Here is a 64,149-nt window from a genome sequence, read left to right as displayed (position 1 = left end):
CTGTATATGGGGACAAAGATCATACTTTTTGAGAAATGTCCTCTGGTCTGATGAAACAAAATAGAACTGTTTGGCCATAATGACCATCGTTATGTTTGGAGGAAAAGGGGGAGGCTTGCAAGCCGAAGAACACCATCCCAACCGTGAAGCACGGGGGTGTTAGAATCATGTTATGGGGGTGCTTTTCTGCAGGAGGGACTGGTGCACTTCACAAAATAGATGGCATCATGAGGATGGAAAATGATGTGGATATATTGAAGCAACATCTCAAAACATCAATCAGGAAGTTGAAGCTTGGTTGCAAATGGGTCTTCCAAATGGACAATGACCCCAAACATACTTCCAAAGTTGTGGCAAAATGACTTAAGGACAACAAAGTCAAGGTATTGGATTGGCCATCAGAAAGCTCTGACCTCAAGCCTATAGACAATTTGTGGGCAGAACTGAAAAAGCGTGTGCGAGCAAGGAGGCCTTCAAACCTGACTCAGTTACACCAGCTCTGTCAGGAGTGAATGGGCCAAAATTCACCCAACTTATTGTGGGAAGCTTGTGGAAGGCTACTCAAAACGTTTGACCCAAGTTAAACAATTTAAAGGCAATCCTACCAAATACTAACTGAGTGTATGTAAACTTCTGACCCACTGGGAATGTGATGAAAGCAATAAAAGCTGAAATATATCATTCTCTCTACTATTATTCTGACATTTCACATTCTTAAAATAAAGTGGTGATCCTAACTGACCTAAGACAGGGATTTTTTACTAGGATTAAATGTCAGGAATTGTGAAAACTGAGTTTAAATGTATTTGGCTAAGGTGTATGTAAACTTCTGACTTCAACTGTATGTGTTATTTCATAGTTTTGATATCTTCACTGTGATTCTACAATGTAGAAAATAGTCAAAATAAAGAAAAACCCTTGAATGAGTAGATGTCCAAACTTTTGAATGGTACTGTATGTAGTCACCTGACCTGAGCCATAAGGGAGACTAGGCATCTACCACCCCACTACCACTATCAGCGGGGCAATGAGGCATATGTTGTTTGTCCCTCCACTTTGGTTCTGAAATATGTGTGTGTGTGTGTGTGTGTGTGTGTGTGTGTGTGTGTGTGTGTGTGTGTGTGTGTGTGTGTGTGTGTGTGTGTTGTTATTACAGCAGCACCTGGGAGGCTGATGTTGCTGGTAAATATTTGATGAGAGAATGGATCCTCTACTCTGTGAGCAGGTCGAGTACAGTAGCACACACACACACACAAACATACACACACACAGAAAACACATACAGGAGATTGTATTTTCTAAGAGCAGCGTGAGTACAGTAGCTATGCCGTTTCACATATAGAATAGATGATATTAGACTATACCACACACAGCCTACACACACCTACACACCAGGCAGGTGCCGATGAAGGTGATATAAGTCTATGACACACTCACACACACCTACTCAGTGGGTAGGTGCCAGTGAAAGTGATGTCAGAGTATAACTGCCAGATGAAAGGCACACCAGAAAGTGATAGTGTTTTTTGGCATGGTCTATGCATGTGGCTCAACTCATATGTACACAATCAACACTCACATAGCAGAGAGTGTTGAATATACATTTAAGAAATGGAAATCCTTAGGAGACCAGAAAGGGTAAAATGCAGGAAGAAATGTCAAGTAAAAATAGAATGTTCTCTCGTATGTATGGTAGTTTCAGTTAGATTGTGTCCCATCATTATCCTCATCAACCATATTCGGTTTGATTACTCTAATGGACTGTAAACTGATCAAGCTTATGAATCACCTCATTCTTAGATATTCATCATATAACTATAATAACTATGGAGTACCTGAGGAACTTATTCCCATCAACATTTTGCTGTAGTAAACAGCAGTGTTGGCAGCAACCTGGCAGTTAGAGGCAGACCAGAGAGAGGTAGCAGTCCATCCTGAGGTAGCCTAAAACCTTATGCAGCTTCTTTTACACCTCTTCAATGACTGTGTCTACAGCCTGTCTAGAGTCTAGACCTAACCACTGAGCAACAGGTGACTCCTGTCCATCTCCTCAGCATCCAGCTACAACACTCAACACACTACAACTGAGCCTGTTCTTTCAAACATTACACTCCAAACAGACTAAATCCAGAAGTATTCATGTTAGTGTATATACTGTAACTGTAGCCTAAGGTCTTGAATGAATGTACAGCTGAGTACTCTGTTAATTCTACTGCTGTGGTACTGTACCGGTGGCAGTAGAAGTAGAATTAGTAGTAGAAATACTAAATCCTGCTCCTCCTTCTAAACAGCTGGAGCAGAAGCAGCAGTACACTGTACCAGCATCCTCAGGCATCTTATGCCCCATGCATTTGCTCTATCCCTCTCCTCTCCTGCCAGAGATCACTGCTGATTTCATGCCGGCTCCTGATTCGTTTGTGTGGGCGGGAGGAGATTAGGGGGCGGAGGGAGAGATGGTTGAGAGGAGGCGAAGGGAGGAGGACTAGGAGGATGCTGGCCCTTTAAGAGTATTTTTAGTATGGCAGTAGGAATTGGTCACTGGTCAGGAAAACAGCCATTAGGGATGGCATGAGACTGGCATAGAAAACAGACATATATGGATGATATGAGACTGGTATAGAAAACAGACATATATGGATGATATGAGAGTGGCATAGAAAACAGACATACATGGATGATATGAGACTGGTATAGAAAACAGACACATATGGATGATATGAGACTGGCATAGAAAACAGACATATATGGATGATATGAGACTGGTATAGAAAACAGACATATATGGATGATATGAGAGTTGCATAGAAAACAGACATACATGGATGATATGAGACTGGTATAGAAAACAGACACATATGGATGATATGAGACTGGTATAGAAAACAGACATACATGGATGATATGAGAGTGGCATAGAAAACAGACATACATGGATGATATGAGACTGGTATAGAAAACAGACACATATGGATGATATGAGACTGGTATAGAAAACAGACATATATGGATGATATGAGACTGGTATAGAAAACAGACATATATGGATGATATGAGACTGGCATAGAAAACAGACATATAGGGGTAGCAGCAGACTAGCAGCCTCCTAACAGCAAAGTAGATGGATAGCAGGAAGAGAGAGGCCACTGGTACAGTGGCAAAGCCTGGTACCTTTAGTCAAAGCCTAAGATGGCTAAATGGAGCCATCCATCACATTTGATTGGTATGGTGGTCCTCTTAAACAAGAACAAGCAGAGAAACTCTATACCACAACCGTTTAGTTTTACAATCATTTATTAAAGACATGGTATCAGTCAAGAATTAAAAAGGAAAATATTATACCACAATAGAAGCATGCATAACTCACCTTTACTTGAGCAAATAAATGTATAGTTTTACATTTGAGTCATTTAGCAGACGCTCTTATCCAGAACGACTTACAGGAGCAATTAGGGTTAAGTGCCTTGCGCAAGGGCACATCTACAGATTTTGTACCTAGTCGGCTCGTGGATTCGAACCAGCGACATTTCTGTAACTGGTCCAATACTCTTAACCGACAATATATTTATTTCTGAAACAATGCTGGAGGAAGAGTTACAGAGGTGAGCGGTCCAATACTGTCCAATACAGTGAGCAACCTGTTCGAAAAGAGAATCCTGGAAGTTCTAGGAATGCATTTTATTAATATTCCCAGCATATTCATTACATATTCATGCCGTCAATAGAAACCGGTCAGTGGCCCACCTGGTCTCAGTATTGTGGTCTCTTCAGGGCAGATATGTAAATTTAATGACGCTGGCAAAGTGTGCGAGATCAGGTTACTGTATTGATTACACAGTGACCCTGCTCTGCTCTATCAGAGACTCAGCAACACAGAGACCCAGAGAGACAGGCCAGGATCAGCACTAGTAGCAGGTAGCAGCTCCCTGTAGGTTACAGCACCTCGCCACTCTTCTCCAGGGAAAGACATGCCGGGCAAAAACTGCTTTTCCTTTCTGAAAAGCAAGCATCGGAGGTAAGATACGATAACATAAGTTTGGTCTTTTGACAGAATTGTGGTTAGCACCAACAACAAGTGCATTACACGACACAGAATCAGTACAGAACAGGTGGCTACTCAACTATTATTAGTGAATGGGTCATTCATAATTGAATCACCAAGAAGAAAGTGCATGTTTTAAACTACTTGATCTCACTAGGTTACATGGCTACACTGCTGTCAAATAGTGTTTTGCTAGGTGGAGGTTGCAGTCTGACTGACAGGGATGGGGAGAGAGATAAAGGGAGAGACACAGAGAGGGTGGGAGGGAGAGAGAGAGAGAGAGAGGGTGGGAGGGAGAGAGAGAGAGAGAGAGGGGGAAGAGAGAGAGAGAGAGAGAGAGAGAGACATCTCTGCCCTGCAAAAACATCTCTATGCATCATGCTTGAGTGAGCAGTGAGACATTGTTAGTGTAGGCCGGGCTTTGGATCACAGAGGCTGTTTGTCAGAGGCGTGCCCCCATGTCCACAACAGACTGTGGTGGCTCTAAAATGGCAGCCAGGTTTAGTTTTATGATATTCATTTTATTTATTCACACAAAAAAGACAAATGAATACAAACATTGCAGATTAAAACATGGTAAAAAGGTGTGCAGGTGAGGTTGGAAATCCTAGAGGGCTTATATGAAAACCACACAACAACAACAAAAAATATATACAAACAGATTGTTGAATCAAATAAACAAAGCACAGTAATTACAATTGGACATGATAAACTCAGTGTTCAAAAAACACAGTGTGCATGTGTGTGTGTGTGTGTGCGTGTGTGCGTGAGTGTGTGAGTGTGTGTGTGTGTGTGTGTGTGTGTGCGTGCGTGCAAGTGTGTGTGTGAGTGTTGTGCTGCATGTAGGAGTAGTTTGGTTCATCAGGCTGAACCCAGTCTACACTTGAAATTGTTTAGGGATGATGATATTTTGACATTGTGAAGATAGGAATTCCAGAGCATGGAACCTCTGTGTCTGCTAGAGAACTGACTATGTGAGGTGCGGCAGCGGGAAGAGTGAAGGTTATTGGAGTGTCTTGTGTTGTATGCATGGATTTGGGAATTAGCTGGGAAGAATACATTTAAGAGTTTGGTGAGGATGTCTGGGAGGTATTCATAGACGAAGGTGCATGTTTGGAGAATATTCATGTTGTAGATGGGCAATATGTTGAGTTTCTAAAACAAAGGCTCAGATGTAACCAAGCAATTAGAGAAGATGGGAAGTATTGCAAATTACTTTTGGATTATGTGTAAATTGTGTTGGAAGAAAGCATACAGTATATACTGGCCCAGACAATGTTGCAGTAGATTAAATATGGGTAGGTATAGGGTAAGGGTTAGGGTTAGGGTTAGGGTTAGGGTTAGGTTTAGGTTTAGGGAAAACAGAATTGGGAATTGTCAATTGTTGGTCCCCAAAACGTCCTCACAAGTAAGTATAGTAGGACATAGTGTGTGTGTGTGTGTGTGTGTGTGTGTGTGTGTGTGTGTGTGTGTGTGTGTGTGTGTGTGTGTGTGTGTGTGTGTGTGTGTGTGTGTGTGTGTGTGTGTGTGTGTGTGTGTGTGTTTGGCGTGCGCGTGCGTGCGTGCATGTGTACACGCGTGCGTGTGAGAGAGAGAACCCAGCTTCCTGCTGATCTCACATCACACATGACGCAACATTTCTTCACGCCCACTCACCACTTGCTCTTCCGTCCACACACATACACAGTCCATCATGCTGAGGGGAGTGTGTGTGTGTGTGTGTGTGTGTGTGTGTGTGTGTGTGTGTGTGTGTGTGTGTGTGTGTGTGTGTGTGTGTGTGTGTGTGTGTGTGTGTGTGTTTTTGTGTGAAATCCTTGCTAAATCTCGTCCCCTGCTGATAGAGTCAGTGGTGCTGTATTATCTCTCTCATAGCAGATGAGTGGTCTATAAAGGCTGGGATCTGGTTTGCCCTTTGGTGCCACTGCTCTTTCCCACTGTTCAGGGTGCCATAAACTGCTCTAAACTTCAGTACAGCCAAGGTAGTCAGGGTGCCAGATACTGCTCCTAGCTTGTTTAGGTCTTCCTATCACTACCATGGGAAACATTTCACAAAAAGTCAACATTTAAAGTGCATCCTTTTTTATTTCAGAGGCTGCTTGTCTAGTGTAATACACTAATAAAAAAAGACTGCTGTCCTAGTCTGAGCTTTACCTTCCTCTTAGTAGCTCCAACTAGGCAGAAAGAGAGAGAGAGAGAGAGCTAGAGAGACAGAGGTTGAGAGAGAGAGTGAGAGAGAGAGAGAGAGAGAGAGAGAGAGAGAGAGAGAGAAAGAGAGGAGAAGGCAGTCTGTCATCCACAGCCCATCACAGTGACACTGGGCCAGCGAGGATAGCCCAGCCTGTCTCATCTCATCACATCTGCACTGGAAGAAAAACTCATCTGGGAAAGTGCCAGCGTGCCTGGGTATGTGCTGTGGAGGAGGAGAGGAGAAAGAGTCTATACTGGAGGAGCTGTATTGTCTGTAGTGCTGTGGCCCTGTGGGGGTTCTCTCTTCTTAATGTATCTTCTCCTCCTATTACAGGATGTCTCTGTCTGCTGAAGAGCCATGTCTCTCACCTAAGACCCAGGAGGAATGGCCTATTTTTACCATTGAAAAAGACAAAAGCAATTGGTCACAGAAATAGAGGTAGAGTCTAAATAAGCTGTATTGTGGGCCTTTGGGTGTTCTACTTCACTAGTACTTGATGCTTGTGTGAATGTGATGATGGGCCCAGAGATGGCCATATCACGCCAGCGCGATGAGTACATAGCACGGTCTACATACAAACGTTGTCACGACGTTGCTAAAGAGGGTCAGACAGTCACCGTTAAAATGTGTACTTTAAGCCCCACACTGAAAACATGTTGTTGGGTGTTTTGCAGCGTTTGTTGCCGCTAATGTCTAGTTGCTAAGGCCTACATGTCGTGATTTTGCAAAAGTCGTTTGCGAGTACTCGAACAGGGGGTTGTGTCCAAACAGGCCATGATTTGGCAACTCTTACCAGCCATTATGTACAGTTGAAGTTGGAAGTTTACATACACTTAGGTTGGAGTCATTAAAACTCGTTTTTCAACCACTCCACAAATTTCTTGTTAACAAATTATAGTTTTGGCAAGTCGGTTGTGCATGACACAAGTAATTTTTCTAACAATTGCTTACAGACAGATTATTTCACTTATAATTCACTGTATCACAATTCCAGTGGGTCAGAAGTTTACATACACTAAGTTGACTGTGCCTTTAAACAGCTTGGAAAATTCCAGAAAATGATGTCATGGCTTTAGAAGCTTCTGATAGGCTAATTGACATCATTTGAGGCAATTGGAGGTGTACCGGTGGATGTATTTCAAGGCCTACCTTCAAAATACCAATTGAGTGTATGTAAACTTCTGACCCACTGGGAATGTGATGAAAGCAATAAAAGCTGAAATAAATCATTCTCTCTACTATTATTCTGACATTTCACATTCTTAAAATAAAGTGGTGATCCTAACTGACCTAAAACAGGGAATTTTTACTAGGATTAAATGTCAGGAATTGTGAAAAACTGAGTTTAAATGTATTTGGCTAAGGTGGATGTAAACTTCCGACTTCAACTGTAGCTCATTACAGTAACGTTGTTGTCTATATTTCACATACACACGCACACACATACACACACACACTCACAGTGCCTACATGCAGACAGTGGTGAGGGATAGCCGATGTTATGGATCCGTCATTAGGGCCTCTGTAGTGCTGATAATATGTATAAGACATAAGAGAGCCTTCAGAAAGCCAATGGGACGGATGGCCATCTCACTTTGAGCGATTACCTGAATTCCATTGTGTGTGTGTGTGTGTGTGTGTGTGTGTGTGTGTGTGTGTGTGTGTGTGTGTGTGTGTGTGTGTGTGTGTGAGAGAGAGAGAGAGAGAGAGAGAGAGAGAGAGAGAGAGAGATACATTGAGAGAGGGTGAGAGCAACAGAGTGAGAGAGATAATGATGAAGTGATTTGTTCATCAGCATTTAGTGTCAACCTGAAGGTGAAGTGGTGAAGGCCATCTCTTAGGACTGTCCACTGGGTGCTGTTGACCTTGGGGATTAGAATCAACATAAACACAACCTACTCAGTCTAGGTTTCAAAGGTCTTTTATAAGAGCCCAAGCCTTATATAATGTCATTATCTCCCTGACCAAAAGGCCAACGGTGAGAGATAATAGGCAAAATATGATGCATTTCTATTTTTATCACATTCATGAACGAAACCAAATCATTTTTGATGAGAAATGCAAACATATTGCGCATGCATGTGATACACGTGGGGATCTTTATCATTTATATGTTACTGCCGGATAAATCTCCTTGTCCCTTTAATTGAAATTTTCCTTCGTGGTGAATCGTGATCACCTGGCTGTCGGACGGTGGCGCATGCGCAGTGTTCAGGAAGGCAGAATCAGTGGATGCTGTAGACTCGCGCCGCTCTTTGCCCTCCATCCCTCCGCAGCCAGTCTGTCTGACCACAGAAACCGACAAAGAGGAGTCTACTGGAGGAGGGCTGAGTCAAGATGGGGAGAGACTTCTGGCACGTGAGAACCAAAGCAACGACAGGTAGCATTTGCGTCGTCTTTTTCAGAGAACCGTGTGCTGTACACATCTGTTTGACATTGTGACCGCGGAGGGTGAAGGATGCTGGGCTGGGAGAGGGAGGGGCGATACTGTAGTGGATTATCCGCGGGGGATGTCTCTGATGGCAGGTGGTTTCTCTCTGGTGTCCGCAGGATGATGGCGTTTCCGACCCATTTTATAGGGTATAGCTTTTACGAGATCGGGGCGAATGTCAAGGGCGCACCGAGCGAAAAACGGATGAGCAAAGGGGTTACTTCATCTCACTACCGCGATGATCCGTGGTTTCAGAGCTGTCATATTTGAGGTATGGTGGTGAACCAGTATCTGTGGGTTAGAGACGTCTCTCAACACCCACAAAGCTCCAATTCAAACTCCCATTCACCAGCTCTTCAAGCATTATCATTTCAAAATACGTTCGTTGATCACCAAATATAGAGTTTTGCTGAGCAACTATCTTCTTTTACTCCCGTTACAGCCATTATGTACTTCTAAAAAAGGTCTAAATTAAAACTGACAAGCAACCGAAAAAATGCCGGCACCTCCAATGTATTGAGCTGTTCCAGACTTCCGACCTGTGCATTACAGAGGTGCGAAGATAATTTTTTTCGGTTGCTTATACATTTTTATTTATATATTTTTTGGAAGTACATACCAACCGTAACGTGAGTAAATTAAGATAGTTGCTAAGCGAAACTTCATATTTGGTGTTTAACGAACGTATTTTGATATCATAACGCTTGCAGAGCTGGTGAATTTGAGTTTGAATCAGCTTTCTGTGCGTTAGAGAGGTCTCTAACACACATATAGTGGGTTCAGTCTGGAGGTAGCCTCCTCGTAGCCTACTCTACTATGCGGATTGCGTTGTGTAGCCCAAAGTAGAGTAGCCTGTAATAGAGCCTGTCTGTTTGTCTGACTGACTGATGCTAAATCAAGACCAGACGCAGGGGAGATGGGCTCCTACACATACCCCATACTGACATTGCAATTCGTAACATCATACAAATTCTAATTCGTAACAAAATGGATATGGGACATTCACATATTAATACATACCATATCAAACTTAACTTATCACGCTAATTTGAGTGACCAGAATTTTTGTTTATTATGTTACGTCTAGTTTATGAAACCAGGCTGAAATTAATAATAGCTTATAGCACCAGTTTGGCTAGTTAAGCTTGCATTGGCGGCTGCCATGTCTTTACTATAATATTTTCCTCTGATGTCTAGCTATGGAAATAATATTTCCATATCAGCATCAGCATGCACCATTTGCTGTCCCCTGCCCGGAAGTGTTTCTCCAGAGAGCGCCAGATTGACTGTGTGTGTGTGTGTGTGTGTGTGTGTGTGTGTGTGTGTGTGTGTGTGTGTGTGTGTGTTTTTTAGGGTTGGGTAGGTTACTTTCTAAATGTAATCCGTTATAGTTAGCCTTCTAGTTACCTGTCCAAAATTGTAATCAGAAATGTAATTTGGGGATTTCACAAACGCAGTAATGTAATCAGATTACTTTCAGTTACTTTTAGATTTTTATTTTCTTTATTTTTATTTTACCCTTATTTTACCAGGTAAGTTGAACACATTCTCATTTACAGCAACGTCCTGGGGAATAGTTACAGGGGAGAGGAGGGGGGATGAATGAGCTATCAAGACAAAAAGGATCCATCAAACGCATTTGGTGTGTAATCATACACACTAAAAACAAATTGTTATTTTTTTTGAAAGTTCTATAAAGAACCATGCTCATAAGGTTCTAAATGGAACCTGTATGGTGCTATAAAGATCCCTTCTCCAAGGTTCTATAATGAACCATTACAAAATCTTCCATATAGCACCAAAAAAGGGTTCCACTATTGTTACAACTCTTTTTGGGGCTATATAGAACCCTTTTTATGGTTCTTTATAGAACCTTTATGGAGAGTGGTTCTATAAAGAACTTTTCTCAATCTCAAAGTTTATTTTTACAACCATACAGGGTTTTTATTCTGGTTTAATAGCCATATTATATTGTTAAAATTCCATAGGTTTTATTATTTTGTTTATTAACAAGTTGAATCAGGTGTGCTAGCTTTGGAACGGCTGGGGGTCCCTGATGAGAGAATTGAGAACTACTGACTTGCCATACGTGAGTCTTTCACAAGACACCATCACTGGCTATAGTCATATATGTATATATAACATGTAATAGCATACCACAACGGATTAGATCAACTGGAATGACACTCACTCATAGTTGCACAATAAGGGCTGTGAACAAACCATTCCCAGAAATATTTGAATGAGCCGCTGCCCCTACATTTTAATTATCACTAAAATATATATATATATTTTATTTTACTAGGAAAGTCAGTTAAGAACAAATTCTTATTTACAATGATGGTTTAGGAACAGTGGGTTAACTGCCTTGTTCAGGGGCAGAACAACAGATTTTTTCAGCTCAAGTATTCGATCCAGCAAACTTTTGTTTACTGGCCCAACGCTCTAACCACTAGGCTACCTGTCGCGCCAAGGAAAGAACTGCAAAAAACCTTTGAAGGGCTCAAAGAGTTCTTTGGGTCTGTATGGTTCTGCACAGAACCATCACACTTCCCAACGAACCCCTGAGGAAGCACAATGTTTTTGTTTGTAGTGGTCTCTGACTTGTGGTCGGACTCGCTCAAGTGAAACAAACTTAAACTTGCGCCTTTTTTCAATGCTGCATAGAATGTCATTGAGTAAACAGAAAGGTGTCATAATGTATTTTTTCTCAAACATGCTTTGTGAATTTAAAAGTAATCCAATAAGTAATCATCTAGTTTTTCAAAAGTATATGTAATCTAATTGCAATATTTTAGCTGGTAATGTAACGGAATAGTTTGTTGTTTTGTAATCAGATTACATGTAATCCGTTACTCCCAAACCCTGAATGTGAGTGCGTGTGTGTGTGTGTGTGTGTGTGTGTGTGTGTGTGTGTGTGTGTGTGTGTGTGTGTGTTTACTCGGATCTCCTCTTCAATAATACTGTATTTTGGGTGAAAGTATTTATTCCCCATTTGATGGGGCTACAAAGGGCACACATTTTTAAGCCTATGGGGAATGTGCTATATTTCTGTCTATATGAATGTGGTTATAACCTTTGAACTTGGATTTGGCTATGCAGTGTCTGTGTAGGGTGTCTTGAGGATGTATGAAGCTGTGATCAATAGCTGTGGCTCTGTGCTGCTGTCCATGGTGCTGAAAGCCTAAAAACAACCCATGTAGAGTAAATCAAATGGAGACGCAATCAATAATGCCTTAGCTGAATGCACACAATAATTTTAAGTGTAAATGATCATTGTTTTGAGCCTAGATATCCGTAGAGAGTTACTTGGTTTTAATTTACATCCGTGTGCCACAACAAGTATGTCAATGATATATATAAACCCTGGATTGTGTATGCTATGTATTGGCCAATAAAAGGCTTTGAAGCCCCGGTCAGCCATATTGGAACTCCCCTGAAAGAGCAGTCCTCCATAGGATGTATTTAAATTAAATGTTTCAAGGAAAAGATTACATATATTTAAGTATTTTTTGATTTAGTGGGGACAGTAACATTCTAAAAATTATACTTTAAGAAAAATGTTTTCAAATATTTTTTCATTTTATATTTTTATGTTTAGCTGACATAATATAATTTTAAAGTATGTATTAACGTGTCTGCAATAGAATAAACATGGCAAAAAGAAATGTAGACATGAATAAATACATTTCTATAGCTTCCAAAATATTATTGGCACTGGTGGGGGAGTGCCAAGATGGAGGCGTTGTGGCTTCTTAATAGTGCCACCCTGTTAGAAATCTAGTAGTGTATATATAAATAATTGATTCATATCCATTATGTAATTATTTAAAATAATAGTTCATAAGACAAGACATGTTGTGGATAACATGTTTGCAAAATAACTCATAGGCATGCTGTCGTCGTGATGTGACTTTCATTAATCTGATGACTGTTATTTATCGAATCAACTATGTTTAATTGTTACCTGATTAAATTAATCAGGTAACAATTAACTCATTAGGAATTTGGGGCACCACGAAATAAGTTGTTTAACAAATTACCATCTCCCGAATTAAACTCTAAAGATATATAAGATGTTATATATCGATAACAGTCACTTATTAATCATTACCTCATATCAGTCTCATTCTGCACGTCACAGACTTCTGCAATCCGCAAGCAAGAACACCAGCCTTTTCTGATTATTCAGTTCTACACAAATGTATTTAATTATTTATTTACTGATAAGATATGATGGCTTGTTACACATATGGAGAGGGAGGGGTAGATAAAGAGAGGGAGAGACAAAGAGAGTCAAACTTATCGTACATTTGTAAACTACCCTCAAAGTAATAATAATACTTTGCTCATGAACCACCGCCCATTTGGGTAAGTAATATAATGTATTTATGTATAGATGTCTTTGTCCTTTGTCTCTCTGAAACCAATCGATCCTTCTATGGGAAGTGGCTCGATGGGTGTAAGGCTCTTGTTGTCCACCAAAGGTCACAATGTCCTTCTTAGTTGCTCCGGCTTGTAGTGGATGTTTCTTCAGATACACCAAAGATTGTCTGAGATGGGATCTTCTCCTTCCTTTCTCGGGTAGACAGTCAAAGTTATAGGACCACTTTTACATGCTCAGCTGCAGACTGGAAATCTTAAGGTCTTTATCTTCTTCACCTAGTGTTGAGTCTTAGAGTTTCAACCATTTGTAATGTTCAGCTCATGTTGTCCATCTGCTGGTCTGAAAATGTTAAATTCTTAGCGACTCCTTTTAAGCACTCTGGACGGAAAGGCAGTTCCATCACAGTGACACGCTCTTCTGACCGCATTAGGGGCGTGGCTTGATTAATATGCAACGGACATGAAAAAACATTACCTCACTAGAAAACCAAAATCACATTCCTATCTTAACAAAAATAGTTTCATCGTTCCTAATATTGTATTAACATCATATTGGATAGAAACTTGGAAGCTAGAATGTGTTTCCTTCCTATGTAACAGTATTTGGTTCATACAGTTTTTAATAATGTCACAAAATAATTAACAATATGACATGATTATTCTTTAGGTCCCCACTGACCATTCCTAATATTCCTATCGTAGAAATATTGTTCCAATATTCACTTTGTTTGACGTTAGAAAACATTCTCTCTCTCTCTCTCTCTCTCTCTCTCTCTCTCTCTCTCTTTCTCTCTCTCTGTAACGGCTGTTGAATGGAGTAGACCAAGGCACAGTGTGGTTAGTGCTCATCTTTGTAATTTAATGGGAAAAGAGAACACTTTACAAAATAAACAAAAGACAACAGCCAAACAGTTCTGTCAGGTAACAAATGACTAAACAGAAAATAACTACCCACCAAACCCAAAGGAAAACAGGCTGCCTAAGTATGGCTCCCAATCAGCAACAACGATATACAGCTATCCCTGATTGAGAGCCATACCCGGCCGAAACAAAGAAATACCAAACATAGAAAAAAGGACATAGAATGCCCACCCAACTCACGCCCTGACCAACCAAAATAGAGACGTAAAAGGATCTCTAAGGTCAGGGCGTGACACTCTCTCTCTCTCTCTCTCTCTCTGTCTCTCGCTCTCTCTCTCTCTCTCTAAAATGTTTACATGTTGCATTGACAAACTGTTGCTATAGCCATGTAGCAATTGATTAATATGTGTATTTTCTATGCAGGATATGAGGTGTATCAGGGTGCAGAGAGGGAATAACAATTGGACCTCAGAGTCATTAATGGCATTATGTTCCCTGTGTTCTCATTATTTTCCAATATATTCTGAGATGTTGTTATTTGTTTACCATCCTCTGCCTGCCTGGGGTAGCATGTTTAATCAGAATATTGTAAATGCATTACAAATATGCTCATATTCCTCTCATTCTCTCTCTCTATTTTTCTGTCATGCTCTCTCTCCCTAACCCTCACATGCTCTCTGACTTTCCTTTACCCCACCGCTCTTCCACACTCTCTACCTTAACTTCTCTCTTTCTCTCTCCCCCCCACCTCTCTCTCCCTCTCTCTGTCTGTCTGTGTCTCTCTCTCTCTGTTCTTTCTCTCTCTCTCTCTCTCTCTCTCTCTCTCTCTCTCTCTCTCTCTCTGTCTCTGTCTCTCTCTCTCTTCTCTCTCACATGCCCCCCCGTCCCCCCGTCACCCTCTCTATCATCTCTGTAGGAAGTCTGGTGTAGAATTTGAACCGGAGGAGAGCCCAGGCAGCAGCAGCAACAGTAGCAGTAGTAGCAGTGACAGCAGTAGTGGGGCGGTAGATGCCCTGCTCCCAGCCCCAGTTCCTCCCCAGGCCCCTGCAGGAGAGAAGAGAGAGGACAGCTCCTGCTCTGACTCAGGCAGCTCTGTAGAGTCCAGCAAGGAGGCACCTGCCATGTTCTCTAACTTTTTAAGCGGTGCGAACCCCCTCAGCTCCGTCTCTTCTGCTGTCAGAGGAAGTCTGTTTGGGGATAATGCGGAGGGGGACAAACAGAAAGCAGGCACTCAGCAGCCTGGGTCAGGCCCTGGCCCTCGGAAGGCCCCACAGCAGGGACATGGGAAACAGGACCAGGCACCTCCTAAACAGGGAGGACCCCAGCTCCAGGGGAATGGCCAAGCTGGTCAAGCAGACAAACCTAGCGGGCAGCAAGCCTCCACTAAGGGTGGACCAAAACAGCAATCCCCTGCTAAGGGTGGACCACAACAGGAAGCCCCTGATAAGGGTGGACCTCAACAGCAAGGACCTCATAAAGGTGGACCTCAACAGGAAGGACCTGGTAAAGGAGGACTACAACAAGCCCCCCAGCAGCAAGGACCTCCTAAAGCTGGATCACAACAAGATTCCCCTGTAGTAGGGGCTCAACAGCAAGCTCCTGCTAAGGGTGGAACACAACAACAATGGTCACCGAAGGTTGGGGCTCAACAACAAGCTCCTAAGTGTGGACCACAACAGCAAGGTTCGCCTAAGGTTGGAGCTAAACAGCAAGCCCCTGCTAAAAGTGGACCCCAACAGCAAGGTTCACATAAAGTTGGGGCTCAACATCAAGCTCCTACTAAAGTTGGACCCCAACAACAAGGTTCACCTAAGGTTGGAGCTCAACAGCAAGCCCCTTCTAAGGGTAGACCACAACAGCAAGGGTCCCCTAAGGTTGGAGCTCAGCCACAAGGGTTCCCTAAGACCGGGACTCAGCAGCAGGGCTCCCCCAGGACTACACCACAGCAGCAGGCTTCTGGTAAACCTGGGACTCAGTCTAATGCTGGACCTATGGCTGGAGCTAAACCCCTGTGTCCAGTGTGTAACACTACTGGACTCAACCTGAACACCAAGGAGCCACCCAACCATAACACCTGCACACAGTGTAAGACTGTCGCCTGCAGCTTGTGTGGCTTCAGTCCTCCTGACTCGGGTGTAAGTAGAGATTCATTCCAGTATATATTTAACATTAGAAACTGAGTGGTTTGACCCTTGAATTCTGATTGGCTGAAAGGCATGGTATATCAGACCATATACCACGGGTATTACAAAATGTTTAGTTTTACTGCTGTCATTACTCTGGTAACCAGTTTATAATAGCAATAAGGCTCCTCGGGGGTTTGTGATATATGGCCAATATACTAGGCACTCCGCGTTGCGTTGTGCGTAAGAACAGCCCTTAGCCGTGTTATATTGGCCATATACCACACCCCCCGGGCCTTATTGCTGAAGTATACAGTACCAGTCAAAAGTTTGGACACACCTACTCATTCAAGGGTTTTTCTTTATTTGGACTATTTTCTACATTCTAGAATAATAGTGAAGACATCAAAACTATGAAATAACACATATGGAATCATGTAGTAACCAAAAGATATATCAAAATATATTTTATATTTGAGATTCTTCAAAGTAGCCACCCTTTGCCTTAATGACAGCTGTACACTCTTGGCATTCTCTGGGTTTTTTCTTTAAAAATAAAGACAAACCCTTGTTTCCAAACTTTTGACTGGTTGTCACGTCCTGACCGTAGTAAGATGTGATTTTCTATGGTAGAGTAGGTCAGGGCGTGACACTGGTTCTGTATATTGTTAGTAATTTATCAGTTATTTAACAGTAGGCCTAATATCTTATTTTTTACCTTTGTTCACCTTGTAGCATTTGTACTATGAATCCCATTCTATGTCAAACTATTTGGATATGTTTTTGTACAGTGGAGAATTGAACATAATTGAGCCTGGCCAACTTGATTTGATCAGTCAGAATATTGACTTTAGTTACCACTTAGCAGGCTCCTTCAAGAGAGTAATCTAATTTAGTGACAGTTCAGTCAGCATGCTCACTACAGTCATTAACATGGTAGGAGGTTAGCTGCCTGTAATGTAAAGACAAAGACACAATGTTATTCTAATATTCACATATTTTGAACAATAAATTATAACCTTCATTATGTACAACTAGTATGAATTTAGAAAAAAAAGATAGATCATGAAAAAAAAACCTTGATCATGATAATGGTTCACAGATATGTTTTGTTAAAAAAAATCAGTATATGATGCTTAAACCATGATTTTTATTCCAGGGTAAGGAGTGGCTATGTCTGACCTGCCAGATGCAGAGAGCACTCGGAGGCTCTTACCCACCCAAGACAGAGGTTGCTAAAGCAGCAGACCCTCAGAAACCTGGCAGTTCAGCTCCTGCTCAGAAGACACTACAGGAGAACCGGAGAGCATCAGGGCTTCAGAAACCACCAGAGCAGCCAGGCCAACCTGGGCTTAAGCAGAGTAATGCTACCCCATCTACACAGCAGGAGCCTGGGAAGCCTCAGCAACAGCTTCCAAAAAGTGGAGCCTCTCCTGCCAAAGCTGTGCCACCAGAGGCCCCGCCCACCAAAGAGCAGTCAGGGGGTTTCTTTGGCTTTGGTGGTGCAAAATCTCAGCCTGCCCCCTCAAAGCCTGAAGACTCAGTGTCTGGGAAGATGTTTGGCTTTGGCTCCTCTATCTTCAGCTCTGCATCCACTTTGATCACCTCAGCTGTTCAGGATGAGCCCCGCTTCACACCGCCAGCTTCCCCAAGGTGACTGCAGCAGCCCATGCCTCTCCCAAGATGCCCCCTGCAAAGGAGACCAAACCACCTGTTGCTCAGAAAGCAGAGGAGAAGAAAGCAGAGCAACCCCAGCAGGTCAAGATCCCCCCATTAGTACAGGCCAAAGTGGACAAACCCCCATCAGAGCCTCCAAAGGGAGCAGCATCCTCCCAACCAGCTCCCAAAGCAGGCCAATCTACCTGTCCACTCTGCAAGGTGGAACTCAACAAGGGCTCCAAGGACCCTCCCAACTACAACACCTGCACAGAATGCAAGAACACTGTCTGCAACCTCTGTGGATTTAACCCCATGCCAAACGTTACAGAGGTAAGATGGCTGTATCATTTTCACTGCTCTGTGGCTGTATTTATTGATTAATATTATAACAATATTTTCACATCTACAGTCCTTCTATGCCCTGGCAATTCTGGCATTAACCTATGTAGACCCATGGGTGCTGTGGTGTGTCTATAACATTTTAGAAGATGCTATTTCGCTGTCACAATCCCTTCAAAAATTACTGCGTCAATATAGTGCAATATAATGCTAGGTAATATGAATTAGCTGCCACCACTTTACTACAAGCTGTTAAATCTCACAATTATGCAATCGATCATGCGTTGAGCCAGAGACTGGGTTTCAGAAAGGGTAATGTAAACAGGCCCCACGTCACACTAAGTTCTGAATTCTACACAGTGATTAGTGGGTAAGGTCTACATTATTACATTTACATTACATTTAAGTCATTTAGCAGACGCCTTATCCAGAGCGACTTACAAATTGGTGCATTCACCTTATGATATCCAGTGGAACAACCACTTTACAATAGTGCATCTAAATCTTTTAAGGGGGGGGTTAGAAGGATTACTTTATCCTATCCTAGGTATTCCTTAAAGAGGTGGGGTTTCAGGTGTCTCCGGAAGGTGGTGATTGACTCCGCTGTCCTGGCGTCGTGAGGGAGCTTGTTCCACCATTGGGGTGTCAGAGCAGCGAACAGTTTTGACTGGGCTGAGCGGGAACTGTGCTTCCTCAGAGGTAGGGGGCCAGCAGGCCAGAGGTGGATGAACGCAGTGCCCTTGTTTGGGTGTAGGGCCTGATCAGAGCCTGAAGGTATGGAGGTGCCGTTCCCTTCACAACTCCGTAGGCAATCACCATGGTCTTGTAGCGGATGCGAGCTTCAACTGGAAGCCAGTGGAGAGAGCGGAGGAGCGGGGTGACGTGAGAGAACTTGGGAAGGTTGAACACCAGACGGGCTGCGGTGTTCTGGATGAGTTGTAGGGGTTTAATGGCACAGGCAGGGGAGCCCAGCCAACAGCGAGTTGCAGTAATCCAGACGGGAGATGACAAGTGCCTGGATTAGGACCTGCGCCGCTTCCTGTGTGAGGCAGGGTCGTACTCTGCGAATGTTGTAGAGCATGAACCTACAGGATCGGGTCACCGCCTTGATGTTAGTGGAGAACGACAGGGTGTTGTCCAGGATCACGCCAAGGTTCTTAGCACTCTGGGAGGAGGAAACAAGGGAGTTGTCAACCGTGATGGCGAGATCATGGAACGGGCAGTCCTTCCCGGGAGGAAGAGCAGCTCCGTCTTGCCGAGGTTCAGCTTGAGGTGGTGATCCGTCATCCACACTGATATGTCTGACAGACATGCAGAGATGCGATTCGCCGCCTGGTTATCAGAAGGGGGAAAGGAGAAGATTAATTGTGTGTCGTCTGCATAGCAATGATAGGAGAGACCATGTGAGGATATGACAGAGCCAAGTGACTTGGTGTATAGCGAGAATAGGAGAGGCCTAGAACAGAGCCCTGGGGGACACCAGTGGTGAGAGCGCATGGTGCGGAGACAGATTCTCGCCACGCCACCTGGTAGGAGCGACCTGTCAGGTAGGACGCAATCCAAGCGTGGGCCGCGCCGGAGATGCCCAACTCGGAGAGGGTGGAGAGGAGGATCTGATGGTTCACAGTATCAAAGGCAGCAGATAGGTCTAGAAGGATGAGAGCAGAGGAGAGAGAGTTAGCTTTAGCAGTGCGGAGAGCCTCCGTGACACAGAGAAGAGCAGTCTCAGTTGAATGCCCAGTCTTGAAACCTGACTGATTAGGATCAAGAAGGTCATTCTGAGAGAGATAGCAGGAGAGCTGGCCAAGGACGGCACGTTCAAGAGTTTTAGAGAGAAAAGAAAGAAGGGATACTGGTCTGTAGTTGTTGACATCGGAGGGATCGAGTGTAGGTTTTTTTCAGAAGGGGTGCAACTCTCGCTCTCTTGAAGACGGAAGGGACGTAGCCAGCGGTCAAGGATGAGTTGATGAGCGAGGTGAGGAAGGGGAGAAGGTCTCCGGAAATGGTCTGGAGAAGAGAGGAGGGGATAGGGTCAAGTGGGCAGGTTGTTGGGCGGCCGGCCGTCACAAGACGCGAGATTTCATCTGGAGAGAGAGGGGAGAAAGAGGTCAAAGCACAGGGTAGGGCAGTGTGAGCAGGACCAGCGGTGTCGTTTGACTTAGCAAACGAGGATCGGATATCGTCAACCTTCTTTTCAAAATGGTTGTGACGAAGTCATCCGCAGAGAGGGAGGAGGGGGGGGGGGGGGAGGAGGATTCAGAAGGGAGGAGAAGGTAGCAAAGAGCTTCCCTAGGGTTAGAGGCAGATGCTTGGAATTTAGAGTGGTAGAAAGTGGCTTTAGCAGCAGAGACAGAAGAGGAGAATGTAGAGAGGAGGGAGTGAAAGGATGCCAGGTCCGCAGGGAGGCGAAGTTTTCCTCCATTTCCGCTCGGCTGCCCGGAGCCCTGTTCTGTGAGCTCGTAGTGAGTCGTCGAGCCACGGAGCAGGAGGGGAGGACCGAGCCGGCCTGGAGGATAGGGGACAGAGAAAATCAAAGGATGCAGAAAGGGAGGAGAGGAGGGTTGAGGAGGCAGAATCAGGAGATAGGTTGGAGAAGGTTTGAGCAGAGGGAAGAGATGATAGGATGGAAGAGGAGAGAGTAGCGGAGAGAGAGAGCGAAGGTTGGAACGGCGCAATACCATCCGAGTAGGGGCAGAGTGAGAAGTGTTGGATGAGAGCAAGAGGGAAAAGGATACAAGGTAGTGGTCGGAGATTTGGAGGGGAGTTGCAATGAGATTAGTGGAAGAACAGCATCTAGTAAAGATGAGGTCAAGCGTATTGCCTGCCTTGTGAGTAGGGGGGGAAGGTGAGAGGGTGAGGTCAAAAGAGGAGAGGAGTGGAAAGAAGGAGGCAGAGAGGAATGAGTCAAAGGTAGACGTGGGGAGGTTAAAGTCACCCAGAACTGTGAGAAGTGAGCCATCCTCAGGAAAGGAACTTATCAAGGCGTCAAGCTCATTGATGAACTCTCCAAGGGAACCTGGAGGGCGATAAATGATAAGGATGTTAATCTTGAAAGGGCTGGTAACTGTGACAGCATGGAATTCAAATGAGGAGATAGACAGATGGGTCAGGGGAGAAAGAGAGAATGTCCACTTGGGAGAGATGAGGATTCCAGTGCCACCACCCCGCTGGCTCGATGCTCTAGGGGTATGCGAGAACACGTGGGCAGACGAAGAGAGAGCAGTAGGAGTAGCAGTGTTATCTGTGGTAATCCATGTTTCCGTCAGCGCCAGGAAGTCTAGGGACTGGAGGGTAGCATAGGCTGAGATGAACTCAGCCTTGTTGGCTGCAGACCGGCAGTTCCAGAGGCTGCCGGAGACCTGGAACTCCACGTGGGTCGTGCGCGCTGGGACCACCAGGTTAGAGTGGCAGCGGCCACGCGGTGTGAAGCGTTTGTATGGCCTGTGCAGAGGGGAGAGAACAGGGATAGACAGACACATAGTTGACAAGCTACAGAAGTGTTGTTTCTTGTATTATTGTCTCTTGTGTCTTTAGAGAACTGTTTCACTTTGATATCCTTTTTCTTCTGTCCTGATTTTCTCTTTCTTTTCTTCTGTTAACTAGATATTCTTTGTTGTTCTTCGTTAGCTAGCTAGCTTCTTCCAAAAGAGTCCCTAGCAACTGCTTAGCAACTGGTAAACAATTCAGCTAGCTAAGATAACTACAATTTTATGAAAAATAGTTATATTTCAAAAGCCTATCTTCTTTGTTTGTTGCTTGTTTTTTCTCCTATTCAGTCTTGCAGTTTTCTTTTGCTTTTTTCCGATGTACTTCACTCTAAAAACCATGTAAATTTCAATATTTGTAGGAGCTCATTTTTCAACTGCTGCTGCTCAAATTGGAGTTCCGGAACATATTATCACTGCCACTCAGATGCACTCTGGTGTACATGATGGTTATAAAGCAAGGTATTTTTAGGATATGATTATCTCTAAGAGAGTTTTAACTGGCTTGCTTAATGAGTCATTCTGTCAAATCTCTCATCATCAATGTTCATTGGAGCAGAGTAAAGCTAGTCTTGCTTCACTGTGTACAGACGGATGCAAGGCTGTAGCACAATAATCAATCTGGTGAATGCACACAATTATATATTATCGCTCCAGAGACACTATTCTGACCCAAAGCTTATAACCAAAGCAAACACACACCTTCAAGTGTAATTCCAGACCACTGTGCTGGGTTCCCCAATGCCTGGCTGTGATTGCATCTTATACCCTCACTGACATGCTTTGTGATGGTTTCTGATAGAGATGCATTCAGCATAATGGTTTTAGTGAGATATTCACAGCTAAATCCATGCTGGCGCGGTAATGACACGTGTTTGTGATAGGTTGAAAGCTGCTGTAGATACAGCCTTTTTATCCCCAGGCTGCGCTACGATGTCAGGGAACACCATGTTGGGTGGTGCTCTAAATGGACGCTCCATCTTCTAGGTTATCTCCAGCACAAAAGGACTTGACACTTGACTCTGTAATTCAATGCATACTGTTTGTAGGGTAGATTGGCAAGGACAGTCCAAAGCCACTTGATCTCACGTGATGTCGGTATAGGCTCATGATAATGGCCTACACTGGTAATCTTCAGAATGGAGAGCTTGCTATGTTTGTGAGTAGAGTGGGTTGATTATATAGACCCACTACTGTGATTGAGATCATTTAGGTGTTTGATCGCAGGTTAGCGTTTTCATAATGAATCTTGTTCTGGAGGCAGCTCTGCAGCGTGGTCACTAGCTAGCACAGCCACAAAGTCATAAAATCTGATTTTAAACCTAACCCTAACCTTAACCCTAACCTTAACTACACTGCTAACCCTAATGCCTAACCCTAACCTTAAATGAAGACCAAAAAGCACATTTTCGTTTTCATGAATTTTTACTTTGCACCTAGCCTAAACGTCAACCTGCTGTTTGATCTGACAGTCACTGCAGCACCATAAGGAGAAACTGAGAATAGTTTCACCTGTGACTTGGTAAACACCACATTTCTTAGAGGTGATAAGATCAGTTAATGTTATCATTGCTTTATGCAGACCTGTGACTCTCTTACCATCACAGAGGCCTCATACCATTACAGGAGGCAGTGGGAGGTATGGTAAACTTTTCCACAAGTGGCCTTTGGTCTGATAGCCTGCATTATGTGCTTCCTTCAGGAGGGCGGTATCACTATCAGAGAGCAGATAAAAAGATCAAAACACCAAGTTCATGTATGGAGACCTGATGGCCCTCTGACCATTTACAGTATCCCACTGCTGGCTTGCCTTTGAAGTGAGCTTTGAAGTGAGCTTCCCCCTTGCTATGTAAAGTGCTTTGGATGTCTAGAAAAGCAGTATATACAGTGCATTCGGAAAGTATTCAAAAATTGATTAAATAAAAAAATCCTCATCAATCTACACACAATAACCCATAATGACAAAGTGAAAACAGATTTTTTTAGGAATGTTTGCAAATTCATTAAAAATAGAAAACAGAAATACCTTATTTACATAAGTATTCAGCCCCTTTGCTATGAGACTCGAAATTGAGCTCATGTGCATCCTGTTTCCATTGATCATCCTTGAGATGTTTCTACAACTTGATTGGAGTCCATCTGTGGTAAATTCAATTGATTGGACATGATTTAGAAAGGCACACACCTGTCTATATAAGGTCTCACAGCTGACAATGCATGTCAGAGCAAAAACCAAGCCATGAGGTCGAAGGAATTTTCCGTAGAGCTCCAAGACAGGATTGTGTTGAGGCACAGATCTGGGGAAGGGTACCAAAAAATGTCTGCAGCATTGAAGGTCCCCAAGAACATAGTGGCCTCCATCATTCTTAAATGGATGAAGTTTGGAACCACCAAGACTCTTACTAGAGCTGGCCTGCCCGACCAAACTGAGCAATCAGGGGAGAAGGGCCTTGGTCAGGGAGGAGACCAAGAACCCGATGGTCACTCTGACAAAGCTCCAGAATTCCTCTGTGGAGATGGGAGAACCTTCCTGAAGGGCAACCATCTCTGCAGCACTCCACCAATCAGGCCTTTATGGTAGAGTGAAGCAACACCTCAGTAAAAGCACTTGACAGCCTGCTTGGAGTTTGCCAAAGACTCTCAGACCATGAGAAACAAGATTCTCTGGTCTGATGAAATCAAGATTGAACTCTTTGGCCTGAATGCCAAGTGTCACGTCTGGAGGAAACCTGCAGCATTATGCTGTGGGGATGTTTTTCAGCTACAGGGACTTAGAGACTAGTCAGAAATGAGGGAAAGATGAACGAAGCAAAGTAAAGAGAGATTCTTGATGAAAACCTGCTCCAGAGCGCTCAGGACCTCAGACTGGGGTGAAAGTTCACTTTCCAACAAGACAACGACCCTAAGCACACAGTCAAGACAACGCAGAAGTGGCTTCGGTACAAGTCTCTGAATGTCCTTGAGTGGCTCAGCCAGAGCCCGGACTTGAACCCGATCGAACATCTCTGGAGAGACCAAAGAATAGCTGTGCAGCGATGCTCCCCATCCAATTTGAAAGAGCATGAGAGGATCTGCAGAGAATAATGGGAGAAACTCCCCAAATACAGGTGTGCCAAGCTTGTAGCGTCATACCATATAAGTCTCAAGGCTTTAATCGCTGCCAATGGATCTTTAACAAAGTACTGAGTAAAGGGTCTGAATAATTCTGTAAATGTGATATTTCATTATTTTTTTTTATACATTTGTAAAAAAATGTACAAACCTTTTTTTGCTTTGTTATTATGGGGAATTGTGTTTAGATTGATGAGGGGAAAGAAACAATTGTATCCATTTTAGAATAAGTCTGTAACGTAATAAAATGTGAATAAAGTCAAGGGGTCTGAATACTGTTTGCATGTCAAATCAATTCTTATTATTATTGTTATTATTTACAGTAGGGACCATTGGAATTGTGAGTGCAGGCAGTGAGCTATGTAGGACACATAATCGACCTGGAAGGATATTGACCTCATCCCGTCAGTAGAGGATGTCTGGTTATTTTTTAAGTGTTTTCCTCACCATCTTAAATAAGCATGCCCCATTAAAAAAATGTATGACTAAGAACAGATATAGCCCTTGTTTCACTCCAGACTTGACTGCCCTTGACCAGCACAAAAACATCCTGTGGCGTACTGCATTAGCATCGAAAAGCCCCCGCGATATGCAACTTTTCAGGGAAGTTAGGAACCAATATACACAGTCAGTTAGGAAAGCAAAGGCGAGCTTTTTCAAACAGAAATTTGCATCCTGTAGCACAAATTCGCCAAAGTTTTGGGACACTGGAGTGGAGAATATGAATCGTTTGTGAAGTTCACACATGACCAGATCATGCGACAATATATCGCTAGGCCCTCCAGCTATGTCCCATGAACTCTTAATAGTAAGCTACCTGCGCTCACCTCAAGACTGCTGCTTTCAATCTCCCAAGTCTTTCTTCACTACTTCAGTGACGTGATTTTCTTTCTCAGTGACCTCCTCCCAGCTGCCCACTGCACTGAGGCTAGGAAACGATCACCACCGATCAATCTACAATAATCGCGAATTTCAATAAGCATTTTTCTACGGCTGGCTATGCTTTCCACCTGGCTACCCCTACCCCAGCCAACAGCTCTGCACCTCCCGCATCAACTTGCCCAAGACCCCCCGCTCACCCAAATCCAGACAGCTGATGTTCTGAAAGAGCTGCAAAATCTGGACCACTACAAATCAGCTGGGCTAGACAATCTGGACCCTCTTTTTCTAAAATTATCTGCTGCAATTGTTGCAACTCCTATTACTAGCCTGTTCAACCTCTCTGTCATATTGTCCCTAAAGATTGGAAAGCTGCCGCGGTCATCCCCCTCTTCAAAGGGGGAGACACTCTAGACCCAAACTGTTACAGACCTATATCTATCCTGCCCTGCCTTTCTAAAGTCTTTGAAAGCCAAGTTAACAAACAGATCACTGACCATTTCGAATCCCACCATACCGTCTCCGCTATGCAATCTGGTTTCCGAGCTTGTCATGGATGCACCTCAGCCATGCTTAAGGTCCTAAACGATATCATAACCGCCATCGATAAAAGACAGTACTGTGCAGCCGCCTTCATCGACCTGGCCAAAGCTTTCGACTCTGTCAATCACCCCATTCTTATCGGCAGACTCAACAGCCTTGGTTTCTCAAATGACTGCCTCGCCTGGTTCACCAACTATATCTCAGATAGAGTTCAGTGTGTCAAATCGGAGGGCCTATTGTCCGGACCTCTGGCAGTCTCTATGGAGGTGCCACAGGGTTCAATTCTTGGGCCGACTCTCTTCTCTGTATACATCAATGATGCCGCTCTTGCTGCTGGTGATTCTCTGATCCACCTCTACGCAGACGACACCATTATGTATACTTTTGGCCCATCTTTGGACACTGTGTTAACAACCCTCCAGACGAGCTTCAATGCCATACAACACTCCTTCCGTGGCCTACAACTGCTCTTAAATGCTAGTAAAACTAAATGCATCCTCTTCAACCGATCACTGCCTGCATTCGCCCGTCCGACTAGCATCACTACTCTGGACGGTTCTGACTTAGATTATGTGGACAACTACAAATACCTAGGTGTCTGGTTAGATTGTAAACTCTCCTTCCAGACTCACATTAATCATCTTCAGAATTTCATCTAGAATCAGCTTCCTATTTCGCAACAAAGCAGCCTTCACTCACGCTGCTAAACATACCCTCGTAAAACGGACTATCCTACCGATCCTTGACTTCGGCGATGTCATTTACAAAATAGCCTCCAACACTCTACTCAGCAAATTGGATGTAGTCTATCACAGTGCCATCCATTTTGTCACCAAAGCCCCATATACTACCCACCACTGCAACCTGTATGCTCTCGTTGGCTGGCCCTCGCTTCATATTCGTCGCCAAACCCACTGGCTCCAGGTCATCTATAAGTCTTTGCTAGGTAAAGCCCCGCCTTATCTCAGCTCACTGGTCACCATAGCAACACCCACTCATAGCACGCGCTCCAGCAGGTATATTTCACTGGTCATCCCCAAAGCCAACTCCTCTTTTGGCCGCCTTTCCTTTCAGTTCTCTGCTGCCAATTACTGGAACGAATTGCAAAAATCACTGAAGCTGGAGACTTATATCTCCCTCACTAACTTTAAGCATCAGCTGTCAGAGCAGCTTACCGATCACTGCACCTATACACATCCCATCTGTAAATAGCACACCCAACTACCTCATCCCCATTTTGTTGTTCATTTTTGCTCTTTTGCACCCCAGTATCTCTACTTGCACGTCATCATCTGCAAAACTATCACTCCAGTGTTAATGCTAAATTGTAATTATTTTGCCACTATGGCCTGTTGCCTTTCCTCCCTAATCTTACTACATTTGCACACAATGTATATAGACTTTTCTATTGTGTTATTGACTGTACGTTTGTTTATCCCATGTGTAACTGTGTTGTTGTTTTTGTCGCACTGCTTTGCTTTATCTTGGCTAGGTTGCAGTTGTAAATAAGAACTTGTTCTCAACTGGCCTACCTGGTTAAATAAAGGTGAAATAAAACATTTCATAAAAAAAGACATTTTAAGGCTGGTGATCAGCTCCCTCCTAAGTGACAGTCTCAGAATTACGCTAAGGTATAGCCTCTTGTGTAAACAACATAGAGTATTTACTCTGAGTACTATTGGCTAATGGCTACAGTATAATAATATCAATCAATAATTGCTTAATTACCCAAAAAGGTGTAATTAGCGAATATTAAATAATTACGAATTTATTTTACACAATGGGTGAACGCTGTCTTCTCTAATAGTTAATTTCATACTTGAATTTCCTTGAGGACACTGACAGGAATTTAAACCATCTTAGCTTCAACACAACACAGTAGCAATGTCTTGTTACTGATGTTTAGTGGCAACTAGAATTCAAAATCAGCTTGGGCTCCTCTACAAAGACTTAAAACTAACTCATGATGACAGACACAGAACATAGTGAATGTTTTCATGAAGGTGTTTATTAGCAGAAAGGAACACTGCTTTTTGTTTACTGATTATGTTGAACATGGAATCAGGTTACTAGATGATATTGAACCATGTAGTATCATGTTATTTGACCATCTTAACAATGATGTTTTCCTTCAGGTGAATGAGTGGCTGTGTTTGAACTGCCAGATGAAGAGAATGGAATCCCCAGGACTTCCCATGATAAAACCCCAACCTTCTCCCAACAACGGATCTGCACCTCAGAAGACCACTGTCCCACCCACCACACCCCAAAAGAAAGACACTCCAACACCAGACTCCCCCCAGAGGAAACCTGTTACATCAGCAACACAGCCACCCAAGACAGAGGTTGCTAAAGCAGCAGACCCTCAGAAACCTGGCAGTTCAGCTCCTGCTCAGAAGACACTACAGGAGAACCGGAGAGCATCAGGGCTTCAGAAACCACCAGAGCAGCCAGGCCAACCTGGGCTTAAGCAGAGTAATGCCACCCCATCTACACAGCAGGAGCCTGGGAAGCCTCAGCAACAGCTTCCAAAAAGTGGAGCCTCTCCTGCCAAAGCTGTGCCACCAGAGGCCCCGCCCACCAAAGAGCAGTCAGGGGGTTTCTTTGGCTTTGGTGGTGCAAAATCTCAGCCTGCCCCCTCAAAGCCTGAAGACTCAGTGTCTGGGAAGATGTTTGGCTTTGGCTCCTCTATCTTCAGCTCTGCATCCACTTTGATCACCTCAGCTGTTCAGGATGAGCCCCGCTTCACACCGCCAGCTTCCCCCAAGGGGTCTGCAGCAGCCCAGGCCTCTCCTAAGATGCCCCCTGCAAAGGAGATCAAACCACCAGCTGCTCAGAGAGCAGAGGAGAAGAAAGCAGAGCAACCCCAGCAGGTCAAGGTCCCCCCATCAGTACATGCCAAAGTGGACAAACTCCCATCAGATCCTCCAAAGGGAGGAGCATCTTCCCAACCAGCTCCCAAAGCAGGCCAATCTACCTGTCTACTCTGCAAGGTGGAACTCAACAAGGGCTCCAAGGATCCTCCCAACTTCAACACCTGCACCGAATGCAAGAACACTGTCTGCAACCTCTGTGGATTTAACCCCATGCCAAATGTTTCTGAGGTAAAACAACCAGAATCACTTTATTACTGTGTAAATTAATTATGAGTGCTATATTTAAGCAGTAAGGCATGGGGGGGTGTGGTATATGGCCAATATACCACGGCTAAGGGCTGTTCTTACGCACAACACAACGTGGAGTGCCTGGATACAGCCCTTAGCCGTTGTGTTTTGGCCATATACCTCAAACCCCCAAGGTGCACCATTGCTATTATAAACTGGTTACCAATGTAGTTAGAGCAGTAAAAATACATGTTTTGACATACCCATGGTATACGGTCTGATATACCACAGCTTTCAGCCAATTAGCATTCAGGGCTTGAACCACCCAGTTTATAATATTATTTAGACAAGGCTCTCTCTTTCATAGAAAAGTTCAGATAGATAAATAATCGCTACACAAATCATCCATAGGAAAATCGAAGTCATTCTGAAATTAAATTGTTATCTGTTAGATTTGAAAAGTCTATTTGTTTCAATCAATGTATTTCAGTTCCAGAAATAACTTTTAGACATCGCACAGTTGGTCTATTCATTACTTGTTTAGTCACTCCTCATACAAATATGGTAGGAAAAACCAGTGTGATAAGGTTTTAGCCTGTATGAATAGTTTGCGATTTTAGTATATTTGCATTTACTGACAATTTCTGGCTTTTATAAAAGAGAGACAATGCAAAGTGTCATGTGAAGTCGTTATGACTATTTAATTTCCTGATTTGTTCTTGACCTATATTAATTCTATCAACAGTAGCATGGTACTAGACCTATAGTGAATAGAAGTTGAATTTCAGATGGTTCCAATACATTTCTTTTACAATGTGCTTGGTACGTATGCAATACACCAAATACTTAAATTGCAAGTCATGTTAAAGCTCAAAACGGCAAGAATGATGTATCACAGTGTGCTGGACAATTTATTTCCCAGAGAGTAAGGGAAGTGTCTGATGATATCACTGCAGAAACATTTGCTTGTGCTACTTTCCATCATGCGTAGAAAGAGCTGTATAAGAAATGTATCCAATTCTTTATTCCTTTTACAATGTGAAAATGTTTAAGGTGAAGGAGTGGATGTGGCTGTGCCTGAACTGTCAGATGCAGAGAGCACTAGGAGGAATGGAAGATCCAGAACATCCCATGATGAAACCCAAACCTTCACCCAACCAAGTCTCAGCTCCTGCTGCTCCTCAAAAGAAAGACACTCCAACATCATCTGGGCCCCATAAAGTGGCCACTGCACCAGCTTCACCCAAAAAGAAGCCAGTGACTCGAGCCTCTCAGCCTGCCCCCTCAAAGCCTGAAGACTCTGTGTCTGGGAAGATGCTTGGCTTTGGTTCCTCCATCTTCAGCTCTGCATCCACGTTGATCACCTCAGCTGTTCAGGATGAGCACCGCACCACACCTCCAGCTTCTCCCAAGGTGACTGCAGCAGCCCAGGCCTCTCCCAAGATGCCCCCTGCAAAGGAGACCTCCCAACCAGCTCCTAAAGCAGGCCAGTCCACCTGTCCACTCTGCAAGGTGGAACTCAACAAGGGATCCAAGGACCCTCCCAACTACAACATCTGCACTGAATGCAAGAACACTGTCTGCAACCTCTGTGGATTCAACCCCATGCCAAACGTTCCCGAGGTAATACATAACAGTTCTTTGAATTCATTTCAACATAATACAATTATGGCAACTCTATCAATTTGCCTGTGCTAACCAGAGCTCCCAAGTGGCGCAGCGGTCTATTGCACTGCATCTCAGTCCTAGAGGCGTCACTACAGACCCTGGTTAGATTCCAGGCTGTATCACAACCGGCCGTGATTGGGAGTCCCATAGGGCGGTGCACAATTGGTCCAGCGTCGTCCGAGTTAGGATTTGGCTGGGGTAGGCTGTCATTGTAAATAAGAGTTTGTTCTTAACTGACTAGTTAAATAAAGGTTCAATATTTGTTCTTTTTTTTAAACAATATTTTATTCAATTCAAAGTTTAATTGACAGGGTCATTTTTGTAGCAGCCTAGTAGGTTCACACAGATATTAATTGCTTTAGTTACACAAAATGCTAAATTTGTATTCAACTATAACTATAATATTCACGCAAGTTACTTAGAGCAATAACTGGGCATGTTTTATGCAGACTGTATATTCACATGGAAATATTCAGCAATATATTTATGAAGATTCCTTGAAATGATTTTATCCAGCTATTATACCAACAGGTAACTGGGTATACAGTACGTATCTAACACAACATTGATCTTTCCGGTGAAGGAGTGGCTGTGTCTGAACTGCCAGATGCAGAGAACTCTTGGTGGAATGGAACCCCCAGAACCCCCCGATGATTAAACCGTCTCCCAACAAGGTGTCTGCTCCTCAAACAGTCCCTGTCACACCCAGCGCAGCCCAAAAGGATATTGCAAAAGCTGCTGCATCTGCTAAGAAAGACAGTCAAACCCCAGGCTCCCCTCAAAGGAAACCAATTCCCCCTGCAGCTGAAGTATCAAAAGCTGAAGCTGCTAAAGCAGCAGACACTCAAAAAACCTGCCAGCCCTGTGCTTGCTCAGAAGGCTCTTCTAGAGAATCGGAGAACATCAGAACCACCGAAACCACCACAGCATCCCAGCCCTGGGCGTAGGCAGCGTAGTGCCATCCCAACCTCACAGCAACCCCCCAAGCAGGAATCCGGAAGCTTATTTGGCTTTGGAGGTCCTAAATCTCAGTCTGCCTCCTCAAAGCCTGAAGAGTCAGTGTCTGGGAAGATGTTTGGCTTTGGCTCCTCCATTTTTAGCTCTGCCTCCACTTTTATTACGTCAGCGGTTCAGGAGGAGCCCCGCACCACACCACCAGCTTCCCCCAAGGTGTCTGCACCTGTTGCACCTCAAAAGAAGGAGACTCCCACACCAGTTGGTCCCCAAAAAGTGGCCCCTACTACAGCCTCAGCCAAAAAGGTAATCGTGACCCCTGCTTCAATGAAAGAGAAGAACGCACCAGAACCAGGCTCGCCACAGAAGAAGCAGATTTCTCCATCAGTGGCTTCACAGCAGGACCAGAAGCCAGTAGACAAACCACCTCCAACCCTTGTCCAGCAACCTCAACAACAGCAGACTCCAAAACAACAAGAACAGCCTCAGCAGCCCTCAGCAGGGGCACCAAAATCAGAGCCTGATTTATCAAAAGCTGAAGCTGCTAAAGCAGCAGACACTCAAAAACATGCAAGCCCAGTGCCTGCTCAGAAGGCACCACAGGGGAACCGGAGAACATCAGAACCACCAAAACCACCACAGCAGCCTCGCCCTGCGCGTAGGCAGAGTAGTGCCATCCCAGCCACACAGCAACTCCCCAATGATGAGTTAGGAGACTTATTTGGCTTTGGTGGTGCTAAATCTGAATCTTTCCCCTCAAAGCCTGAAGAGTCAGTGTCTGGGAAGATGTTTGGCTTTAGCTCCTCCATCTTCAGTTCTGCTTCCACTTTGATCACCTCAGCTGTTCATGAGGAGCCCCGCTTCATACCGCCAGCTTCCCCAAAGGTGTCTGCAGCAGCCCAGGCCTCTCCCAAGATGTCCCCTGCAAAGGAGACCAAACCACCTGGTGTTCAGAAAGCAGATGAGAAGAAAGCAGAGCAAATCCAGCAGGCCAAGGTCCCCCCATCAGTACAGGCCAAAGTGGACAAACCCCCATCAGATCCTCCAAAGGGAGGAGCATCATCCCAACCAGCTCCCAAAGCAGGCCAGTTCACCTGTCCACTCTGCAAGGTGGATCTCAATATGGACTCCAAGGATCCTCCCAACTACAACACCTGCACCGAATGCAAGAACACTGTCTGCAATCTCTGTGGATTTAACCCTATGCCACATGTTACAGAGGTTAGTAAAAATGCAAGTATTATAGTAAGCAGGTAGGAATTTCTGTAAGTTTTTGTTTAAATATTTTCAGATATATGCATTGGGCATACGGTCTGTCATTTTCAGTTTTATTATTATAGTTTACACTGTTTAAAAAATTATACTTTTACTTTTTCCAGATGAAGGAATGGCTGTGTCTGAACTGCCAGATGCAGAGAGCACATGGCGGAATGGAACCCCAGGACCTCCCATGATGAAACCCCAACCCTTGCCCAGCAAGGTCTCTACACCTGTTGCTCCTCAAAAGGAGGATGCTGCATCTGCTGAATTTCAAAAGGAAAAGGAGACTACCATACCTGCTGCAGATCAGCCGAAGAACACCCCCACACTCCAAAAAGAGGAGACAACCACACTTGCTGCACCACAAAAGGAGGCTCGATTGCCAGCCTCATCCAAAATGTCACCACAAAAGAAAAAGGATCCTGCACCAGGTGTGTCCCTTGTGAATGAAGTCCCGATCCCAGCTTTACCTGTCAATAAGGTTTCTGCCTCTCTCATCAAGGAGGCACCAACACCTGCCTCAGATCTCACCAAGGAGGAACCATCTCCTGCTGCAGCTCTCACCAAGGAGGAACCAACTCCTGCCTCAGCTCTCACCAAGGAGGAACAAACTACTGCCTCCTCTCTCACCAAGGAGGAACAAACTACTGCCTCCCCTCTCACCAAGGAGGAACCATCTCCTGCCGCAGCTCTCACCAAGGAGGAACAAACTACTGCCTCCTCTCTCACCAAGGAGGAACCAACTACTGCCTCCCTTATCATCAAGGAGGCACTAACTCCTGCCTCAGCTCTCGCTAAGGAGGAACCAACTTCTGCCTCCTCTCTCACCAAGGAGGAACAAACTACTGCCTCCCCTCTCATCAAGGAGGCACCGACTCCTTTTTTACCATTCTCCAAGGAGGTCCGTGCTTCACCTCTCACCAAGGAGGCACCATCCCCAGCCTCACCCCAAAAGAAGAAGGAACCTATACTGCCAGGGTCACCAGACAGAAAGGTGGCCCCAAAACCAGATTCAACACAAGATAAAGAGGCTGTTCCATCTGGTTTACCTCTGAAGAAGGAAGCCCCACCTTTGGGAGCAGAAGAAACTAAAGAGGTCCAAGCTCCTGCTGCAATACAGAACAAAAAGGCCCCCCATTCCAGGTTCACCCAAAACAAAAGACACTTCAACAGTTCACACCCCACTAAAAAAAGAGGCTTCATCTATTGAGATCTCAATTGACAACCAGAAACCTGCAATTGTTCAAAAGTCAGTGGAGCAATCAGCGACACCTACAACCAAGCAGAACGAAACTGTTCAACCTTTACAGCAGCCAGAAAATCAAATGCCTGCATGGGAACAGCTGGCTACACAGCCCCTGCCTCAAGTACAGCCTCAGGAAACTCCAAAGCCAGACCCTAAAATCACTTCCCCAAAGCAGCAGCCTGGGAAACCAGCCAATCCAACACCTGCTCAGAAGTCACCACAGAACCCAAAAACATCAGAACCTCAGACACCACCACAGCAGCCCAGACTTCCTGGGCGTAGGCAGAGTAGTGCCATCTTAGCAACACAGCAACCCCCCAAGCAGGACTCAGGAGGCTTATTTGACTTTGGTGGTCCCAAATCTCAGTCTACCCCTTCAAAACCTGAAGAGTCTGTGTCTGGGAAGATGTTTGGCTTTGGCTCCTCCATATTCAGCTCCACATCCACTTTGATCACCTCAGCTGTTCAGGATGAGCCCCGCATCATATTACCAGCTTCCCCCAAGGTGTCTGCACCGGCCTCTCCCAAGATGCCGCCTACAAAGGAGATAAAACCACTTGCTGTTCCGAATGCAGAAAAGAAAGCAGAGCAACCCCAGCAGGCCAAGATCCCCCCATCAGTACAGGCCAAAGTGGACAAACCCCCATCAGAACCTCAAAAGGGAGCAGCATCCTCCCAACCAGCTCCCAAAGCACACCAGTCCACTTGTCCACTCTGCAAGGTGGAACTCAACATGGGATCCAAGGACCCTCCCAACTACAACACCTGCACTGTATGCAAGAACACTGTTTGCAACCTCTGTGGATTCAAGCTCATGCCGAATGTTACAGAGGTAAGAACGTGATTGGTTTCTTACTCTTGATAAAAAGCATGATTAAGAGCTTTTTTTAGTAAGTGTCAAATGTATGGCCACTGAGTATATGATATGAATATTAACAGTATGTTTTTCTTTCAGGTGAAGGAGTGGCTGTGTCTGAACTGTCAGATGCAGAGAGCACTAGGAGGAATGGAATCTCCTGGACCTCCCATGATGAAACCCTCGCCAAGCAAAGTCTCCACATCTGCTGCTCCTCAAAAATACACTGTCGCACCTGTTACAACTCGAAATGAGACTCCCACACCAGCTGGTCAACAAAAAGCGGCTCCTACACCAGTCTCACCCAGAAAAGAGCAAGTGACTTCAGCCTCTCAGCCCGCTCCCTCAAAGCCGACAGAGTCAGTGTCCGGGAAGATGTTTGGTTTTGGTTCCTCTATCTTCAGCTCTGCATCCACTTTGATCACCTCAACTGTTCAGGATGAGCCCCGCACCACACCGCCAGCTTCTCCCAAGTTTGCTGTACCTGTTGGACCTAAACAGAAGGAGACTCCCAGACCTGCTGGTCCCAAAAAGTGGGCCATAAAACAGCCTCACCCAAAAAGGTGTCAATGACTCCTGCTTCAGAGAAAGACAACAAGACCCCAGCACCAGGCTCACCACAGAAGGAGGCATCTCCAGCAATGGCTTCACAGCAGGACCAGAAGCCAGTGGACAAACCAACTACAACCCTTGTCCAACAACCTAGACAGCAGAAGACTCCACAACAACAAGGCCAGCCTCCTCGGCCCCTAGCAACGACACTGAAAGCAGAGCCTTCGAAGCCTCAGCAACAGCTTCCAAAAGGTGGAGCCTCTAATGCCAAAACTGTACCACCACCACAGTCCCAGCCCCCCAAGCAGGAGTCAGGAGGCTTCTTTGGCTTTCGTGGTGCTAAATCTCAGCCTGCTCAGTCAAAGCCTGAAGATTCTGTGTCTGGGAAGATGTTTGGCTTTGGCACCTCTATCTTTAGCTCTGCATCTACTTTTATCACCTCAGCTGTTCAGGATGAGCCCCACACCACACCTCTAGCTTCCCCCAAGGTGTCTGCCCCTGTTGCACCTCAACAGAAGGAGACTCCCAGACCAGCTGGTCCCCAACAAGTGGCCCCTACAACAGCCTCACCCAAAAAGGAGTCAATGCCTTCTGCTATATTGAAAGAGACCCCAGCACCAGGCTCATCACAGAAGGAGGTATCCCCGACAGTGGTTTACCAGCAGGACCAGAAGCCAGTGGAAAAACTGACTCCAACACTTGTCCAACAACCTCCACAACAGAAGACTCCACAACAACAAGAACAGCCTCAGCAGCACTCAGCAGGGGCACTAAAATCAGAGCCTGATATATCAATAATTGAAGCTGCTAAAGCAGCATACACTCAAAAAACCGGTAAGCCCAGTTCCTACTCAGAAGGCTCCACTGGAGAATCGGAGAACATCAGAACCTCATAAACCACCACAGCAGCTTAGCCCTGGGCGTAGGCAGAGTAGTGTCATTCCAGCCACACAGCAACCCACTAAGGAGGAGTCAGGAGGCTTATTTGGCTTTGCAGGTCCCAAATCTCAGTCTGCCTCCTCAAAGCCTGAAGAGTCCGTGTCTGGGAAGATGTTTGGCTTTGGCTCCTCCATCTTCAGCTCTGCATCCACTTTGATAACCTCTGGTGTTCAGTATGAGCCCCGCACCACACCGCCAGCTTCCCCCAAGATGTCTGCACTGGCCCAGATGTCTCCCAAGATGCCCCCTGCAAAAGAGACTAACCCACCTGCTGCTCAAAAAATAAAGCAACCCCAGCAGGTCAAGGTTCCCCCATCAGTACAGGCCAAAGTGGACAAACCCCCATCAGAGCCTCCACAGGTAGTAGCATCCTCCCATCGAGCTCCCAAAGCAGGCCAGTTCACCTGTCCACTTTGCAAGGTGGAATTCAACAAGGGCTCTAAGGACCCTCCCAACTATAATACCTGCACGGAGTGCAAGAACACTGTCTGCAACCTCTGTGGATTTAACCACATGCCACATGAAACAGTAAGTAAAGAGTCTGTTTCATCAAAGTAATTAGGCTACTCTATCATAACTGTTGTGCTTTATTTTAGAACAATTTGTTAAGGATTCCCAATGTCTATAGTTGCCGGTCATGTCTTTCATGGGAGGTGTAAGATAGGATAACAAGATGCTTTGAGTGAGCTCTTTTTATTAATAATTGTATAATATTGGTTCATGAATTCATGAACAATTTGTAATCTGGCAGCATTGACTCCCAATATTCTACAGAATATGCACCAGACTACAGTACCCCTTGACTTATTCCACCTTTTGTTGTGTTACAGCCTCAATTCAAAATTGATTAAATTGGTTATTTTTCTCACCCTTCTACACACAATACCCCATAATGACAAAGTGAAAACGTGTGTAGAATTGTTTTTAGCAAATTCATTGAAAATAAAATACAGAAATATGTATATGTGTATAATTTACATAAGTATTGACACTCCTGAGTAAAGACTTTGTAGAAACACCTTTGGCGGCAAATACAGCTTTGAGTCATCTTGGGTATGTCTTTATCAGCTTTGCACTTGTGGATTTGGGGATCTTCTCCCATTCGTCCTTGCAGATTTTCTCAAGCTCTGTTAAGTTAGATGGGGAGCGACAGTGAACAGCAATCTTCAAGTTTTTCCACCGTTTTTCAATGGGATTCAAGTCTGGGCTTTGGCTGGGCCACTCAAGGACTTTCACATTCTTGTTCTGAAGCCATTCCAGCGTTTCTTTGGCTGTATGCTTGGGGTCTTTGTCCTGTTGGAATGTAAATCTTTGCACCAGTCTAAGGTCGTTTGCACTCTGAAGCAGGTTCTCATCAAGAATTTGCTTGTATTTGTCCCCATTCATTGTTCCCTCTATCCTTACCAGTCTGCCAGTCCCTGCCGCTTAAAAGCATCCCGATAGCATGATTCTGCCACCACCATACTTCATGGTAGGGATGGTGTTAGACTGGTGATCAGCTTTGCCTGGTTTTCTCCAGACATAGCACTTTTCATTCAGGCCAAATAGTTACATTTTTGTCTCAACAGACCACAGAATATTTTGCCTTATTTTTTCAGAGTCTTTCATGTGCCTTTTTGCAAACTCCAGGCATGCTGTCATGTGCCCTTTTCTCAGGAGTGGTTTCCATCTGGCCACTCTCCCATAAAGCCCAGATTGGTTAAGTGCTCTAGAGACTTTTGTCTCTCAGGCAGGTTCTCCCATCTCAGCCAATGAACTCTGTAGTTCTGTCAGAGTGGCCATTGGGTTCTTGGTCACCTCCCTGACCATGATCCTTCTTGCCCGGTTGCTCAGTTTGGTCGGAGGTCCATCTCTAGGCAGAGTCTAGGTAGTTCCATATTTTTTCCATTTCCCAGTAATGGAGACCACTGTGCTCTTGGAAACGTTCAACATTCTTGAACTTGTTTTATACCCTTCTCCAGATATATGCCTCATCACAATTATATCTTGGAGATCTACAGACAGTTCCTCGGACTTCATGGTATGGTTTCTGCTTTGACATGCACTGTCAACTGTGGGACTTTATATAGACAGGTGTGTTTCTTTCTAAATGGCCAAACAATTGAATTAGCGACAGGTGGACTCCAATCAAGTAGTGACATCTCAAGGATGATCAAACAAAATTGGATACAACTGAGCTCAGTTTGGAGTGTCATAGCAAAGGGGTGTGAATACTTATGTCAATTAGATATTTCTGTATTTCATTTTCAATACATTTACAAAGATTTCTAAAAACATTCACTTTGTCATTATGGGGTATTGTGGGTAGATAGGAAAAAATCTTTTTTTAATACATTTTGAATTTAGGCTGAAACACAAAAAAATGTGGAATACGTCAAAGGGTATGAATACTTTCTGAAGGCACTGTCTGTCCTGTGAAAATTAGGTTCACAAACCGTGAGAGGAGAAACAATTAAGATTTTAGGTCTATATTCATACTCTCTATAGATGTTGTTATCTAATTTTAGATCTTGAAGATTGGTATTAATACAGCCTGATATAAAGTATTCATTTTATTTAGCATCTTCAGATTTTAGAGCATTATGATGGTAGTTTTGGTATGTTTTTCACATGTAGTATGCAGTATTTAAATAGCAACTAAAATAAAAGCATCTACTGGTTCTCAGACTGCAATAACATTGTACAAAATTGTTTTCTTTTGCATTTTTTCCCAATACTGTTATTTTATTTCAGGTAAAGGAATGGCTCTGTCTGACCTGCCAGATGCAGAGAGCACTTGGAGCAATGGAACCCCCAGGACCTCCCATGATGAAATCCCAACCCTTGCCCAGCATAGTCTCTACACCTGTTGCACTTCAAAAGGAGAATGTCACACCTGCTGCATCTCAAAAGCCGACCCCAGCTCCAGCTAAACCCCAGAAGGAGGAGATCCCTGTACCTGCGGCTGGCCAAAAAGAGATCACTACACCCAGTGTGCCTCAGGAGACACCAATTCCCGCTGGTACCCCAGCACCAAATGCAGACAAAAAGGAGGAGACCCCACCACTAGGATCCACACAAAATAAACAGGCTTCACCTGCTGTGGCTGAGAAGGAGAATGAAGAACCTAGAATTGTACAGAAACCAGTGGACCAACCAATTCCAGCCACACCCAAAACCAGTGGAGCTGTTGCAACTGTACAGCAGCAAGAAAAGCAAACTCCTGCTACAAAGGCATCACAACAAGTACAGCCCCAGCAAGCTCCAATGCCAGACCTCGAAACTGCTCCCCTAAAGGAGCCAATGACTCCTGCTTCAGAGAAAGAGAAGAAGAACCTAGCACCAGGGTCACCACAGAAGGAGGTATTTCCGGCAGTGGCTTCACAGCAGGACAAAACGCCAGTGGACAAATCAACTCCAACCCCTGTCCAACATCCTCCACACCAAGAGACTCCACAACAACAAGAGCAACAACCTCAGCCTCTAGCAGGGAAACCGAAAGGAGAGCCCGGGAAGCCTCAACAACAGCTTCCAAAAGGTGGAGCCTCTCATGCAAAATCTGTACCACCACCACAGGCCCAGCCCACCAAGCAGGAGTCAGGAGGCTTCTTTGGCTTTGGTGGTGCTAAATCTCAGCCTGCTCAGTCAAAGCCTGAAGACTCAGTGTCTGGGAAGATGCTTGGCTTTGGCTCCTCTATCTTCAGCTCGGCATCCACTTTGATCACCTCAGCTGTTCAGGATGAGCACCGCACCACACCTCCAGCTTCCCCCAAGGTGTCTATGACTCCTGCTTTAGTGAAAGAGACCCCAGCACCAGGCTCGTCACAGAAGAAGGAGGTATCCCCGACAGTGGTTTGCCAGCAGGACCAGAAGTCAGTGGACAAACCGACTCCAACAGTAGTCCAACAACCTCCACAACAGAAGACTCTACAACAACAAGGACAGCCTCCGCAGCCCTCAGCAGAGGCTGCAAAATCAGAGCCTGATATATCAATAATTGAAGCTGCTAAAGCAGCAGACACTCAAAATCCGGCAAGCCCAGTGCCTGCTCAGAAGGCTCCACTGGAGAACCGGAGAACATCAGAACCTCATAAACCACCACAGCAGCCCATCCCTGGGCGTAGGGAGAGTAGTGCCTTCCCAGCCACAAAGCAACCCCCCAAGCAGGAATCAGGAGGCTTATTTGGCTTTGGAGGTCCCAAATCTCAGTCTGCCTCCTCAAAGCCCGAAGAGTCAGTGTCTGGGAAGATGTTTGGCTTTGGCTCTTCCATTTTCAGCTCTGCCTCCACTTTGATAACCTCAGTTGTTCAGGACGAGCCCCGCACCACACCGCCAGCTTCCCCCAAGATATCTGCACTGGCCCAGACCTCTCCCAAGATGCCTCCTGCAAACGAGACAAAACTACCTGCTGCTCAGAAAGCAGAGGAGAAGAAAGCAGCGCAACCCCAGAAGGCCAATATCCCCCCATCAGTACATGCCAAAGTGGACAAACCCCCATCAGCGCCTCCAAAGGGAGCAGCATCCTCCCAACCAGCTCCCAAAGCAGGCCAATCTACCTGTCCACTCTGCAAGGTGGAACTCAACAAGGGCTCCAAGGACCCTCCCAACTACAACACCTGCACAGAATGCAAGAACACTGTCTGCAACCTCTGTGGATTTAACCCCATGCCACATGAAACTGTAAGTAAATAGTATATGTTTCATCAAAGTAGTTAGCTACTCTAAAATAACTGTTGTGTTTTTTTTTTAGAACAATTGGTTAATGATACGAACTATATATATATATATATATATATATATATATATATATATATATATATATATAACAATGTTTATATTCGCTAGTCTTGTCTTTCATGGGAGTTGTAAGAAAGGATAACAAGATGCTTTGATGGAGTTCTTGTTATTAATATTGTCTTTCCTTAAAAAATATCTAATGTTGGTTTATGATCTTCCTGGAAACCAATTGTAATCTGACAGCATTGTCTTTGAGTATCTTGGCAAGGTTTTGACATTCATGTTCATCTGCTACTGATCACATTTAACATATTGTTAGGTGCATGACTTTTGTCTGAAGGGGTTTGGAGTACATCGTGGCTCCCATACTCTACAGAATATGCTAGGGATGTAACATTCACCGAAACGCATCAGTCCACGGACCCCAAACCAATCCAAATGTAGCATGCATCGTTCAAAAAATAGATTCTAAAGTTATGAATTCACGGTTCACAAGCATTTTCTGCTCATATTACATTCTTTCTACTGTCTGAAAATATCTCTTATCTTGTAACAACTGATGCGTCCTCTCTTCTTCAGTGTTGGACTGCATGTAACTGTGTTGACAGTCATTGATCTACAAGTAATTTTGCATGCCAAACAACCCCAGGCAATGATAGTAGCCCATTCAAACTGCACACTCTGCCCAGCTTTGTTTTGGTTGTTTTGCTTTAAACAATCAGTATGGTCATTTTTAGATTTAAACTCAGCAAAAAAAGAAATGTCCCTTTTTCAGGACCCTGTCTTTCAAAGATAATTCGTAAAAATCCAAATAACTTCACAGATCTTCATTGTAAAGGGTTTAACACTGTTTCCCATGCTTGTTCAATGAACCTTAAACAATATATGAACATGCACCTGTGGAACGGTCGTTAATACACTAACAGCTTACAGGCGGTAGGCAATTAAGGTCACAGTTATAAAAACTTAGGACACTAAAGAGGCCTTTCTACTGACTCTGAAAAACACCAAAAGAAAGATGCCCAGGGTCCCTGCTCATCTGCGTGAACGTGCCTTAGGCATGCTGCATGGAGGCATGAGGACTGCAGATGTGGCTAGGGCAATGAATTGCAATGTCCGTACTGTGAGATGCCTAAGACAGCGCTACAGGGAGACAGGACGGACAGCTGATCATCCTCGCAAGTGGCATACCACGTGTAACAACACCTGCGCAGGATCGGTATATCCGAACATCACAGCTGAGGGACAGGTACAGGATGGCAACAACAACTGCCCGAGTTACACCAGGAACGCACAATCCCTCCATCAGCGCTCTGACAGTCCTCAATATTCTGAGAGAGGCTGGACTGAGGGCTTGTAGGCCTGTTGTAAGGCAGGTCCTCACCAGACATCACCGGCAACAATGTCGCCTATGGGCACAAACCCACTGTCGCTGGACCAGACAGGACTGGCAAAAAGTGCTCTTCACTGACGAAGTCGCGGTTTTGTCTCACCAGGGGTGATGGTCGGATTTGCGTTTATCGTCGAAGGAACGAGCATTACACCGAGGCCCGTACTCTGGAGCGGGATCGATTTGGAGGTGGAGGGTCCGTCATGGCCTGGGGCGGTGTGTCACAGCATCATCGGACTGAGCTTGTTGTCATTGCAGGCAATCTCAGCGATGTGCGTTACAGGGACGACATCCTCCTCCCTCATGTGGTACCCTTCCTGCAGGCTCATCCTGACATGACCCTCCAGCATGACAATGCCTCCAGCCATACTGCATGTTCTTTGCGTGATTTCCTGCAAGACAGGAATGTCAGTGTTCTGCAATGGCCAGTGAAGATCCTGGATCTCAATCCCATTGAGCACGTCTGGGACCTGTTGGATTGGAGGGTGAGGGCTAGGGCCATTCTCCCCAGAAATGTCCGGGAACTTGCAGGTGCCTTGGTGGAAGAGTGTGGTAACATCTCACAGCAAGAACTGGCAAATCTGTTGCAGTCCATGAGGAGGAGATGCATTGCAGTACTTAATGCAGCTGGTGGCCACACGAGACACTGACTGTTACTTTTGATTTTGACCCCCCCTTTGTTCAGGGACACATTATTACATTTCTGTTAGTCACATGTCTGTGGAACTTGTTCAGTTTATGTCTCAGTTGTTGAATCCTGTTATGTTCATACAAATATTTACACATGTTAAGTTTGCTGAAAATAAACGCAGTTGACAGTGAGAGGACGTTTCTTGTTTTGCTGAGTTTACATGGTAAAGTTGATCATTTCATAACGAGGCCACCAATCCCTTTTGCGAGGCATGCCCGAAGCGCGAGGAGAAGCTTACTCAGTAAAAACTTTCAAACGGTCAAAACCATCTGGTTTTGAGATAGGGATGAAATCCAAAGTTGTGCTACATATTCATTGGCTTTGCAACAGCAATTTTTTACAGTCAATATTAATACAATACTAGCTCACACACTTAATCTGCAAAAATTACAAGTTAATCAGTGGGTGATGGTGATTTCAGAACCAAAGTGGAGGGACAAACAACATATGCTTCATTGCCCCGCTGATAGTGGTAGTGGGGTGGTAGATGCCTAGTCTCCCCTTATGGCTCAGGTCAGGTGCCTAGATAGTACATACAACATAGATATACAGAATTTAAAAACACTCGCACGCACACACACACTCTCACACAAACACACACACACACACACACACACACACACACACACACACACACACACACACACACACACACACACACACACACACAGATGTAGAGCATAAGACAGTTATTTTGTATGTATGTCACATGTAGTATGCAGTGTTTAAATAGCAACTAAGATGAGATATATTATTTATATTAATATTATTTTTAGTTATATTATTTTTAGTTATTTTTTATCAACACTGTTATTTTATTTCAGGTAAAGGAATGGCTCTGTCTGACCTGCCAGATGCAGAGAGCACTTGGAGCAATGGAACCCCCAGGACCTCCCATGATGAAATCCCAACCCTTGCCCAGCATAGTCTCTACACCTGTTGCACTTCAAAAGGAGAATGTCACACCTGCTGCATCTCAAAAGCCGACCCCAGCTCCAGCTAAACCCCAGAAGGAGGAGATCCCTGTACCTGCGGCTGGCCAAAAAGAGATCACTACACCCAGTGTGCCTCAGGAGACACCAATTCCCGCTGGTACCCCAGCACCAAATGCAGACAAAAAGGAGGAGACCCCACCACTAGGATCCACACAAAATAAACAGGCTTCACCTGCTGTGGCTGAGAAGGAGAATGAAGAACCTAGAATTGTACAGAAACCAGTGGACCAACCAATTCCAGCCACACCCAAAACCAGTGGAGCTGTTGCAACTGTACAGCAGCAAGAAAAGCAAACTCCTGCTACAAAGGCATCACAACAAGTACAGCCCCAGCAAGCTCCAATGCCAGACCTCGAAACTGCTCCCCTAAAGGAGCCAATGACTCCTGCTTCAGAGAAAGAGAAGAAGAACCTAGCACCAGGGTCACCACAGAAGGAGGTATTTCCGGCAGTGGCTTCACAGCAGGACAAAACGCCAGTGGACAAATCAACTCCAACCCCTGTCCAACATCCTCCACACCAAGAGACTCCACAACAACAAGAGCAACAACCTCAGCCTCTAGCAGGGACACCGAAAGGAGAGCCCGGGAAGCCTCAACAACAGCTTCCAAAAGGTGGAGCCTCTCATGCAAAATCTGTACCACCACCACAGGCCCAGCCCACCAAGCAGGAGTCAGGAGGCTTCTTTGGCTTTGGTGGTGCTAAATCTCAGCCTGCTCAGTCAAAGCCTGAAGACTCAGTGTCTGGGAAGATGCTTGGCTTTGGCTCCTCTATCTTCAGCTCGGCATCCACTTTGATCACCTCAGCTGTTCAGGATGAGCACCGCACCACACCTCCAGCTTCCCCCAAGGTGTCTATGACTCCTGCTTTAGTGAAAGAGACCCCAGCACCAGGCTCGTCACAGAAGAAGGAGGTATCCCCGACAGTGGTTTGCCAGCAGGACCAGAAGTCAGTGGACAAACCGACTCCAACAGTAGTCCAACAACCTCCACAACAGAAGACTCTACAACAACAAGGACAGCCTCCGCAGCCCTCAGCAGAGGCTGCAAAATCAGAGCCTGATATATCAATAATTGAAGCTGCTAAAGCAGCAGACACTCAAAATCCGGCAAGCCCAGTGCCTGCTCAGAAGGCTCCACTGGAGAACCGGAGAACATCAGAACCTCATAAACCACCACAGCAGCCCATCCCTGGGCGTAGGGAGAGTAGTGCCTTCCCAGCCACAAAGCAACCCCCCAAGCAGGAATCAGGAGGCTTATTTGGCTTTGGAGGTCCCAAATCTCAGTCTGCCTCCTCAAAGCCCGAAGAGTCACTGTCTGGGAAGATGTTTGGCTTTGGCTCTTCCATTTTCAGCTCTGCCTCCACTTTGATAACCTCAGTTGTTCAGGACGAGCCCCGCACCACACCGCCAGCTTCCCCCAAGATATCTGCACTGGCCCAGACCTCTCCCAAGATGCCTCCTGCAAACGAGACAAAACTACCTGCTGCTCAGAAAGCAGAGGAGAAGAAAGCAGCGCAACCCCAGAAGGCCAATATCCCCCATCAGTACATGCCAAAGTGGACAAACCCCCATCAGCGCCTCCAAAGGGAGCAGCATCCTCCCAACCAGCTCCCAAAGCAGGCCAATCTACCTGTCCACTCTGCAAGGTGGAACTCAACAAGGGCTCCAAGGACCCTCCCAACTACAACACCTGCACAGAATGCAAGAACACTGTCTGCAACCTCTGTGGATTTAACCCCATGCCACATGAAACTGTAAGTAAATAGTATATGTTTCATCAAAGTAGTTAGCTACTCTAAAATAACTGTTGTGTTTTTTTTTTAGAACAATTGGTTAATGATACGAACTATATATATATATATATATATATATATATATATATATATATATCAATGTTTATATTCGCTAGTCTTGTCTTTCATGGGAGTTGTAAGAAAGGATAACAAGATGCTTTGATGGAGTTCTTGTTATTAATATTGTCTTTCCTTAAAAAATATCTAATGTTGGTTTATGATCTTCCTGGAAACCAATTGTAATCTGACAGCATTGTCTTTGAGTATCTTGGCAAGGTTTTGACATTCATGTTCATCTGCTACTGATCACATTTAACATATTGTTAGGTGCATGACTTTTGTCTGAAGGGGTTTGGAGTACATCGTGGCTCCCATACTCTACAGAATATGCTAGGGATGTAACATTCACCGAAACGCATCAGTCCACGGACCCCAAACCAATCCAAATGTACTATGCATCGTTCAAAAAATAGATTCTAAAGTTATGAATTCACGGTTCACAAGCATTTTCTGCTCATATTACATTCTTTCTACTGTCTGAAAATATCTCTTATCTTGTAACAACTGATGCGTCCTCTCTTCTTCAGTGTTGGACTGCATGTAACTGTGTTGACAGTCATTGATCTACAAGTAATTTTGCATGCCAAACAACCCCAGGCAATGATAGTAGCCTATTCAAACTGCACACTCTGCCCAGCTTTGTTTTGGTTGTTTTGCTTTAAACAATCAGTATGGTCATTTTTAGATTTAAACTCAGCAAAAAAAGAAATGTCCCTTTTTCAGGACCCTGTCTTTCAAAGATAATTCGTAAAAATCCAAATAACTTCACAGATCTTCATTGTAAAGGGTTTAACACTGTTTCCCATGCTTGTTCAATGAACCTTAAACAATTTATGAACATGCACCTGTGGAACGGTCGTTAATACACTAACAGCTTACAGGCGGTAGGCAATTAAGGTCACAGTTATAAAAACTTAGGACACTAAAGAGGCCTTTCTACTGACTCTGAAAAACACCAAAAGAAAGATGCCCAGGGTCCCTGCTCATCTGCGTGAACGTGCCTTAGGCATGCTGCATGGAGGCATGAGGACTGCAGATGTGGCTAGGGCAATGAATTGCAATGTCCGTACTGTGAGAGGCCTAAGACAGCGCTACAGGGAGACAGGACGGACAGCTGATCATCCTCGCAAGTGGCATACCACGTGTAACAACACCTGCGCAGGATCGGTATATCCGAACATCACAGCTGAGGGACAGGTACAGGATGGCAACAACAACTGCCCGAGTTACACCAGGAACGCACAATCCCTCCATCAGCGCTCTGACAGTCCTCAATATTCTGAGAGAGGCTGGACTGAGTGCTTGTAGGCCTGTTGTAAGGCAGGTCCTCACCAGACATCACCGGCAACAATGTCGCCTATGGGCACAAACCCACTGTCGCTGGACCAGACAGGACTGGCAAAAAGTGCTCTTCACTGACGAGTCGCGGTTTTGTCTCACCAGGGGTGATGGTCGGATTTGCGTTTATCGTCGAAGGAACGAGCATTACACCGAGGCCCGTACTCTGGAGCGGGATCGATTTGGAGGTGGAGGGTCCGTCATGGCCTGGGGCGGTGTGTCACAGCATCATCGGACTGAGCTTGTTGTCATTGCAGGCAATCTCAGCGATGTGCGTTACAGGGACGACATCCTCCTCCCTCATGTGGTACCCTTCCTGCAGGCTCATCCTGACATGACCCTCCAGCATGACAATGCCTCCAGCCATACTGCATGTTCTTTGCGTGATTTCCTGCAAGACAGGAATGTCAGTGTTCTGCAATGGCCAGTGAAGATCCTGGATCTCAATCCCATTGAGCACGTCTGGGACCTGTTGGATTGGAGGGTGAGGGCTAGGGCCATTCTCCCCAGAAATGTCCGGGAACTTGCAGGTGCCTTGGTGGAAGAGTGTGGTAACATCTCACAGCAAGAACTGGCAAATCTGTTGCAGTCCATGAGGAGGAGATGCATTGCAGTACTTAATGCAGCTGGTGGCCACACGAGACACTGACTGTTACTTTTGATTTTGACCCCCCCTTTGTTCAGGGACACATTATTACATTTCTGTTAGTCACATGTCTGTGGAACTTGTTCAGTTTATGTCTCAGTTGTTGAATCCTGTTATGTTCATACAAATATTTACACATGTTAAGTTTGCTGAAAATAAACGCAGTTGACAGTGAGAGGACGTTTCTTGTTTTGCTGAGTTTACATGGTAAAGTTGATCATTTCATAACGAGGCCACCAATCCCTTTTGCGAGGCATGCCCGAAGCGCAGGAGAAGCTTACTCAGTAAAAACTTTCAAACGGTCAAAACCATCTGGTTTTGAGATAGGGATGAAATCCAAAGTTGTGCTACATATTCATTGGCTTTGCAACAGCAATTTTTTACAGTCAATATTAATACAATACTAGCTCTCACACTTAATCTGCAAAAATTACAAGTTAATCAGTGGGTGATGGTGATTTCAGAACCAAAGTGGAGGGACAAACAACATATGCTTCATTGCCCCGCTGATAGTGGTAGTGGGGTGGTAGATGCCTAGTCTCCCTTATGGCTCAGGTCAGGTGCCTAGATAGTACATACAACATAGATATACAGAATTTAAAAACACTCGCACACACACACACACACACACACACACACACACACACACACACACACACACACACACACACACACACACACACACACACACACACACACAGATGTAGAGCATAAGACAGTTATTTTGTATGTATGTCACATGTAGTATGCAGTGTTTAAATAGCAACTAAGATGAGATATATTATTTATATTAATATTATTTTTAGTTATATTATTTTTAGTTATTTTTTATCAACACTGTTATTTTATTTCAGGTAAAGGAATGGCTCTGTCTGACCTGCCAGATGCAGAGAGCACTTGGAGCAATGGAACCCCCAGGACCTCCCATGATGAAATCCCAACCCTTGCCCAGCATAGTCTCTACACCTGTTGCACTTCAAAAGGAGAATGTCACACCTGCTGCATCTCAAAAGCCGACCCCAGCTCCAGCTAAACCCCAGAAGGAGGAGATCCCTGTACCTGCGGCTGGCCAAAAAGAGATCACTACACCCAGTGTGCCTCAGGAGACACCAATTCCCGCTGGTACCCCAGCACCAAATGCAGACAAAAAGGAGGAGACCCCACCACTAGGATCCACACAAAATAAACAGGCTTCACCTGCTGTGGCTGAGAAGGAGAATGAAGAACCTAGAATTGTACAGAAACCAGTGGACCGACCAATTCCAGCCACACCCAAAACCAGTGGAGCTGTTGCAACTGTACAGCAGCAAGAAAAGCAAACTCCTGCTACAAAGGCATCACAACAAGTACAGCCCCAGCAAGCTCCAATGCCAGACCTCGAAACTGCTCCCCTAAAGGAGCCAATGACTCCTGCTTCAGAGAAAGAGAAGAAGAACCTAGCACCAGGGTCACCACAGAAGGAGGTATTTCCGGCAGTGGCTTCACAGCAGGACAAAACGCCAGTGGACAAATCAACTCCAACCCCTGTCCAACATCCTCCACACCAAGAGACTCCACAACAACAAGAGCAACAACCTCAGCCTCTAGCAGGGACACCGAAAGGAGAGCCCGGGAAGCCTCAACAACAGCTTCCAAAAGGTGGAGCCTCTCATGCAAAATCTGTACCACCACCACAGGCCCAGCCCACCAAGCAGGAGTCAGGAGGCTTCTTTGGCTTTGGTGGTGCTAAATCTCAGCCTGCTCAGTCAAAGCCTGAAGACTCAGTGTCTGGGAAGATGCTTGGCTTTGGCTCCTCTATCTTCAGCTCGGCATCCACTTTGATCACCTCAGCTGTTCAGGATGAGCACCGCACCACACCTCCAGCTTCCCCCAAGGTGTCTATGACTCCTGCTTTAGTGAAAGAGACCCCAGCACCAGGCTCGTCACAGAAGAAGGAGGTATCCCCGACAGTGGTTTGCCAGCAGGACCAGACGTCAGTGGACAAACCGACTCCAACAGTAGTCCAACAACCTCCACAACAGAAGACTCTACAACAACAAGGACAGCCTCCGCAGCCCTCAGCAGAGGCTGCAAAATCAGAGCCTGATATATCAATAATTGAAGCTGCTAAAGCAGCAGACACTCAAAATCCGGCAAGCCCAGTGCCTGCTCAGAAGGCTCCACTGGAGAACCGGAGAACATCAGAACCTCATAAACCACCACAGCAGCCCATCCCTGGGCGTAGGGAGAGTAGTGCCTTCCCAGCCACAAAGCAACCCCCCAAGCAGGAATCAGGAGGCTTATTTGGCTTTGGAGGTCCCAAATCTCAGTCTGCCTCCTCAAAGCCCGAAGAGTCAGTGTCTGGGAAGATGTTTGGCTTTGGCTCTTCCATTTTCAGCTCTGCCTCCACTTTGATAACCTCAGTTGTTCAGGACGAGCCCCGCACCACACCGCCAGCTTCCCCCAAGATATCTGCACTGGCCCAGACCTCTCCCAAGATGCCTCCTGCAAACGAGACAAAACTACCTGCTGCTCAGAAAGCAGAGGAGAAGAAAGCAGCGCAACCCCAGAAGGCCAATATCCCCCCATCAGTACATGCCAAAGTGGACAAACCCCCATCAGCGCCTCCAAAGGGAGCAGCATCCTCCCAACCAGCTCCCAAAGCAGGCCAATCTACCTGTCCACTCTGCAAGGTGGAACTCAACAAGGGCTCCAAGGACCCTCCCAACTACAACACCTGCACAGAATGCAAGAACACTGTCTGCAACCTCTGTGGATTTAACCCCATGCCACATGAAACTGTAAGTAAATAGTATATGTTTCATCAAAGTAGTTAGCTACTCTAAAATAACTGTTGTGTTTTTTTTTTAGAACAATTGGTTAATGATACGAACTATATATATATATATATATATATATATATATATATATATATATCAATGTTTATATTCGCTAGTCTTGTCTTTCATGGGAGTTGTAAGAAAGGATAACAAGATGCTTTGATGGAGTTCTTGTTATTAATATTGTCTTTCCTTAAAAAATATCTAATGTTGGTTTATGATCTTCCTGGAAACCAATTGTAATCTGACAGCATTGTCTTTGAGTATCTTGGCAAGGTTTTGACATTCATGTTCATCTGCTACTGATCACATTTAACATATTGTTAGGTGCATGACTTTTGTCTGAAGGGGTTTGGAGTACATCGTGGCTCCCATACTCTACAGAATATGCTAGGGATGTAACATTCACCGAAACGCATCAGTCCACGGACCCCAAACCAATCCAAATGTAGCATGCATCGTTCAAAAAATAGATTCTAAAGTTATGAATTCACGGTTCACAAGCATTTTCTGCTCATATTACATTCTTTCTACTGTCTGAAAATATCTCTTATCTTGTAACAACTGATGCGTCCTCTCTTCTTCAGTGTTGGACTGCATGTAACTGTGTTGACAGTCATTGATCTACAAGTAATTTTGCATGCCAAACAACCCCAGGCAATGATAGTAGCCTATTCAAACTGCACACTCTGCCCAGCTTTGTTTTGGTTGTTTTGCTTTAAACAATCAGTATGGTCATTTTTAGATTTAAACTCAGCAAAAAAAGAAATGTCCCTTTTTCAGGACCCTGTCTTTCAAAGATAATTCGTAAAAATCCAAATAACTTCACAGATCTTCATTGTAAAGGGTTTAACACTGTTTCCCATGCTTGTTCAATGAACCTTAAACAATTTATGAACATGCACCTGTGGAACGGTCGTTAATACACTAACAGCTTACAGGCGGTAGGCAATTAAGGTCACAGTTATAAAAACTTAGGACACTAAAGAGGCCTTTCTACTGACTCTGAAAAACACCAAAAGAAAGATGCCCAGGGTCCCTGCTCATCTGCGTGAACGTGCCTTAGGCATGCTGCATGGAGGCATGAGGACTGCAGATGTGGCTAGGGCAATGAATTGCAATGTCCGTACTGTGAGATGCCTAAGACAGCGCTACAGGGAGACAGGACGGACAGCTGATCATCCTCGCAAGTGGCATACCACGTGTAACAACACCTGCGCAGGATCGGTATATCCGAACATCACAGCTGAGGGACAGGTACAGGATGGCAACAACAACTGCCCGAGTTACACCAGGAACGCACAATCCCTCCATCAGCGCTCTGACAGTCCTCAATATTCTGAGAGAGGCTGGACTGAGGGCTTGTAGGCCTGTTGTAAGGCAGGTCCTCACCAGACATCACCGGCAACAATGTCGCCTATGGGCACAAACCCACTGTCGCTGGACCAGACAGGACTGGCAAAAAGTGCTCTTCACTGACGAGTCGCGGTTTTGTCTCACCAGGGGTGATGGTCGGATTTGCGTTTATCGTCGAAGGAACGAGCATTACACCGAGGCCCGTACTCTGGAGCGGGATCGATTTGGAGGTGGAGGGTCCGTCATGGCCTGGGGCGGTGTGTCACAGCATCATCGGACTGAGCTTGTTGTCATTGCAGGCAATCTCAGCGATGTGCGTTACAGGGACGACATCCTCCTCCCTCATGTGGTACCCTTCCTGCAGGCTCATCCTGACATGACCCTCCAGCATGACAATGCCTCCAGCCATACTGCATGTTCTTTGCGTGATTTCCTGCAAGACAGGAATGTCAGTGTTCTGCAATGGCCAGTGAAGATCCTGGATCTCAATCCCATTGAGCACGTCTGGGACCTGTTGGATTGGAGGGTGAGGGCTAGGGCCATTCTCCCCAGAAATGTCCGGGAACTTGCAGGTGCCTTGGTGGAAGAGTGTGGTAACATCTCACAGCAAGAACTGGCAAATCTGTTGCAGTCCATGAGGAGGAGATGCATTGCAGTACTTAATGCAGCTGGTGGCCACACGAGACACTGACTGTTACTTTTGATTTTGACCCCCCCTTTGTTCAGGGACACATTATTACATTTCTGTTAGTCACATGTCTGTGGAACTTGTTCAGTTTATGTCTCAGTTGTTGAATCCTGTTATGTTCATACAAATATTTACACATGTTAAGTTTGCTGAAAATAAACGCAGTTGACAGTGAGAGGACGTTTCTTGTTTTGCTGAGTTTACATGGTAAAGTTGATCATTTCATAACGAGGCCACCAATCCCTTTTGCGAGGCATGCCCGAAGCGCGAGGAGAAGCTTACTCAGTAAAAACTTTCAAACGGTCAAAACCATCTGGTTTTGAGATAGGGATGAAATCCAAAGTTGTGCTACATATTCATTGGCTTTGCAACAGCAATTTTTACAGTCAATATTAATACAATACTAGCTCTCACACTTAATCTGCAAAAATTACAAGTTAATCAGTGGGTGATGGTGATTTCAGAACCAAAGTGGAGGGACAAACAACATATGCTTCATTGCCCCGCTGATAGTGGTAGTGGGGTGGTAGATGCCTAGTCTCCCTTATGGCTCAGGTCAGGTGCCTAGATAGTACATACAACATAGATATACAGAATTTAAAAACACTCGCACGCACCACACACACACACACACACACACACACACACACACACACACACACACACACACACACACACACACACACACACACACACACACAGATGTAGAGCATAAGACAGTTATTTTGTATGTATGTCACATGTAGTATGCAGTGTTTAAATAGCAACTAAGATGAGATATATTATTTATATTAATATTATTTTTAGTTATATTATTTTTAGTTATTTTTTATCAACACTGTTATTTTATTTCAGGTAAAGGAATGGCTCTGTCTGACCTGCCAGATGCAGAGAGCACTTGGAGCAATGGAACCCCCAGGACCTCCCATGATGAAATCCCAACCCTTGCCCAGCATAGTCTCTACACCTGTTGCACTTCAAAAGGAGAATGTCACACCTGCTGCATCTCAAAAGCCGACCCCAGCTCCAGCTAAACCCCAGAAGGAGGAGATCCCTGTACCTGCGGCTGGCCAAAAAGAGATCACTACACCCAGTGTGCCTCAGGAGACACCAATTCCCGCTGGTACCCCAGCACCAAATGCAGACAAAAAGGAGGAGACCCCACCACTAGGATCCACACAAAATAAACAGGCTTCACCTGCTGTGGCTGAGAAGGAGAATGAAGAACCTAGAATTGTACAGAAACCAGTGGACCAACCAATTCCAGCCACACCCAAAACCAGTGGAGCTGTTGCAACTGTACAGCAGCAAGAAAAGCAAACTCCTGCTACAAAGGCATCACAACAAGTACAGCCCCAGCAAGCTCCAATGCCAGACCTCGAAACTGCTCCCCTAAAGGAGCCAATGACTCCTGCTTCAGAGAAAGAGAAGAAGAACCTAGCACCAGGGTCACCACAGAAGGAGGTATTTCCGGCAGTGGCTTCACAGCAGGACAAAACGCCAGTGGACAAATCAACTCCAACCCCTGTCCAACATCCTCCACACCAAGAGACTCCACAACAACAAGAGCAACAACCTCAGCCTCTAGCAGGGACACCGAAAGGAGAGCCCGGGAAGCCTCAACAACAGCTTCCAAAAGGTGGAGCCTCTCATGCAAAATCTGTACCACCACCACAGGCCCAGCCCACCAAGCAGGAGTCAGGAGGCTTCTTTGGCTTTGGTGGTGCTAAATCTCAGCCTGCTCAGTCAAAGCCTGAAGACTCAGTGTCTGGGAAGATGCTTGGCTTTGGCTCCTCTATCTTCAGCTCGGCATCCACTTTGATCACCTCAGCTGTTCAGGATGAGCACCGCACCACACCTCCAGCTTCCCCCAAGGTGTCTATGACTCCTGCTTTAGTGAAAGAGACCCCAGCACCAGGCTCGTCACAGAAGAAGGAGGTATCCCCGACAGTGGTTTGCCAGCAGGACCAGAAGTCAGTGGACAAACCGACTCCAACAGTAGTCCAACAACCTCCACAACAGAAGACTCTACAACAACAAGGACAGCCTCCGCAGCCCTCAGCAGAGGCTGCAAAATCAGAGCCTGATATATCAATAATTGAAGCTGCTAAAGCAGCAGACACTCAAAATCCGGCAAGCCCAGTGCCTGCTCAGAAGGCTCCACTGGAGAACCGGAGAACATCAGAACCTCATAAACCACCACAGCAGCCCATCCCTGGGCGTAGGGAGAGTAGTGCCTTCCCAGCCACAAAGCAACCCCCCAAGCAGGAATCAGGAGGCTTATTTGGCTTTGGAGGTCCCAAATCTCAGTCTGCCTCCTCAAAGCCCGAAGAGTCAGTGTCTGGGAAGATGTTTGGCTTTGGCTCTTCCATTTTCAGCTCTGCCTCCACTTTGATAACCTCAGTTGTTCAGGACGAGCCCCGCACCACACCGCCAGCTTCCCCCAAGATATCTGCACTGGCCCAGACCTCTCCCAAGATGCCTCCTGCAAACGAGACAAAACTACCTGCTGCTCAGAAAGCAGAGGAGAAGAAAGCAGCGCAACCCCAGAAGGCCAATATCCCCCCCATCAGTACATGCCAAAGTGGACAAACCCCCATCAGCGCCTCCAATGGGAGCAGCATCCTCCCAACCAGCTCCCAAAGCAGGCCAATCTACCTGTCCACTCTGCAAGGTGGAACTCAACAAGGGCTCCAAGGACCCTCCCAACTACAACACCTGCACAGAATGCAAGAACACTGTCTGCAACCTCTGTGGATTTAACCCCATGCCACATGAAACTGTAAGTAAATAGTATATGTTTCATCAAAGTAGTTAGCTACTCTAAAATAACTGTTGTGGTTTTTTTTTTAGAACAATTGGTTAATGATACGAACTATATATATATATATATATATATATATATATATATATATATATATATACAATGTTTATATTCGCTAGTCTTGTCTTTCATCGGAGTTGTAAGAAAGGATAACAAGATGCTTTGATGGAGTTCTTGTTATTAATATTGTCTTTCCTTAAAAAATATCTAATGTTGGTTTATGATCTTCCTGGAAACCAATTGTAATCTGACAGCATTGTCTTTGAGTATCTTGGCAAGGTTTTGACATTCATGTTCATCTGCTACTGATCACATTTAACATATTGTTAGGTGCATGACTTTTGTCTGAAGGGGTTTGGAGTACATCGTGGCTCCCATACTCTACAGAATATGCTAGGGATGTAACATTCACCGAAACGCATCAGTCCACGGACCCCAAACCAATCCAAATGTAGTATGCATCGTTCAAAAAATAGATTCTAAAGTTATGAATTCACGGTTCACAAGCATTTTCTGCTCATATTACATTCTTTCTACTGTCTGAAAATATCTCTTATCTTGTAACAACTGATGCGTCCTCTCTTCTTCAGTGTTGGACTGCATGTAACTGTGTTGACAGTCATTGATCTACAAGTAATTTTGCATGCCAAACAACCCCAGGCAATGATAGTAGCCTATTCAAACTGCACACTCTGCCCAGCTTTGTTTTGGTTGTTTTGCTTTAAACAATCAGTATGGTCATTTTTAGATTTAAACTCAGCAAAAAAGAAATGTCCCTTTTTCAGGACCCTGTCTTTCAAAGATAATTCGTAAAAATCCAAATAACTTCACAGATCTTCATTGTAAAGGGTTTAACACTGTTTCCCATGCTTGTTCAATGAACCTTAAACAATTTATGAACATGCACCTGTGGAACGGTCGTTAATACACTAACAGCTTACAGGCGGTAGGCAATTAAGGTCACAGTTATAAAAACTTAGGACACTAAAGAGGCCTTTCTACTGACTCTGAAAAACACCAAAAGAAAGATGCCCAGGGTCCCTGCTCATCTGCGTGAACGTGCCTTAGGCATGCTGCATGGAGGCATGAGGACTGCAGATGTGGCTAGGGCAATGAATTGCAATGTCCGTACTGTGAGATGCCTAAGACAGCGCTACAGGGAGACAGGACGGACAGCTGATCATCCTCGCAAGTGGCATACCACGTGTAACAACACCTGCGCAGGATCGGTATATCCGAACATCACAGCTGAGGGACAGGTACAGGATGGCAACAACAACTGCCCGAGTTACACCAGGAACGCACAATCCCTCCATCAGCGCTCTGACAGTCCTCAATATTCTGAGAGAGGCTGGACTGAGGGCTTGTAGGCCTGTTGTAAGGCAGGTCCTCACCAGACATCACCGGCAACAATGTCGCCTATGGGCACAAACCCACTGTCGCTGGACCAGACAGGACTGGCAAAAAGTGCTCTTCACTGACGAGTCGCGGTTTTGTCTCACCAGGGGTGATGGTCGGATTTGCGTTTATCGTCGAAGGAACGAGCATTACACCGAGGCCCGTACTCTGGAGCGGGATCGATTTGGAGGTGGAGGGTCCGTCATGGCCTGGGGCGGTGTGTCACAGCATCATCGGACTGAGCTTGTTGTCATTGCAGGCAATCTCAGCGATGTGCGTTACAGGGACGACATCCTCCTCCCTCATGTGGTACCCTTCCTGCAGGCTCATCCTGACATGACCCTCCAGCATGACAATGCCTCCAGCCATACTGCATGTTCTTTGCGTGATTTCCTGCAAGACAGGAATGTCAGTGTTCTGCAATGGCCAGTGAAGATCCTGGATCTCAATCCCATTGAGCACGTCTGGGACCTGTTGGATTGGAGGGTGAGGGCTAGGGCCATTCTCCCCAGAAATGTCCGGGAACTTGCAGGTGCCTTGGTGGAAGAGTGTGGTAACATCTCACAGCAAGAACTGGCAAATCTGTTGCAGTCCATGAGGAGGAGATGCATTGCAGTACTTAATGCAGCTGGTGGCCACACGAGACACTGACTGTTACTTTTGATTTTGACCCCCCCTTTGTTCAGGGACACATTATTACATTTCTGTTAGTCACATGTCTGTGGAACTTGTTCAGTTTATGTCTCAGTTGTTGAATCCTGTTATGTTCATACAAATATTTACACATGTTAAGTTTGCTGAAAATAAACGCAGTTGACAGTGAGAGGACGTTTCTTGTTTTGCTGAGTTTACATGGTAAAGTTGATCATTTCATAACGAGGCCACCAATCCCTTTTTGCGAGGCATGCCCGAAGCGCGAGGAGAAGCTTACTCAGTAAAAACTTTCAAACGGTCAAAACCATCTGGTTTTGAGATAGGGATGAAATCCAAAGTTGTGCTACATATTCATTGGCTTTGCAACAGCAATTTTTACAGTCAATATTAATACAATACTAGCTCACACACTTAATCTGCAAAAATTACAAGTTAATCAGTGGGTGATGGTGATTTCAGAACCAAAGTGGAGGGACAAACAACATATGCTTCATTGCCCCGCTGATAGTGGTAGTGGGGTGGTAGATGCCTAGTCTCCCTTATGGCTCAGGTCAGGTGCCTAGATAGTACATACAACATAGATATACAGAATTTAAAAACACTCGCACGCACACACACACTCTCACACAACACACACACACACACACACACACACACACACACACACACACACACACACACACACACACACACACACACAGATGTAGAGCATAAGACAGTTATTTTGTATGTATGTCACATGTAGTATGCAGTGTTTAAATAGCAACTAAGATGAGATATATTATTTATATTAATATTATTTTTAGTTATATTATTTTTAGTTATTTTTTATCAACACTGTTATTTTATTTCAGGTAAAGGAATGGCTCTGTCTGACCTGCCAGATGCAGAGAGCACTTGGAGCAATGGAACCCCCAGGACCTCCCATGATGAAATCCCAACCCTTGCCCAGCATAGTCTCTACACCTGTTGCACTTCAAAAGGAGAATGTCACACCTGCTGCATCTCAAAAGCCGACCCCAGCTCCAGCTAAACCCCAGAAGGAGGAGATCCCTGTACCTGCGGCTGGCCAAAAAGAGATCACTACACCCAGTGTGCCTCAGGAGACACCAATTCCCGCTGGTACCCCAGCACCAAATGCAGACAAAAAGGAGGAGACCCCACCACTAGGATCCACACAAAATAAACAGGCTTCACCTGCTGTGGCTGAGAAGGAGAATGAAGAACCTAGAATTGTACAGAAACCAGTGGACCAACCAATTCCAGCCACACCCAAAACCAGTGGAGCTGTTGCAACTGTACAGCAGCAAGAAAAGCAAACTCCTGCTACAAAGGCATCACAACAAGTACAGCCCCAGCAAGCTCCAATGCCAGACCTCGAAACTGCTCCCCTAAAGGAGCCAATGACTCCTGCTTCAGAGAAAGAGAAGAAGAACCTAGCACCAGGGTCACCACAGAAGGAGGTATTTCCGGCAGTGGCTTCACAGCAGGACAAAACGCCAGTGGACAAATCAACTCCAACCCCTGTCCAACATCCTCCACACCAAGAGACTCCACAACAACAAGAGCAACAACCTCAGCCTCTAGCAGGGACACCGAAAGGAGAGCCCGGGAAGCCTCAACAACAGCTTCCAAAAGGTGGAGCCTCTCATGCAAAATCTGTACCACCACCACAGGCCCAGCCCACCAAGCAGGAGTCAGGAGGCTTCTTTGGCTTTGGTGGTGCTAAATCTCAGCCTGCTCAGTCAAAGCCTGAAGACTCAGTGTCTGGGAAGATGCTTGGCTTTGGCTCCTCTATCTTCAGCTCGGCATCCACTTTGATCACCTCAGCTGTTCAGGATGAGCACCGCACCACACCTCCAGCTTCCCCCAAGGTGTCTATGACTCCTGCTTTAGTGAAAGAGACCCCAGCACCAGGCTCGTCACAGAAGAAGGAGGTATCCCCGACAGTGGTTTGCCAGCAGGACCAGACGTCAGTGGACAAACCGACTCCAACAGTAGTCCAACAACCTCCACAACAGAAGACTCTACAACAACAAGGACAGCCTCCGCAGCCCTCAGCAGAGGCTGCAAAATCAGAGCCTGATATATCAATAATTGAAGCTGCTAAAGCAGCAGACACTCAAAATCCGGCAAGCCCAGTGCCTGCTCAGAAGGCTCCACTGGAGAACCGGAGAACATCAGAACCTCATAAACCACCACAGCAGCCCATCCCTGGGCGTAGGGAGAGTAGTGCCTTCCCAGCCACAAAGCAACCCCCCAAGCAGGAATCAGGAGGCTTATTTGGCTTTGGAGGTCCCAAATCTCAGTCTGCCTCCTCAAAGCCCGAAGAGTCAGTGTCTGGGAAGATGTTTGGCTTTGGCTCTTCCATTTTCAGCTCTGCCTCCACTTTGATAACCTCAGTTGTTCAGGACGAGCCCCGCACCACACCGCCAGCTTCCCCCAAGATATCTGCACTGGCCCAGACCTCTCCCAAGATGCCTCCTGCAAACGAGACAAAACTACCTGCTGCTCAGAAAGCAGAGGAGAAGAAAGCAGCGCAACCCCAGAAGGCCAATATCCCCCCATCAGTACATGCCAAAGTGGACAAACCCCCATCAGCGCCTCCAAAGGGAGCAGCATCCTCCCAACCAGCTCCCAAAGCAGGCCAATCTACCTGTCCACTCTGCAAGGTGGAACTCAACAAGGGCTCCAAGGACCCTCCCAACTACAACACCTGCACAGAATGCAAGAACACTGTCTGCAACCTCTGTGGATTTAACCCCATGCCACATGAAACTGTAAGTAAATAGTATATGTTTCATCAAAGTAGTTAGCTACTCTAAAATAACTGTTGTGTTTTTTTTTTTAGAACAATTGGTTAATGATACGAACTATATATATATATATATATATATATATATATATATATATATATATATATATATATATATATATATACAATGTTTATATTCGCTAGTCTTGTCTTTCATCGGAGTTGTAAGAAAGGATAACAAGATGCTTTGATGGAGTTCTTGTTATTAATATTGTCTTTCCTTAAAAAATATCTAATGTTGGTTTATGATCTTCCTGGAAACCAATTGTAATCTGACAGCATTGTCTTTGAGTATCTTGGCAAGGTTTTGACATTCATGTTCATCTGCTACTGATCACATTTAACATATTGTTAGGTGCATGACTTTTGTCTGAAGGGGTTTGGAGTACATCGTGGCTCCCATACTCTACAGAATATGCTAGGGATGTAACATTCACCGAAACGCATCAGTCCACGGACCCCAAACCAATCCAAATGTACTATGCATCGTTCAAAAAATAGATTCTAAAGTTATGAATTCACGGTTCACAAGCATTTTCTGCTCATATTACATTCTTTCTACTGTCTGAAAATATCTCTTATCTTGTAACAACTGATGCGTCCTCTCTTCTTCAGTGTTGGACTGCATGTAACTGTGTTGACAGTCATTGATCTACAAGTAATTTTGCATGCCAAACAACCCCAGGCAATGATAGTAGCCTATTCAAACTGCACACTCTGCCCAGCTTTGTTTTGGTTGTTTTGCTTTAAACAATCAGTATGGTCATTTTTAGATTTAAACTCAGCAAAAAAGAAATGTCCCTTTTTCAGGACCCTGTCTTTCAAAGATAATTCGTAAAAATCCAAATAACTTCACAGATCTTCATTGTAAAGGGTTTAACACTGTTTCCCATGCTTGTTCAATGAACCTTAAACAATTTATGAACATGCACCTGTGGAACGGTCGTTAATACACTAACAGCTTACAGGCGGTAGGCAATTAAGGTCACAGTTATAAAAACTTAGGACACTAAAGAGGCCTTTCTACTGACTCTGAAAAACACCAAAAGAAAGATGCCCAGGGTCCCTGCTCATCTGCGTGAACGTGCCTTAGGCATGCTGCATGTAGGCATGAGGACTGCAGATGTGGCTAGGGCAATGAATTGCAATGTCCGTACTGTGAGATGCCTAAGACAGCGCTACAGGGAGACAGGACGGACAGCTGATCATCCTCGCAAGTGGCATACCACGTGTAACAACACCTGCGCAGGATCGGTATATCCGAACATCACAGCTGAGGGACAGGTACAGGATGGCAACAACAACTGCCCGAGTTACACCAGGAACGCACAATCCCTCCATCAGCGCTCTGACAGTCCTCAATATTCTGAGAGAGGCTGGACTGAGGGCTTGTAGGCCTGTTGTAAGGCAGGTCCTCACCAGACATCACCGGCAACAATGTCGCCTATGGGCACAAACCCACTGTCGCTGGACCAGACAGGACTGGCAAAAGTGCTCTTCACTGACGAGTCGCGGTTTTGTCTCACCAGGGGTGATGGTCGGATTTGCGTTTATCGTCGAAGGAACGAGCATTACACCGAGGCCCGTACTCTGGAGCGGGATCGATTTGGAGGTGGAGGGTCCGTCATGGCCTGGGGCGGTGTGTCACAGCATCATCGGACTGAGCTTGTTGTCATTGCAGGCAATCTCAGCGATGTGCGTTACAGGGACGACATCCTCCTCCCTCATGTGGTACCCTTCCTGCAGGCTCATCCTGACATGACCCTCCAGCATGACAATGCCTCCAGCCATACTGCATGTTCTTTGCGTGATTTCCTGCAAGACAGGAATGTCAGTGTTCTGCAATGGCCAGTGAAGATCCTGGATCTCAATCCCATTGAGCACGTCTGGGACCTGTTGGATTGGAGGGTGAGGGCTAGGGCCATTCTCCCCAGAAATGTCCGGGAACTTGCAGGTGCCTTGGTGGAAGAGTGTGGTAACATCTCACAGCAAGAACTGGCAAATCTGTTGCAGTCCATGAGGAGGAGATGCATTGCAGTACTTAATGCAGCTGGTGGCCACACGAGACACTGACTGTTACTTTTGATTTTGACCCCCCCTTTGTTCAGGGACACATTATTACATTTCTGTTAGTCACATGTCTGTGGAACTTGTTCAGTTTATGTCTCAGTTGTTGAATCCTGTTATGTTCATACAAATATTTACACATGTTAAGTTTGCTGAAAATAAACGCAGTTGACAGTGAGAGGACGTTTCTTGTTTTGCTGAGTTTACATGGTAAAGTTGATCATTTCATAACGAGGCCACCAATCCCTTTTGCGAGGCATGCCCGAGCGCGAGGAGAAGCTTACTCAGTAAAAACTTTCAAACGGTCAAAACCATCTGGTTTTGAGATAGGGATGAAATCCAAAGTTGTGCTACATATTCATTGGCTTTGCAACAGCAATTTTTTACAGTCAATATTAATACAATACTAGCTCACACACTTAATCTGCAAAAATTACAAGTTAATCAGTGGGTGATGGTGATTTCAGAACCAAAGTGGAGGGACAAACAACATATGCTTCATTGCCCCGCTGATAGTGGTAGTGGGGTGGTAGATGCCTAGTCTCCCTTATGGCTCAGGTCAGGTGCCTAGATAGTACATACAACATAGATATACAGAATTTAAAAACACTCGCACGCACACACACACTCTCACACAAACACACACACACACACACACACACACACACACACACACACACACACACACACACACACACACACACACACACACACACACACGATGTAGAGCATAAGACAGTTATTTTGTATGTATGTCACATGTAGTATGCAGTGTTTAAATAGCAACTAAGATGAGATATATTATTTATATTAATATTATTTTTAGTTATATTATTTTTAGTTATTTTTATCAACACTGTTTTTTATTTCAGGTAAAGGAATGGCTCTGTCTGACCTGCCAGATGCAGAGAGCACTTGGAGCAATGGAACCCCCAGGACCTCCCATGATGAAATCCCAACCCTTGCCCAGCATAGTCTCTACACCTGTTGCACTTCAAAAGGAGAATGTCACACCTGCTGCATCTCAAAAGCCGACCCCAGCTCCAGCTAAACCCCAGAAGGAGGAGATCCCTGTACCTGCGGCTGGCCAAAAAGAGATCACTACACCCAGTGTGCCTCAGGAGACACCAATTCCCGCTGGTACCCCAGCACCAAATGCAGACAAAAAGGAGGAGACCCCACCACTAGGATCCACACAAAATAAACAGGCTTCACCTGCTGTGGCTGAGAAGGAGAATGAAGAACCTAGAATTGTACAGAAACCAGTGGACCAACC

The 64,149-nt window shown here is 45.2% G+C and overlaps 4 protein-coding genes across 4 annotated transcripts in view; all 4 read left to right on the top strand.

Annotated features, from left to right (window-relative positions):
* Positions 1 to 3,576: 3,576 nt before the first annotated feature.
* LOC123728318 (protein bassoon) lies at positions 3,577 to 31,474 on the top strand. The gene is made up of 7 exons (XM_045700367.1): positions 3,577 to 3,599; positions 14,822 to 16,040; positions 17,188 to 17,585; positions 17,672 to 18,017; positions 28,180 to 29,148; positions 30,202 to 30,771; positions 31,400 to 31,474. The coding sequence occupies exons 1-7, from the start codon at positions 3,577 to 3,579 to the stop codon at positions 31,472 to 31,474; spliced, it is 3,600 nt and encodes a 1,199-aa protein (XP_045556323.1).
* Positions 31,475 to 34,167: 2,693 nt separating this feature from the next.
* LOC123728145 (protein piccolo-like) lies at positions 34,168 to 36,507 on the top strand. Its single transcript, XM_045698750.1, has 2 exons — positions 34,168 to 35,108; positions 35,232 to 36,507. The coding sequence occupies exons 1-2, from the start codon at positions 34,356 to 34,358 to the stop codon at positions 35,703 to 35,705; spliced, it is 1,227 nt and encodes a 408-aa protein (XP_045554706.1). The 5' UTR covers positions 34,168 to 34,355; the 3' UTR covers positions 35,706 to 36,507.
* LOC106598328 (protein piccolo) lies at positions 35,774 to 46,173 on the top strand. Its single transcript, XM_045700366.1, has 4 exons — positions 35,774 to 36,322; positions 36,489 to 37,151; positions 39,357 to 41,282; positions 44,245 to 46,173. Exons 1-4 carry the CDS (start codon positions 35,774 to 35,776, stop codon positions 46,171 to 46,173), a joined length of 5,067 nt encoding a protein of 1,688 aa, XP_045556322.1.
* A 7,848-nt stretch (positions 46,174 to 54,021) lies between these two features.
* Positions 54,022 to 64,149, top strand: part of LOC106599044 (protein piccolo) — a 90,926-nt gene continuing 80,798 nt past the window's right edge. Inside the window, exons 1-4 of the mRNA XM_045700365.1 lie at positions 54,022 to 55,448; positions 55,594 to 55,897; positions 58,846 to 60,771; positions 63,746 to 64,149. The exon at positions 63,746 to 64,149 is cut by the window's right edge and continues 1,522 nt beyond it. Coding sequence (XP_045556321.1) covers positions 54,022 to 55,448; positions 55,594 to 55,897; positions 58,846 to 60,771; positions 63,746 to 64,149 — 4,061 coding nt within the window. The remainder of the gene's footprint in view (positions 55,449 to 55,593; positions 55,898 to 58,845; positions 60,772 to 63,745) is intronic.

The sequence above is a fragment of the Salmo salar genome, chromosome ssa17, assembly GCF_905237065.1.
Source record: "Salmo salar chromosome ssa17, Ssal_v3.1, whole genome shotgun sequence".
NCBI classification, from domain to species: Eukaryota; Metazoa; Chordata; class Actinopteri; order Salmoniformes; family Salmonidae; genus Salmo; species Salmo salar.
This window is presented reverse-complemented; position numbering and strand designations above follow the sequence as displayed.

Coding starts and splice junctions, on each gene's coding strand:
- LOC123728318 (XM_045700367.1), top strand. CDS start 3,577: ATGCTGGAGGAAGAGTTACAGAG. Junction 3,600..14,821: donor CTGGAGGAAGAGTTACAGAG/GTGAGCGGTCCA, acceptor TCATCTCTGTAG/GAAGTCTGGTGTAGAATTTG. Junction 17,586..17,671: donor GACTCAGTGTCTGGGAAGAT/GTTTGGCTTTGG, acceptor TCACACCGCCAG/CTTCCCCAAGGTGACTGCAG.
- LOC123728145 (XM_045698750.1), top strand. CDS start 34,356: ATGCCTGCATGGGAACAGCTGGCTACACAGCCCCTGCCTCAAGTACAG. Junction 35,109..35,231: donor TCATGCCGAATGTTACAGAG/GTAAGAACGTGA, acceptor TTTTTCTTTCAG/GTGAAGGAGTGGCTGTGTCT.
- LOC106598328 (XM_045700366.1), top strand. CDS start 35,774: ATGGCTTCACAGCAGGACCAGAAGCCAGTGGACAAACCAACTACAACC. Junction 36,323..36,488: donor CAGGCTCATCACAGAAGGAG/GTATCCCCGACA, acceptor CAATAATTGAAG/CTGCTAAAGCAGCATACACT. Junction 37,152..39,356: donor ACCACATGCCACATGAAACA/GTAAGTAAAGAG, acceptor ATTTTATTTCAG/GTAAAGGAATGGCTCTGTCT.